Raw genomic sequence first — 72089 nt, 5'->3', positions numbered from 1 at the left:
CTGTCCAGTTTTCCCAACATGATTAATTGAGGAGACTATCTTTATGCCATTGTATATTCTTACCTGAGTGGAGGTCTTTCTTGCTGCAACTCTGGAGGAATCCTCTCTGTGTAGTGGTTCTAGAGGTAGGAGAAGAGATAAAAGCGCCTGATATAGTTTCCAGAGATCAGATGCCTACAGATAATTCACTACATTTAAATAAATGCACACTGAGCCCAACACATTTACCTCCTCACGCGCGTTTCTATGTACTTCTCTGCCTGTCACATGGATGAAGGCCCAGAGAGCTGCACTCCTGGCAGATGTAGTCAGTACTTCTCAAAAACGGATTCCTAAGAAACCAAAAGAAGAAATGAGTGTACACTGAACATCATTAGTTGGTGAAAGAAGAAATGAGATATATGACTAAAATTTAATACTTTTGGAATTCCAAGTCCCACCGAGTATAATTTTTCAACCTCTTCCAACGCAATCCACTTCTCTCCTGGTGCCACTATTATAGTCCAGGCCAATGTAAATTTCTCTCTAAATTACTTTGACAGTTTCTAATTAAACTCCCTCATATTTGGCCTATTCCTTTCCCCAACCCAATATCGGCACTGTAGCTATTATCCTTTGGCTTCAGCCCTTTCGGTGGCTCTGCACTATCTGCGGGACAAAGTCAAATCTCCTGTGCAGCCGACAAGGCTGGCAGGACTTTTGCTGACGTGCTGGCTCCACCTGACTGGTTTCTTAGACACTCTTACTGCTTTGACCTCCAGCCTCGCTCTCTGATACATCAGATCTTCTACCATTCATGGTGTTTCTCCTTAGAGTGACTTTTTATCTTCTTATGTTTCCTTATCTCACCTCTCCCTCCAAAGTAGTTCTTACATATTAATAAACAAAACAATGAAACACCAAACAAAACAAAGAAACAGGATCCAATGGCTAGGGGATTGGTGATGAGAGACTTCTTTCAAGGCCTTTATCAGGGTTATGGTGCTATCATTAGCTGTTTGTCTTAGTTTAGGCAGCAGGTTCCCTCACGCACCCATCAAATACTATTTACTGGATCTTGGTAGAAGAAAAGTGTAGAGCAACTCATCTGGAAAGAAAGGATCAACCACTAGATTCTTTGGAATCCTCTGCAGTACTTCCTTTCACTTCAGCTTGGTGAGTTTGGTTGTACCTCAGTGAATCCTGGCTTAACACACTCATAGCTGAGCTTTAGCAATGGGTGTAAACACTTTCTACAGTTTTCATAAGTCCACTAGGAAGGCCGTGCACTATGTAGAATAAATAGCATAGACATTTCCCATTATCACATTTAAAAACAACTTACACTGTTCTATGGTGGTACCAGGGGAGGGGAGGGAGGTAGAAGAGGGTAAGGAGGAGGTAAATGTAATAGAAGGAGACTTGACTTGGAGTGGTGAACACACAGTACATATACAGACAATGTATTATAGAATCATACACCTGAAACTTACATAATTTTATTAACCAATGCCACTCCAATAAATTCAATAGAAAACATAATAAATCTGAAACTACCTATCATAACTGAACTAGAGATCAGATCTTGTTTATATTTTAGGCCTCCCTGTGTAGGCTTATTCTTCCTCCTTGAGCCCTTCTTTTTTGCTCGCTCGTCTGTAGTCTCCCAGCACCTTGCCCATGCCTCTCCCAGTATTCACCACACGCTGTTTTCTGATGTGTCTGCCTTTCCCAAGAGATGCAGAGTCTTGAATTGAAGACGGATCATGATTATACATCTCTGTGGCTCCTAGGCATCACACAAGGTACTTTATAAATGTTTATGGAGTGGATAAGACTTTGATTCCTCTTAAGATCTTATGGCTTTTATATTCAGAACTATGGAGATCAAATGATGTGATTATTTTAAATTAAGGGAAAGAATGTGTTTTTCTCATGCTTTATTACTTTTCTTGGGAGAAGGGGTGTCCACCAGCACAGATACACTTTTGTTATTAACTGCTGACATGGCAACTATGTATTAATATGCAAAAAAAATCAGACTATAGTTATGTTTGCCCACATTTCTATTATAGAGAGGTTGAAGTTGTAAAATATCCGACTGGGACAGAATGTAAGATAGTGTGTAATTGAAAACAGGTAGTAGCTCCATTTGTTGCAACAAATTTTATCAAACCCCCTTTTGCACTTTTTAATTCACTTCTGAGAAAGAATTCGTGTTCCCAAGAGTTTTCTTGTTTTTCTGCATTTGATAATTTAACAAACTCATTGATTTATGGATCTATACATATGTAATTAGTTTTAATAACTTGCAAGTAATACTCAGTGAAGAAGTTGAGAGGTAGGAAAAGCATAAAAAAATCAAGGTAAAAAAATCTTTACTCAATATACTTACAGTCTAGTTAGAGAGGTAAAATTCAAAGCATAGTCCATTTAAACATTTATTGGCTACCTATTTGGTGCTTAGAAATGAGATAAAATATTTGCATTTAAAGAGCTTGCAATATGGTTATAAAAAAATACAAAAAATGAAACTACCACAGGGTGACCATATCTGACTGAAGAGAAGCATGGAAGAGTGTTTTGAAGAACTTGAGAAAAAAAATCCACTATGAAGGAGAGGTAGCAGACATTATACCCAGGAGAATTAGCCATCCCAAAATTGAAGATCAAAAACAATCTGAAAAAGACTACAAAGTAAATATTTTTAAAAGGATCAAAGAGATAAAAGAAAAGATAAAAACATAACAAAAGATTAAGGCTGCTTGGAAAATTCAAGCAGTTTTGAAGATGAACCAAATTGAACTTCATTATATAAAAAATATAATAAAAAAAGTTCAATGTATGGGGTCAAAAGCTGATTAATATCAATTAAAATGGGAATCAGAGAACTGAAAGACAGAGTTCAGTAAACTGCCCAGAATGCATAACAGTAAAATAAAATAATTTTTAAAAATTATGAGAGATGTTAAGATATAAAAAAACTAGAATGAAGAGTCAGATCATTGAGGTATTCCAGAAAGAGAAAATAAAGGACGTAGGGAGAAAAAGGATTCCAATAGATAATGGCTGGGGAGTTTGCAGAATTAGAGAAAGCCATGAACCTCAAATCCAAAACTCATAATGGGTCCTCAGCAGTAAAAACAAAACCCCAAATATAAATAAACAAAAGTGCAAACACATGTTCAGATGCATTATGGTGAAACAGACAAACAAACAGACAAATATTTCAAAGCAAAACTCAGAAACAAAAAGAAATTTCTTCTAGAGACATACAATGAGGCTGAAAGCAGATTTCTCATTAACAACAACACTGACAATGGACATTAGATGAGAATATAATAGTATATTTAAAGTGCCGAGAACAAGCAGCCATCAATCTAGAATTCTAAGCTATCTAAACTACCATTCAACATAGGACAAAACAAAACATTTAATTTTGTTTATGAGAAGGTTTGTTAGAGGCCTTCTGAAAAACTACTGAAGTTTTTTATTCTTCATTCAGAATGAAATCAATTAAAAAGTAGAATGCAAGGAGCCATATCATGTAAAGACATTTATAATCTAAATAAATTTATGAAAATTTAATAAAATAATGTCTAGTGGGAGATTTAGAAAAATAGAATGAAAATACTAAATTATAACTGTGAAATGTGGAAGGCAGTAATTAAAATTAAAAATTAAACAACCCAGGGGCCTTGCACTATATGAAAGAAAGTATGTTAAAAGAAGAATCAGATTATGTAACCCCACAATAAAAGTAAAGGTAGATTAAAGAAATTGGACTAACCCAACAGAAATGCTGACTTAGAAATAAAATATATAACTTCAAAACATAGAGTAGAAAAATTGGAATGAAGAAAATTGAGTGAAACCAATAGAAGTAATAAATGGAGAAGGACAAAAGTTAAATAGGCAAAAACATTAAAAACGATCGAAATAATCCCAAAGAGATGTGAGTGTCAGCAACTACATGTGCCCCATGTCACGAGCAGTGACGACCAGGTTGGGTTCAAAGGAAATCAGAAATTCTTTCATCTATAAAAGCTGAGCAGTTCTGTTAAAAAGGCTGATTGTAAATTTAAAAAAGGAACAAATAAAACCTCAGAACTCAGGGCTTCTATTTTGAGATAAAATGTTGTATTTTACCAAGAATAGTCATCTTCTTTCCTCTTCTTTTCCCTAAAATCATGTATTATTTTTTAAGTAGTTGATACATTTTCACACATCATATGATTATGTACAGAGAAAGCCACAAAGAATTTGCAAATTCGTATTTATTATAAATATTAAGTGTTTAGGAAGTGATTAAAATGTCACTGTTCAATATTAATTTGCGTTTCCATACATACACATAAACTGAAAGAATGACAAGAAGAAAAAGACACCATTTACAAGGGCAAGAAGAATTAAAAAAAAAAACTGAAAACAGTAAGATACCTAGGAGTAAATCTTCTATGTTCACGACCTGCATGGAAAAATTATAAAGGTTTCTTAAAAATATATCAAAAATATATTACAAAGATTTGGAGAGACATTACACTGAGGACACTTTTCCTGTTTCGCCTTCTCACTGTATCCTCACGTGGTGGAAGGGGCTACGGATCTCTGTGGAGCCTCTTTTATAAAGCACAAGTATCATTTATGAGGCTTCCATCCCCATGACTTAAGCACTAACCAAAGGCCCCATCTCCTGGTACCATCATCTTTGGGGGTCAGTATTTCAACACAGGAATTTTGGGGAGACACAAACTTTCATATCACAGGACACATCATGTTCATGAGTAGAGACTCAATATTAGCAGGATGTTGCTTCTTTCCCCTTCAATCTATTAGGTAGAATCATATGAAATTGTCATCTTTGGAGGTCAAAAACAGTTTAATATCAATGTTAAAGGTTTGAACTAATATACAAGGGTGGCCCAAAAAGAAACAGAATTTATTTATTAAAAATTCTGTATTTCTTCTTACATGTTTACACTTCAGTCGCCTTCAAAGTACTCTTCACTTGATGCAATACACCTCTTGAGACTTTTTCCACTGCTCAAAACAGGTTTTGAACTCATCAGTTTTGATGCCTTTTAGTGGTGCTGCTTTTTTTTGTTTGTTTCGCCTCTTCCACATCAGCAAAATGTTTCCCTGTGAAGATATTTTTCATCCAAGGAAACAACAAAAAATTACTCAGGGCGAGATCGGGTGAATAGGGAGGGTGCGGCACAGGATTCATGCTGTTTTTGGTCAAAAACTGCTGAACACTCAGCATGGTGTGGGAAGGTGCGCTCTCGAAATGGGCAAACACATTGAAAGAATCTTCAAAAAAAAACAAATCATTGAAGCCCATAGCGGCCTCTCTCCCGACAGCACCAGCTGGTACACTGATACAGATGGGTCCCTAGCACACTCACCTAGTGGGGGAAACCAGTACTACAAGAGGCCCACCCTTCAGAAGACAATTCTATTTTTGGGGGTCCTTCCTCATATAAGTGTGTTCATAATTCAAAATAAATAGGGTTTGTATAGGAACTTAACAAGTTGATTTCTATAATTTATATGGAAAAGCAAAGGCCAAAGAATATACAAGACAGTGCTGAAGTAAAACAGAGCAAGTTCCCTTGCTCTGTTAGGTATCATAGCTTATTATCCAGTACTAATAATTAAGATAGTCTATCACTCGCCCAGGAAGGGACAATTAAACAATGGAACAGAACAGAGCTCCCAGAGTCCCATGCTTATATGCCTGTTTGGAACAGGTTCAGCACGGATCCTTGAGCAGTGTATCAGTAAATAATTACTGGGACAATCCTAAAATGTGAAATCTGAAATCTGCAGACAGTACTAAGCTCTTCAGGAGCAAGAAGAGATGTTGATCTAAGGATATTATATGAAGATCTGTCAAAGCCATTGATGCAAAAGTGGCAGGTGAGTTTTAGTGCTTAATATCTACCTATCCTGTGGCACCGAAGCTGTTCTTTAGTGTCTAAGTTTGGTCCAGATCCTGGTAAAAATCTTTTTTTTTTGAATCCTTATTTCCTAGACTTGTTGTGTATGGGCTTCAGTCCCTGGGTACAATTGGAAGGTAAGGGTACACCCAGGTGTCAAGACACACGAAAAGGGTTGAAAAGATTCAAGGAATCAATAGCTTCTAGTTAAACAAACTTAGTCCAGGAATCAGATCAGAATGTTCTGTGTCTATCACATGCCAGTAACCCCTTTCCACCTACTAAATGTAGGTTTGCTTTTATTAGTGAAAATAAGATGTTCTATGAAAAGTGAATCTGGTGCGACAAATATAAGGCTAAAGAATTCTGAAGGAAAATAAAATATTTTGTTATTATTTAGTGTCTTGAAATAAATATAAAATGATAAAGTTGAGCTCATCAAGATGATGTCTGAAATCTTAAACCAGGTAATTAATAAAATTGCTCTTGCTGAACAGCATGGTAAAGAATATGCTATCTATTTGGGTATCATAAGAGGATGTACAATTACACTGAACTCTTACATTGGTAACAACGTAAATGTGTTAGCTAAAAGTAGAAAGGATGTAAAAACATTTGATAAAAATTATAATGTGCACAGACACCATCACCATGGGTCTAATGGCTGCCCATGACTGGCCTCAAGCCGAAAGTGAAGGAAACCCACCCATTTCAAAGGAAATCTGTACTAATTCTCCTGCATCCACCCCTGAGGTGTCCAAATAAATATTTAAACTATGTATCTACTGTTTAGATTTGAAACTCAAAATATTGTTATGATAGATGGGATTAAATCTCAAACTAAATCTAATCGAAGAACTTGTAGCAGAATTAAGATTTCGAATTTACCACAAATCCCAGAAGTTTACAGCCCTCAAATGAATGCATTCCATTCAAAAGCAAACAAAATAGCTTTTCAACATAAGAAGTCCTTTGAGTTTCAAAAAAATCCTCCAAAGCCAAGTAAGCACTTCGTCATGCAAATCCACTACTTTCCGGGAGATGGCCAGTCGGCGGCACGCATGGATGATACCAAGGAAAGCAGAGACGGTTTTCATCTTCTCAGCAGGAAAGATTCCTCATGCCACAGATTAAATAACCCCTGCTTCCCCATACATCTTGAAAAGGAGCATTTTACAGATTTTTTAAAAGATGTTTTAAATGAAACAGATTTCAGATACATTCCTTTTTCTGTTCCCGCCGAGTCTTTAGATTCTGGGCGGGTTTTCTCTCTTTGAGAATAAGGTAAAGGAGAATGAGATAGCACATAAGGTTTCTATAGCAAAGATATACTCTAGAACACCAGCTCTGGTCTAGGTGGGAGAGAACCCTGAAAGAAAAACTGTTTGGATGGAAATGCACTTTGAAGCAAAATTTCACCTTACTAATTGAATCTCAACTTACTATTTTTTTTCTAGTGGTTTTGCTACACTAAAAATATTTATTTAAAGTTTTATGAGAATGGAATATGAGAATTATGGAAGGCAGATATATTTACAACTTATGGAGTCATCAGAATTCTTTTTAATGCTTGAATTGTTAGGCTGGGGGCCAGAACTCTAGAACTTTGATTTCTAACTCAATCCATTTGACTCTGTAAGTCTGTTAGTCTTTTGTATTTGATGACTAGAATACCTAAGAATTCGGCTAAAGCATCCATTAGTTTCCATTCTGAAAGAGAAATTCTTCATCCTATTGATGTGTTTTTTTCCTCGTTTGGTTACAAAAACAATTTTATTTTACTTCTCTTATTTACTGAAGAATAGTTTAACAAAAAAGAACACAGCAATGGTGACTTCCCCTAGAGGCAAAGTTATTAGATAGAACAAATCTACTAGTTTTTGTGGAAGAAGAGTTTAAATAACATTTCTGGACTTGCCTTTTAAAATTTGTTTCGGAGATCATCATTTGTTGGAGTAAATTCTGCAGTAGATCAAGAGATAAAAATTCAATGAGGAAAACCGATGTGCTGAAGAAGATTGTTTACAGTAAGATGCTACTGTCCTTCCCATTTCTCCTCTATGAATAAAGGCAATTGATGTCCCATTAACTGTTACTCTTTATTTTTTTTTATGAGATTGTCATAAATACAGAAAGAGTCTCCCACAGTTCGCTCCTGGGGTTTTGAGATTAGGATTTGATAACTAACATTTAAGGAACAGATAAAAATATAGGTCGCCAATAATTTGCCTGCAAAGGAAAAATGAATATAAGCAGATAGTCTTGGACAGAATAGGTGCCCAATAGATGGTCAATAGATGAATGAATGAGGCAAATACAACACTAGTTTATTTTAGTGAATATTTTTATGCTTTAGGTTTGTTCTAATTCAGTAGATTAGGAAAGCGTTGAAGAAGGGCTTGTTGATACCCCCTCTTTTCATTGCAAGCAACAAGTTTAAACACTAATTTCAGTATATTACCTCCTTGATAAAACTCTTCAGTGAATGTATTGACCTCAGGATAAAATAAAAACTTATTAGCCCTCAAAGTACAGCTCTCCAAAATCTGCATTCACCCATTTTATTCAACCAAGTTTATTACTAATAATATATTCACTATGACTTCATTGTCCCCCTTACCTCACTGTTTTTTTTATCCTCACTTGAGGACATGCTTATTGATTTTAGAGAGAGGGGAAGGGAGGGAGAGAGAGGGAGAGAGAAATATCAATCGGTTGTCTCTTGCTCTCACCCTGACTGGGGACCAAATATGAAACCTAGGTATGCATCCTGACCAGGAATCGAACCTGTGACCTTTTGGTTTGTGGGATGATGCTCTAACCAACTGAGCTACATTGGCCAGGGCTACAGTTTTTAAACAAAATAAAACAACAAAAAGCAAACAAGCAAAAATACCCCCAAAGCCCCCCCAAACCAAAACTGCTTCTGATTTCCAAGAGTTTTTTTGGTTATACTCACATACTTTTCCCTATCAAAATCTACCAACTTTTCAAGTACGTATTTTTTTTTTTAACTTTGAGATGTCTTGCTTTATAATAAGGCTCCGCCCAGGCTCAGAACTCTGTGAGACTGCTGTGCCCAGAACAGAGCTTTTGCTGATCCCTGCAAACCACCTGGCTCCCCACTGCTGTCTCAGAGCTTCTCCCTTAGAGTGGTTGGTAAAAGCCCGTTCTTTTCTGTGTCTCACGGCATCCATCTATGCCATTTTCCTCCTTTTCTTATTGATGTCATCTACTGATTTCTTAATCATGTCCCCTCACTCCTTGAAGTCCTTGACAACTTTGAGGCAGCATTCACCCTTGTCCACTTGACTTCATCTCCTGTTAGAGTTGGAAGTTTCAGTGCACTTGTAGAAAACAATCAAGCTTTAAAATTCTAGCCCTCTTTTTCTCCAGTTAATTTTATCACCACTTTGTTGGAGCCATGTATTCCCATAGCTACACCATGACTGTTTTGAATATATGGATATTTGATGACCAAAATCTCATATATCTCACCCTGACCAAAATGTCTTGTCTGGTAGGCTTTGCTTCACCCTTGTTACCTTTATAGCTGCTCTCAGAACATCTCGTCTCTGGATTTCTCTCATTTTCTCTCATCACTTAACCTAGTACAGGAAACTTTACCTTTCTTACTCAGCCTCAGTCTATGGAGAGAATAGCATATGACCTATTTTCCCACTAAGTACCTGATTTCTTCTACCCCTATCCTTCCAGTGTACCAGTAGCATTTGGTAACTCAATCCAAAATCAGAGCCATACTCCTTTTTCTCGAGCCCGCTACATGGGTGGCTGAAGGCCAGTAGTTCAAGTCAGGCATTGAGCAGTTTGGTCCTGCTCAATCATATGAGCTTAGCGCTGTATATACTTTTTTCCCTATAACTTTGGCTAGCTTTATTTCTCAGGCCCTTTTAGATTCGCCAAATGGAATCATATAATATGTAGCCTTCTGTAAGTAGCTTCTTTCAGTTAGCACATTTTCAAGGTTTGTCCATGTTGTAGCATGTGATCATGTGGTTTTGACCTTTATTTTATTAATATGGTATATTACATTAATTGATTTTCAGATGCTGAAACAACCTTGCATTTTTAGAATAAATCTCACTTGATCATGCTGTACAATCCTTTTGGTATGTTGCTAGATTTGGTTTGCTAGTATATTTTAGCCTCTGTTTTTATGAGACATTCTCCTGTGATTTTCTTTTTTTGTGATATTTTTGTCAGTTATTCTAGTGTGTATTTTTTACTTTTCAATTGATATACAATAGATTTTAATTAATGTACAATAAATTAAACATGTCTAAAGCACACAATTGCTGAGTTTGAACAGAGGCCTAGCCTTGTGAAATCATCACAACAATCCAGATAATAGATGCACCCATTATTCGGATGCACTTTTATGATTGTTCTTTCCAGGTTTTCTTTATGAAACCATTGTTCAGATGCACTTTTGTGATTCGTCTCTCCGGGCCTTCTTCCTCTCCTTCATTTTCAGGAAACCACTGATCTGCTTTCCATTACTGTGAACTAGAGTTTTATATAAATTGAATCATAAAGTGTAAGTCCTATGCAGTTCAACAAAAATTTTATAATCAGTTTGTCAGTTTCTACAATAAAAACCTATGGGGATTTTGATTTAATAGTGTTACCTATGGGTTTTTTTTTTAAATATACTTTTTAGATATATTGTCTCTTCTGACTGGTTTTAACTGGTTCCCTTTGCAAAGCTCTTCCTTTGTAATCACTAACTCAATTCTATTTCCTTTCTGCCTCTATTTCCTTGGGCATTGGGCTTGATCTTAGTTCCTTTCATCTTTTGCTTAGCTGCGATCCGATCTCCTTCAATCTCATCCTTTATTTTATTCTTTTGCCATTACTCATTATGAAGAACAAAAATGTGAGTCTGTATGAATGTCCCAAAGGATGACATTCTGAGAACAGGAATCTAGGATAGGCCTGTAAGTTAGAGACACTTACTTTATTGCAGTACTTGGATCCTCAAGAGAACTGTGAGATGTGCTCACTTATACTTCAGGGTGCATTGCCTTGAGAACCATCTTGGGAAACAGCAGGGTATAAATAATAAATAAATAAAATATCCTTCCAGTTACCAGTCTTTGATATGCCAGGTGTGGTTTAAGGAACTTCTGATAAATCCTGGCTATGGGGCATTAAGGCAGATCTGTTATCTATTATTGGAGCCTGGATATAGGAAGCCCATTTTTGGATGGTTTGTTCCCCCTAGGTATCCTGAACTGGGTGTTAAAGAGTGAAACATATGTTTTAGATGTAGGAATTCATGAATAAAATGGCCTTTGGGTAAACCTAGGTATTTTAAACATCTGGTTCTCAAATGCAGAAATCAACATTCTATTTCTCTTGATATAAGAACCATCTCATAGGCAGGGGGAACTCCAGGGCCACAGCAACAGCCTTCTAACTGATTTCATTGTCTTCATTCTGTCCTCATATTATCATATTTTAATATTTTTATTTTCCTTAAACATAGATATGATTGTTTCTCTCTAATTTTAAAATATTAGTCTTTGACAGTCTTCTATTTCCTTCAGATTAATGTTCAATTTCTATCACTTGGCATTAGAAGTCTTTTACAGCTTGTTTTCTGTTACCCTCTGCATCTCCAGCAAGTTTCTATATAAGCAGTCTATGCATTTCCACATCTCTGTATCTTTACTTCTATTTTTTATGACTAGGATACTTTTCTACTTTTGAAATTACATCCATCTTTCAATACTCATCTCCAATGTCACCCTCTGTGAATTCTAACCCTTTTCTGCCACCTCTTCTGGCTGTTCTGGAATTAGAAGAGGTAGCATTTACTATATGCTTACTAAGAGGTAGGTACTATGATTTTATACCACTTGTTAGTTAACAGACTCACAGCTGGTAAATGGCAGGATTCAGCTGCAGCATTTCTCACTCTAGCACCGGTACTTCTTTCATCTATTACTCAAGCCTTTTATTACGGCGCTTCCAACCGATGGTATTGCATTTGACTTGACCACGTTCGCTACGAGAGTAGAAATTTTATACATCCAACAACTGTACCACAAGGCCCTGCAGAATTCCCTATATCACATGTATTTAATAAATAAAAAATATATTTGACAAATTCTTTCTGGTTATTCCAGGCATCTCTTAAACCAGCTTAAACAAAAGAGACAAGTATATTATGAAGAACAGAGTGATCTCAAGAAATTGGAGGGGAAGAAATGAAACAAGGGAAAAGTCATCAGGAAAAAGGCAGCCGTGCTTTGACGTCTCTCAGGAGTCACATGGCTTTTGTATCCTCTTTTGAACACTTTCTCTTTCCCGCTCCTCCCTCTCTCTCTTTATAACAGGAAGTGGCTGTTCCATTCAGGTAACAACATTTTCTCTGCATCCCACAGCCAACAACTGACTGGAATTTCATGTTCCCAATTTTAATTCATGAAAAAGGAAATCTGAATAGGGCAGGTGCTCACCCTTGTTCACCCACACACAGCCAGAGGACAAGAGATCCTCCCCAGATGACCTCATAGTTACAGAGACAGCTCTCAGGGAAGGGGGGACGTAGGCTAAGAAGCAGATACCTCTAAACTAGTACTTGCTTTAAATTAATGGTTATATCTTGTTAAATTAATGTTGTATTTGCTATGTTTATCATATGTTATTCTGGTAAGAATGACCTGATTTGTTGTTATGTGAAACTGCAGACAACAGAAGATGAATTCGAATGTTTCAATTCCAGAGCCCTGTTTCTTAAACTTCGCTGAGCAAGACAACAGCAAAAACAACGCCTTTGTTTTGAGATAAAAGATTGTCCTTGTTGTCCACGTTTGAAAATACTTTGTACTTGGTGGCTGGGACTGTTTATAAACTTTGACTACAGTGTGGTGCAATCCATGCTCTCAGTGTTAATCAGTGACTGGACCCTACGCTGTGCTGGGTTTCTTTTCAGCAGGTGTCTGAATTTTCCAAGGAACAGCTAATCTCTTGAAGAAACCCACTTGTGTGCAGATGGTGTAAATCGTTCTCAATGTATCTCTCAAGGTGTTATCAAAAGCTATGTACAATTTTCCTGTCTCTGACAAGAAGTGAAAAGAAGTTGTTATTCTCACTGCTTACCTCCTTGGTAAGTTGCTGGTTCATCACATAGAGGATTTCACCCTCCACTTGCGTAAAGTGTCAGATATTTTCCATCACTGCAGTAGGGACGGCAGCCAGGTCCACCACTGCACAGTGAGCAGTGCCAAAGAGAAAGATGTCTGGGAGTGGACCACAAATTGCCTTCCAGGACTTTGGATCATTGTTCATTAATTGAGTGCTGACAGTGTGTTTGCCTCTCTGTTAAGTGAGAGAGAAGAAACAGACTCAACTTTCTGCATTCAAGGTCTGAGTCAGTCAGACAGTAGGTTGAAATATCCTGATGGCTGCATCTCAGGTACTACCTGTTTTATTTTTATGGTATAAGTTCTTTTCATGCAATAAGGAAATTATAACTTAATAGCATGAAGGAGGTTAGAAGTTCAAAAAATCAGAGGTGGAGAGTAGTCTCCTAATGAAAAATAAATTAATCCTTCCCTTTTCCTTTTGTCATCTAAGTTCTCTCTTCTCAGCTTCAGTAAACTAATTTGGCTTGAGCCCAGATTCATTTTATTTCCCTGGAGATCTGTGGTTCTTTAATATTAGTGCAGATTCCTTGCCTATGTGATAGGAGGTGAGACTGGGTGAGAGCCAAACTGAGTCTTCATCAGATAACCATGCCTTCCAAATGCCAATTATTCTAATTGGATTATCTCTCCTGTTAACAAGTCTCTTTGTTTTCTTGGACAGCTATGTAAGGAATTCTCCACAAGTTCTTCCAATCTCATAGGACCCAGATGTTGTCTATATAAGGATAAAAATGTGAAGAAATCTTCAAAAACTCAAAACAACTTTAGATTGTTAGATTCCCTTGAGGCAGGATAGCTTAAGAATGTGTTACCTTCAAGTTTGTGGTAAGTGACGGATGAATTCAATAGAATTACTTCTTGGAACAAGAGTCACTGATTTGGAAAAGAACTAATTGCACCTACATGTTATTTTGATTCCAATATATATTTGTTTGTGTACTGAGTGAGGATAAAGAAAGATAAAATTAAGGTACAGAAATAGGTGTCAAAAGGAACAAAAATTTTATTGGTAGGTACAGTGGAATAAGGGGTTACAGCTAAAAACACAAAGTAGGAATTTTGAGGTTTTTTAAAATAATTATTTTATTGTTCAATTACAGCTGTCTGCATTTTCCCACCATCACTCCAGCCCCATCCCAGCCAAACCCTCCCTCCCTTGCTGCCACCCTACCCCTTGGTTTTGTCCATGTGTCCTTTAAAGTAGTTCCTGAAAACCCTTCCTCTCATTATCCCCTCCGACCTCCCCTCTGGTTACTGTCAAATTGTTCTTAATTTCTATGTTTCTGGTTATATTTTGTTTGCTTTTCTCTTTTGTTGATTATGTTCCAGTTAAAGGTGAGATCATATGGTATTTGTCCCTCACTGCCTGGCTTATTTCACTTAGCATAATGCTCTCCAGTTCCATCCATGCTGTTGCAAAGGGTATAAGCTCCTTCTTTCTCTCTGCTCCATAGTATTCCATTGTGTAAATGTACCAGTTTTTTTATCCACTCATTTACTGATGGGCACTTAGGTTGCTTCCAGCACTTGGCTATTGTAAATTGTGCTGCTATTAACATTGGGGCTCATTGGTTCTTTTCGATTGGTTTTTCAGTGTTCTTGGAATATAATCCCAGCAGTGGAATTGCTGGGTCAAAAGGCAGTTCCATTTTTAGTTTTTTGAGGGAATTCCATAGTTTTCCACAGTGGCTGCACCAGTCTGCATTCCCACCAACAGTGCACTAGGGTTCCCTTTTCTCCACATCCTCTCCAACACTTGTTTGTTGATTTGTTTATGATGGCCATTCTGATGGGTGTGAAGTGGTATTTCATTGTGGTTTTAATTTGCATCTCTTTGATGGCTAGTGATGCTGAGCATCTTTTCATATGTCTCTGGGCCCTCTGTATGTCTTCCTTGGAGAAGTGTCTGTTCAAGTCCTTTGCCCATTTTGTAATTAGGTTGTTTGTCTTCCTGGAGTGGAGTCGTGTGAGTTCTTTATGTATATTGGAGATCAAACCCTTGTCTGAGGTGTCATTGGCAAATATGTTTTCCCATATAGTTAGTTCTCTTTTCATTTTAATGCTGTTTTCTTTGACCATGCAGAAGCTTTTAATTTTGATGAGGTCCCATTGGTTTATTCTTTCCTTTATGTCCCTTGCTTTAGGGGACATATCAGTGAAGATGTTGTTGCATGGAACGTCTGAGATTTTCCCACTGATGTTTTCCTCTGGGACTTTTATGGTGTCGTGACTTATATTTAAGTCTTTTATCCACCTTGAATTTATTTTTGTGTATGGTGTAAGTTGGTGATTGAGTTTCTTTTTCTTTTGCATGTAGCTGTCCAGATCTCCCAACACCATTTGTTCAAGAGGCTATTTTTACTCCATTTTATGCTTCTTCTCCCTTTGTCAAATATTAATTGACCATAGATGCTTGGGCTTATTTCTGGGGTCTCTATTCTGTTCCACTGATCTATATGTCTGTTCTTATGCCAGTACCAGGCTGTGGAATTTTGAGTTTCTTGAATAAAAAAATACTTAGGACCATCAGGTAAATATCACTTTACTTCCAAATTATCTTCATGGCAAAATATTTTTTTCTTATATGTTGATGCAGAAATGAAAGATATAATTTCTTTGCAAAGCAATTGTGTATCTTGTGACTGATTTCTTCAATAGAAACAAAATTTTGGCTGAAATTTTTTGGTTTTGCCTCAATAGTTATATATTTCTTGTGCAGCTATTATGCACTGGAGGTTTCTAGGGTTGGGACTAGTAGAGTATATGTCCACTTCATTCCTGTGATGTCCACACTCATCACACTCATCGCCTCAATAAACACAGACACAACTGCACTCTTGATAGAAGGCAAACTTAATGCATAGATTTTAAATATCCATCTTCAATATAGCTCTAATGTTGTATAAGATCAACCTATCTCAAACCGTATTCTTGATTCTTTCCACAATAAAAATATTTTGGCAGCAGAGCTGTGGTGGGATTTGAGTTTGTTGTAAGTGGACTAGTATGGATGTCAATCCAAAGACCACTTAGTGTAGCAGAGCAGCCCTTGGGATTTTGAACACATTGGAATCTTCCTCCAAAAGCATCTATAATGAACAGAGTTATTTTGAAAGCATTCCCTGCAGTTCATGCCTTAATTCAATCATCTGGGAATAGGAAAGCAGATCCCTCTTAATACACCACTAACTTGGATTTCTATGGTATTATGCACAATCTTCTCATTTATTTTTACAGTGATAGAGTGGTTTCTGAGCCAAGTTCTGCAGGCGTTTGAGGGAGAAGGAAAAGGTTTTAGATGGTTCTAAATTCTTGAAGTAACAATTGACATTTGTTATTTTTTTGCTGTTCTTCAGAAATGAAAACAAACACAGTAAACTACACATCTTAGAACAGAATGCAATTCTTGGCCTCTTGGCTCATTTTGGCAAAATTCAACCCCTTTGATCCAAGAATGGTTTGTTTGTACCACTGCCCTTTAAATTCTATTGTCTGTGTCCTGAGAATTGCTTCTCTAGCTTTTTACTAATTTGCTTTGCTACTTAGAACCAGAATATTAGAAAAGAGAAATGAAACTCTGTAAGAGAAGTAGATTATATGACCTTGCAACATTAATCATGGCGATGTTATCCATCATCTCCCTTAGCATTTGCTTGGAGCCTTCACAGAAGTGACTGCTTTTTATTAACACCCTCTTTTCCTAGTGGAGGTAATTTATTAGAAAAGGATTCTGATTTCTGAAGTTTTTGTTAGTTCTCAGATATACATGCAATAAATTATTATATAGACATGAGAGAAGTAAATACATGTTAGTTTTTAAGAAAAACACTATTATATATACATGAAACTCCAGTGATCTAGAACTTTTCTTTTTACTTATTCACAATCTTTCCCCAAATCCTTTTCTCTTTTTTTTTTTAATTTTAAACTATGAACTATGGCCTTTAATATTTATCATGCAGTGGGGATAAATTGTTGACAAGATGCATTTTAGATCAAGCAAAATACTCATTTACTATGTAGTTATTAGAAAGAGTGAAAATGATGGTATGAAATAATTCTCCAAGGAGCCTAAGTAAGTAAAAATGGCTGAACAAAAAAAACTTCATTATGAGAAATTCCTTTCCTATACATAATAAGTCCCATAAATTGCTTTTATTAGGATTATGCTTTAATAACATAACATTAATTCCACAAGTCATTTCCAACATACAAAGCTTCACAAATATTTCTGTTCACTATCAAGCTGAATTAGAGCCATGTAAATATGTTTTGCTATATCCAAGAGCAATGTAAGGAGAAAGAGTTTATGATTCTGCAACAAATTAAAAACAACAAGAAAAAAAGGCAAGCTTTGTTTCCTAGGAATAATCTACTACAGAGGAAATTTTACAGCTCTAGGATTATAAATCATTTTATTCTAAGGAGAATATGGACTTCTGACACAATAAGGAAATTGGATTTGGTATAAGGACACCTTTTCTAAGGCGAAAGGGAATGTAAGAAGCTCCTTGATTAATGTGTCTAAAATTAACCAGTTGTTTCCTATATTTATCTTGGTTTACGACTTTGCTCTTCAACTTCGTAACTAAAAATTGAAATTGCTTCAACTTCACTTAGGAAATATTTTAATTTTAGCTTTGACTTTTCAATATAAGAATGCACAAAAATGAAAAGTTGATGGAATTAAATTTAACTTTAGAATAAATAATCAATAATTGGCACATAATTCCCAGAACATTAGGTCTCAAATAGATTCAAAATTAGTTAAGAGTAGATGTTCAAAGTAGCGCTAAGAACGTGAGAAGTTAAATTTTATTCTTTTAAGGCAATGACTTTGTGCCAGAATTAACTGGGGCTCATTGAGGCAGTCCTAACATAAAGCTATAAGATTATTGATGTGGTAAGGTTAAATGTAAAGGATTATACCTTAGATGTTTTGATGTAATCACCATTATTAAAGAACAATGGCCAGTAGGGAATCACAATCCATCTCTGCCATTCTTTCCGAGAAGTCCAGCTTGACTTTTATTAAACCAAAGTTGAAGGTTATTACCATATTCTGCCTCACCTGCTAAAGTTCTAGTAGATGTTTAGGAAACTGGATGAAGAAGTGAGTGAATAAACTGTAATTCTAAAAAAAAGGGGGTCTGAAAGAACACATGAACCTTCTTTTTATTTTCAAAAATTATTAGAACTCTTTCTCTCTTGAGCATTTATCACTACAAACTTTACTCATACATTCAATTTGCAGTGGGTACACTTGTTAACACTGAGTTAAAAGGTTTAAAACACAGTTCTGCTTGAAATGGCTCTCCTAAATATTTCCCCTACAAATTATAACCAAAAAAGTCATGCCCCTTGGAATCTGCAACATGAACAAGAGAGTGACTGGCTACAATAATAGTGGGTAAGTGAGTTGTGTTGGTTCTGGGACTTAAAAATGATGCAGAGAACATGTTTCTGTTTTCTATGAGATCTCTTCCTGTTTTCTTGAACTTTTCTAGGTCAATATCTTTTGTTGAACTGGGTGATAATTAAATTTTTGAAAAGTGTAGATCATGCTCCCAGGAGAGGCACTTTATTCCCTTTTTAAATTAGTGTGGACTTACTCCAACAAGGTGCCTGATTGCCTGTCAGCTGCAAGTTGAATCTGGCTTATCAAATGGCTTTAGCCCACCAAAAGATAAAATGAAATAGAAACCCAAAGTTAATGAAAATGGCATCCAATGGAATTCTTCAGAGAAAAATATCAGTTAGCAAAGTGAACTTTCTTCCACTGTCTAGAGACACTATGATTTTGTTCTGCCATTGGGGAAGGAGGAACCCTTGTTTCATGTCCAGTCATCCTTGACTGGGCAAACCATAGGGTAGCTGGTGTTACTCTAGGCTCAAACCCTGGGTTTGGTGCTAATTTAGGATATTCCCAGTCTGAGGCTTGGACTTATCTCAGAGAAGACCTAAATTGACTCTTCATTTTTCCTTTTTCAGATTTTCAGTACTAAGGCTGGATTTGATGTTGAAATTGGTCTTTGGAGGTGAGAAAAGAGACACATCTATTTGTCTGGAAATTTTCTTAGTCATAGTTTCTATGAAAGGAAGAGTGACTTTTTTTGACATCAAGTTCAAGTCACATTAGCACTCTATGGAGCAACAGTTACAAGCTGACTGCTTTTTGGGCCTGATATTTGGACACATTTCAGTCAATGCCTTGAACATATTTTTACACCTCCATTTTTTGTTGCTGAAAAATGAGAGACTGGTAGGTCGCAGTGACCCAAAAACCAAGAGTTGAGGCGTAGTCAAGCTGATGATGCTGAAATGTCACTCCAACAATCTCAGTGATGGTAATAATTTCTGCTGTTATGTTTTACAGTTTAAAAGTACTTCTTGTAAATAAACAGATACATAAAGACAATGGAATATTATTCTGTGCTAAAATGAAATCAACTCTGAAGCTATGAGAAGACGTGGAAAACATTAATGCATACTACTAGGTGAAAGAAACCAATCTGAGGAGGAGATATACTGTGTGATTCCCACTATATGACATTCTAGAAAAGACAAAACTATGGAGACAATAAAAAGATTAGTGGTTGCCCAGGGTTAGGGAGTAGGAAGGGGTGTATGGGTGGAGCAAAGAGAATTTTTAGGGCAGTGAAACTATGTTGTAAGGTACTATAATGGTGTATACATGTCAGTATGCATTTATCAAAACCCATAGAATAGGCAACACAAGAGTGAACCATAAGCTAAACTATGGACTTCAGCTCCATACCTTATAGTTTTTCTATTACATTCCACAAACTTCTTGTGACTGAGCCTCAGTGGGCACCACAAAGTATGAAGGATATGAGATAAGATTAGAGTTAAGTGGTTGAACAAAGCATTCCCAATAAAAAGCACAGAATAAAAAGTACATTAAAGAATGAGAATATATCTAGCAAGGAAGGAATCACAACTGTGCAGATACATAAAAATAGTGTTTTTAAATATGAAATATTGAACAGTGGAAAAATTGCTTTTGGATATGTTGGTGTTTTAGAAACATTCTTTTTGTAGATGAATTGTTTTTACAACCACAGGAAAGTGTGATTTTCGGAAGTATTTCTAGTATTTCCATGGTAGATTTGACCAATATGTGTTTTTTTGTAGCTTGGATGTACAATGGATCTTTTTATTTTGAAAATATGTCTCTTTTAATACACTGTCTGGAATAAGTTTAAAGGGAATGTGTTGATACTCTACTATAACAGACTTTAGATGTGTTTAAAGTTCTTTTGTCAAAACTGTCTAGATCTCATCAAGGTTGTTTTCAAATTCAGATATTCGTTTCATTCACATTACTCCTTTATCATTAAGACCTGCTCCTGCTTCAGCTAAATTAAATATTTTTCAAAGCCACAATTTAATTATTTTTGAATAATCCATTAAAAACCCTACCTTAAAAATTGGAATTAAGTTCAGATTAATTATAATAAAAAGAACCCATAGCATTTCGTTAGGCTTCTACCACAGGGTTTTCCAGTTTTATCACATAAAATAAACTCAATTTCTGTGCTTATAATCAAGCAACACTGATTTATAATGTTAGGTGGTAGAAAGCCCTTGAACTTTGGAGTTGGAGCTACTTTGGTTTGAATCTTCTCTCTGCATTGCCTTTCATATTTTTTGTTATCCTCACCTAAGGATATGTTTTTATTGATTTTAAAGAGAGAGGAAGGCAGGCTGAGAGAGAGAGAGATAGACATGCCCCAACTGTGGATCAAACCTGTAACCTAGGTGTGTGTCCTGACTGGGAATTGAACCCACAACCTTTTGGTGTATGAGACAATTCTCCAACCAACTGAGCCACCCAGCCAGGGCTGCATTTTAAGTCTCACTGATTTCCTATGGCTTGCAGTTCAATAGCAGAACAATTAGTGTTGGGTTTATGGTTATTGTTCTTTTTTATTTATTTTATTTTTTACAACTAAAATAATTGATATTTTATTATATTTATTTTTTATTGTTGTTCAAGTACAGTTGTCTGCCTTTTCCCCCACCATTCCTTTCCACCCCAGCCATCCCCACCTCTCTCCCCGATTCCAACCATGTGTCCTTTATAGTTGTTCCTGTAAATCCTTCACCCTATTGTTCTTTTTTAAATCCTGCCCTTCCAACATCTGCCAAAGGTGCTTATGATTTCACTACATAACAGATATTTAGTTACTTCACAAAATTCTTATGCAGTTCTCTGGTATTTTTCTCCTTATTTCTACTATCATCTTCCCCTCTCTACAATATGCCATACTGCATTCATCATACCCAGCCTTCAGTCAGGTATCTTTTAACAGGGTTTGGAGCTAAATATCCTGCTTCTTCATATGAACCACACTGTACCCTGGGCATATTTCAAATGTTTAGCAGATTTTTTTCAGGAAATGGTTTAATTTTTGGTGAGGCTGAGTCAGTCATTCATTCACATGATCTTGTATCTGGTGTACAAACAGAAGGGAACGTTCAAAAATTGAACTCAGTTTCTTATCGGAGATGTGAACTGAAACACAACCAGGGGGCCAAAAATGTATTTGTAAAAATCAATAGGCATTATTTTTGTGATTTATGTTCACTTGCTTTCTAAGTGAAAAGCAAAATTAAGTTTTAGAAATTTGAAAATTTTACAGGAAAGTACAACAACAAAGAAAGTGTAATGTAGTAATCATTTTCCCACCAGCCAGAATGAACTACCACTGACATTTCCCATGGCTCACAATTCAGTAGCAGAGCAATTAGTATTGGGTTTATGATGTTTGCTTCCCATTCTCATTATTTTCTATTTTAATGGTAAATCACTTTACAAGTTTTATAAAGTTGATATGAGCTCATACTATGACTCCACATAATGCAGTAAAAATAAGATTAATGGAAAAATTGAATTATTCCCACTATCCAGAAACAAACATCATTAAACTTTATTAAACATGATGATGAGATCCCATTTGTTTATTCTTTCCTTTATGTCCCTTGCTTCAGGGGACGTATCAGTGAAAATATTGCTGCATGGAATATCTGAGATTTTCCTGCCCATGTTCTATAGATATCTTTTTAAAAATTAAATTCATTGATGTAACATTGATCAATAAAATTTATAGGTTTCAAGCACATTATTCTATAGTACATCATCTGTATATTTCATTATGTGCCCACCACCCAAAGTCAAATCTTCTTCCATATAAATATATAGAAAAAAGATGGGAAGTTATACTTTTATAAAAATAAGATCAAGTTATTGATACTATTTCTGATAAAAATATATATAATTTGAATTGAAGGAAACATAAAGTAAAACTGAACTGAAATGTAAAGGAATCATAAAACTTCATAAATATGAATATGTATACATGATAAACATACCTACAGATACATAAATATGTCTATCTATTTATGATTTCTTCATCCAAAAGATATTTTTCCTAAAATATCCTCCTTAGGTAAAGAAATAGATAATGGGAGACTGTGAAGAAGTTGAAGATACTGTGTTTTTACATTTTTTTAATTACTCGATTAAATTTTAGATGGTAGTAATGACTCCCTGCAGTAAGAGTTAGGTGTTAACTAATCCCATAATCAGCTTCCCTGATTTTCCTTTATTGTCCGAGCACTTAATACCCATTTGTTTCAGTAAGATATTTCTCATAGTGTTTTTAATTAATTATAATTTTTAAAATCCTCTCTAGAGGATATGTTTGTATTTATTTATTTATTTATTTATTTAATCATTTTTTAAATTGAATTTAGGGAGAGAGGAAGGGTGAGAAAGAGAGAAACATTGATTGGTTGCCTGCCATATGCGCCCTGACCAGGGGTCAAACTCACAACATTTTGGTGTGCAGGATGGCGCTTCAACCAACTGAACCACCTGGCCAGGGCTAAAATTAATTGTAAGTTTTAAACTATTACTAGGACTTTGTTATTCATGAGTATTTTTAAAAAAATTTTTGGGTTTTCTTTTGAGTATATGTACTAGTCGAGTAGGGCTTGTGGATTGTATATTCCTCAATTTATTTCATATTTGAGAATAATTGCCTTTATACTTGAATGCCATTTAAACAAAGCACAATGTTCTTGGATCATGCTTTTTTTCCTTTAGAATTTTGTAACTGTTCAGTTGTCTCCTGGTATAGAATACTGCTATAGAAAAGCTTGAGACCAACCTAAATTTTTTCCCTTGTACATGATTTGCATTAAAGCTTAGATGCTTGCAGAATTCTTTCCTTATTCCTTGTTAAAATATAAAAACTTAGCTAGTATATGAGGTCTGTCCAGAAGGTATCCAGCCATGTACTATGAAAAATAGAGACATTTATTGAAGAAGATACAAGAAACATTGTACACAGGACAATCATGTCTTAGTCCCTGACAAAATAGACATCTTGGGACCTCCCTCACACAGTTCTCCCAATCACCATCAGCTGTCCCATCAGGTGAATCTCATTGACTGTCTGAAATCTCTTCCCTTTCAAAGGTGGTTTTAGTTTTAGAAAAAGTCAGAAGTTTCAGGGTACCAAATCTGGGCTGTAGAAGGACTGAGTCACCTGGGTGATTTGATGTTCCACCAAAAACTCTGCAGGAGATGTGATGCATGAGTGGGTGTATTGTGATGAAGCTGCCAATCACCAGCTGCCAATAGCTACAGCCTTCTGAATCATCCCAATAGTTTCCATGGAGGAATGTTCAAGATTCACACAAAATTTGATGTAGATTCATTGCTCTACTCACTTAGTCATATTGAATGTGATACCCACACAGTACACATGCCCACTCAATGGCGTCTACCACCCCCACTCACTTAGTACAGTGAAGTTGTCATTGTTCATGCATGTGCATTCCAGTCCACTCTTGTTGGCTGCTAAGGTACATCAATGTCACATAAACCATGCTTGTTATGTTAATAATGGCTGAACTTTTCCTAGACAGAATATATATCACTAATATATATTAGTATATATCATGTATATATATTAGTGATTAGTAGTATAATTTCTGAAACACATTTCATTTATTTTCCAATGGCAAATTTAATTTTTTCTTTATCTGAGAAAATTTATTACATCATTTATTAAAAATTTGATTCCTTTAATTGGACTTAGTGGATAACAATCCTTCTTAATTGAATCAGCTTTAGTTATACGTTCATTAATTTCTCCTAAAATGCTGTTATCTCCATTTTTTTCATGTCCTTCCTCTGTAATTATTTTAAGCTTCTCCTCTGTGAAAATAATTAGCTTTCCAGCGGTGCCTATAGAATTGATTTTTGAAATCTATTTATTAATTCTAAAATAATTTTGTTTTTACCATTAATATTTTGTGATCAAATTTCCTTCCAATTTCCTATGTCATTCTAATGTTTTATTATTTGTCTTTAATCTTTTATTTTATTGAATGTATGTTCTTATTAATTTATAAATTTTCTTCTTTTTCTTGAGTCATTTTCTTTTATTCTACATACTTGTTCTTTTTATATGATCTCTCTTTTCTCTCCCCCCCTCCCTTCTTTGTAAATTTTGTTTTTTTCTTACGATTTTGTTCATGCTTCAGTGGCTTTGTCTAGATACTCAATATGCTGCTATAGAGAGTGGATGACATTTTTAACTCTCTTTCAATGTTATTTGTGTTCTCCAAACAACAGGCTATTGAGGAAAGTGAAGGAAAACAAAATTAGAGGGAAGCACTTAATTTTTTTAAAGAATACTTAGGCTCTGTTCTCTCTGCTGAAATATTCAGAACTTTTGGTTTATTCTTCACCTGGAAGAAGGAGTATTAGAACTCTTCTGTAGCGGAAAGTCAAAACCATTTCTGACCTCTTGCACGTTCCAGTCTATCTCAGGAAGAGGATCAAGAGAAATTTGTACATTTAATGTGCTTCTATCTAAATTTGGGGCATTAGTAAAAATTCTCATGACTGTATCTTTCAACACCATGAATTGTGGTAGGTGTGGCTGGGGTCAGATGTGTGCAGTGCTGCAGCATCTTCCGTTTCTTTTCTTGGTAACTTGGCTTTGAAGATATACTGTTATGATTTGCCTGTATGGTAGATGGGAAAAACAGCCACAGGTTCTCTTCATTTTTATAGGTGAACCTCTTTCCTTCGTGGCTTTGCAGCTCCTCCTGTCAAGAAGGTTGGCATTTATTCCCCTACCCGTTGCATCTGGGCTTAGCTTTGCACTTGTCTTGTTTATGGTATATTAGCAAGTATGGTGCAAGCAGAGGGATGACAAGCATTTGAGCTGTGAGGTCCATTCTTTCTTGCTCTTCTTGAACTCTATGAGGAAGTCTAGGCTTGCCTGCCAGAGGATGAACAACATGTGGTGCAGTTGCCCTGATATGCTGGTCGATAGACTGCCGTCGTCAGTCATGTGAGTGGAAGATCCTCGATCCCACAGCCATCAGTGGACAACAGCTAAATGCAAACTCATGAAAGAACCCGAGAGAGGTAGGCCAACTGTCTCATATAAGAACACAGATGACCCAGAGAATTTTGAGGCTGTTGTTTTAAGACATTTAGTTTTGGAGGGTGATTTTTTAAAATGTACCAACAGATAACTGATTTAGCATTTTGTTGTTGTTAGGTATGGGGAGAGAGAGATTCTAAAATGGAGATGCTGCTCAGGCAAGTTGTAACACTTAGTTGTTTAGGGTTGTTATTAGGGTGCTTCTGAATATTAATCACAATATAAATTCAACCAAAATTACTTGTTAGTTATCTAATTGTAACCCACTTTCCCATAAGGTAAATTCAGGGACTTCATGTGAGGGAAACCCAAAAGAAACCAGAATTATCTTCTGGAGGTTAGGCCCCTTATAGTACAGACTTCCTCCACTAGGTGAGTGTTCTAGGAACCCATCTGTATCAGTGTACCAGCTGGCATTGTTGTGAGAGGCTGCGTTCAGCTTCAGTGAATTTGTTTTGAAGACTCTTTCAGCACATTTGCCCACTTCATAATGGGTGATTTATGAACGCACCTGCCCACACCACACTGAGTGTTCAGCAGTTTTTGACCCAAAACAGCATGTCCTCCATGCCCCACCCTCCCTATTCACCTGATCGCTCCTCAAACAACTTTTTTTTTGTTTTGCCAGGACAAAATAATCCTCAAAAGGAAATGTTTTGCCGATGTGGAAGAGGTGAAACAAAAACTGGCAGAAGCACTAAAAGGCATCAAAGTCGATGAGTTCAAAAAATGTTTTGAGCAGTGGAAAAACATCTTGATTGGTGTATTGTATCAAATGGAGAGTACTTTGAAGGTGACCGAAGTTTAAACATGTAAAATAAATATACAATTTTTTAATAAATAAATTCTCTTTTATTAGGGGATTCCCCCCTTGTACATTTGAAATATTGTGCTAGCCACATCTGTATTCTCTTGAGTAAAAGTCCAGGCAATCACAAGGATACTTCTGGCTTTTTTTTTTTTTTTTTCCTGAGACAGCTCTGCTTTAGTAATCTGTGCTTTCAATTTCATATGGACAAAAAAATGTGACTAATTGAATGCAACTTCTCTATTTTTTCTAAGCCTATCTTTATCCTTCCTTATTTTGAAATTTATTCAGAAAGGTATTAATCATCCACCAAAAGAATTTACAATGAATTCATTTTGGTCTGTCAATATGGGAAATCTCAACACAAATCCTACAAAGGGGCCACAGAAAATAATGGCAAACAAATGCTGAGAAGCAAATAATTATCAAATGCAGCAGAATGTCACGTTTGTTTTCAGCCTCAAGGGCTCAAGATTCTTTAAATGGGCTTTGTTAGAAAAAATCTGAAGGCTTTCATGTCACGGAGCCTGGAAGGCTGATAATTTTGGCTTTTTTCCAGGCTGACTTATTACTGAAAGGCAGACTGACTGCAGATACACTTTTAATTGTTGGTGCTTGTAGAAGAGGTTAAAAGTCTAGGCAGGTGTCTCCAACATTGATCTAGATGTCTCCGAACTGAGATTTTGCTACATGTGGATAAATTACAGGCTCATTTGCATGTTTCAGCCCCACCAACTCAAGTAAAATTTCATTCTCTTTCTGACTTGGGATTTGTACCAAATATTAACGATCACAATTTGGTTTAATGAAAAGAGACCCCAACTTGGAATCTGAAAATTATGTTTTGGACTTGGCTCCACAACCCATTAGTTAGGTGACCTTTGGCAAGTTTCTTAACTAAATTGAATCCAAGTTTTCAAATCTGTAATGTGAGAATGACAGCCCACTATTTTTCTCAAGGAACTGTGAGTCAAATGAATCAGTATTTGTATAAATACTTCATAAATTATAATTCAGTTTATAATGATGATGTTATTGTGCATGCGGAACCTCTGGAGAAAGAATCTTTGGTTGACAAGGTATCCTTTCTGATTAATTCTCTTCTTTGGATTATCATTAGACATTTTCTGTTTTTGTGATAGCTCCTAATCTGTGCATCTCTAGCCAAGACCTATTTTCTGAATTCCAGAACTATTGATCTAACTGACCACAGGTCCTCTTTTCTTGGATGCCACTGAAGTACGTCAAACTCAGAAAGTCAGATATGGAGCCCAGGGCTCGCTCTCTGAGACAGTGCTCTATTAGTTACTGACATCACCGTACACCCAACTACCAGAAGTGAAATCTTAGCATCATCCATGACTCCCTTTTCTTCCTCACCACCTGTATCCCAATAAGCACTAAGCCTTCAATTCCACCTGCTTGGCAGCATTCAGATCCACTAATATCTCTACATTTCTTTTGTCATAGGCCTGATGAAGCCCTTCAATTTCTCACCAAGATTGTGACCACAACTTCTTTTGTAATCTTGCCTCTTATTCTTCCTTTCTTTCTCTGTTTCTCATACTGAGACCAATGATCTTTCAAAAATGTAGTCTAATCATGGAACTTTCTTTAAATGCTCCTGTGTCTCCTGTATTCTATCATATATAGTTTAATATGTGAGGTCACCACAACTTGCCTTTGGCCCATCTCTCCAGCCTTTTCTCTAACTTCCTCTCTCCTTGCACAATTATTTCTACTCCTTTGTAGTTCTCGAATATGCCATGAACTTTTTTGCCAGTGTTTTCGTTTGCCTGGAATAACCACCTCTTACCTTTCTTACCTAAATAATTGTCTCTCAAGTCACAGATCCAAGTGCCACATGTACTAAGAAACAATTCTGACATTGCCCCACCCCAAATTTAATTTGAATTGGCTGCTTTATGAGTTCATTTTGCACTTTATGCCTTCATTGCAGCAATAAATCTCACTGTATTGCAGTTATAAGTTTATAAGTTTACTTGACCAGACTTAAAGGCAGAAGCCATGCATTATTCATCAGGTCATTAGCTATCACTTCCTGTCCAGTGCTGGTGTGTCCAATGGTTCTGCTTATCTGCTACAGAGTAGCATAATATCACGACTAATTGCTGGATTTGGGATCAGACACATGAATTTGAGTCTAATCTTTTCTATCCTCTGTTACCTCATCTGTGGAGCAGTAATGAAAATAATAATATCTCTTTCATATAATAAATTTCTATGTCTGGTAAGTGCTTAAAAACTATTACTTCTAATTTGAATTTTTCCTAGCAGATAAACCTGAATATCAAACTTCCTTCTATGAGCCAAGTGCATAGTCTCAAAGGCATGGATTTTGAGACTTCGTATCAATGCTTCAACATACCAATTGATTACATCCTGGTTCCTGGATATTTCAAGATAGCTAAGTTAAGTTTTATTAAAGAATTCCTGTCCATATCCCTGACCATTAAGCATGTTTGGGTTTTGAATCTGAAAGATAAATGAAGTAACACTAAGCAAAAGAAACAAACAAAAACAAAACTCAAACTTAATACAACAAAGTAGTTTAGAGAGTGGATTAGAGATCTAAACACTTGAATCGCCTTTGCCCGAGTATAACTAAAGTCAGGGTATGCTCTTCCAACTGGGCTCACAACACAGCAGCTCTTCTAAGAAGCAGAAATAAAGGATTCAGGAGGTTAAACACATTTCTTATCTAACCCATGCTAGTTCACCTCGAAACGCAATCGTTCCTTTGGCTCTTTGTTGACCTCTTTTGGTGCAGATTCATTCATTTGCTCATCCCACAATTAGTAACTGAACACCCACTATATGCCAGGCTCTGTGGCAGCACAGGCTCGGGACAGTGCGAGTGTCTGGGATGTGTTCTGAGTTACACGTCACTGTGGCTGGGCTGCGATTGCGCCATGCCTCCCGTGGACTCCAACTTGCCACTGGTATGATTCATGGAATGAAGAGTATGTACACGTCTTTTACCCCATGGCTCAGGGCGCCCATTTTACTTTTGTTCATGAGTTGTCTTACAGACTCTCAATCTACAGTAAACTTAGCTTTGTCTTCTCCTATATCCTAAATGAGTAGTTTTCCTGTCAAATGCCAGCTTTCATTAATGGGACAATCTAGAAGCCTTAATTAGGTTGTTGTCTGAGGCATGCCTTCTCATATTTGAATTTTCTTTCTAGCTGCACCGCATGCAAAGTAATCAATATTGCCCCAAAGTCACCATCTTGTGGCCTAGGCCAGCATTGCTAACTACCATTGACTAGCCTTTCAAATCCATTTCTCTAAGGCACTGATTTTAAAACAGTGTGCTATGAGAATTTTTAAAACGTGAAATACCTGAATATTTAGTCAGGGCCCTTGGCCTCTTTTCCTTTAGATTGTCAAACAAAAAACAAACAAACAAACAAAAAACCAACAGCCATCACAACTATAGCTGTACGGTGTGAATGAATCACAATCATACTTATTTCTTTTGTCAGATCACAAAAAATGTATTTTTTTGGTGTGCTGGAGAATTTTAGTCATTTGTTTATGTGTCACATGAGATGAAAAAGGTTGAAACTTACTGCTATAAGGCAACATTATAAAATAGAAATATGATGCAAGCCACATATGTAATTTTATATCTTAGAGTGGCACATTAAAAAGGTAAAAATAATAACATATGAAAAAAATGCTCAGCATCTCTAAACATCAGAGAGATGCAAATTACAACTATACTGAGGTATCTCCTCACAACCGCTAGACTGGCTACCATCTAAAATCAAGCAACAAGTGCTGGCGAGGATGTGGATAAAAGGGAACCCGTATGCACTCTTGGTGGGAATGTAGAATGATGAATGCTTCAGCTCCATTCTTTTCCTGGGGCCGCTTATCAAAAGTTCTCAGCTATAACAAGTCTAACTACTGCCCACTGGGTGTGCACAGACTTTTGTTTGGGGGCAGGGTCTCGGGGAGTCCTCAGGCTGAGGCCAGCAGAGTATATCAGGGCCAAATAGACCAAGATTTGGTAATATAAAGGGAGAGTTCTGCATTGCCTAGGAGTGTGAAAGAAAAATGGCCCCTGTCCTAGAGCTGCACTATTCAATCTGTCCCAGATTCTGCTGGGAGGAGCCACAGCTCAGCAGTCGGGATGATGGGGCTAGTGGATCTTCTTCTTTGTGCTAGTCAGGCATTGGGGCAGATGAGGGATGTGGCCCTCGCCTCAGAAGCACACAGCTCCATTTGTCCTGGGTATTGCCCAGCCACTGGTAGAGGGGAGCCACCAGGATTCCAGCAGGTGGGGTGGCTGGGAGCCTGGAGGGTGAAGCTAAGAGGATTTCTCACAAGAGGAAAGTGGGGGCATGGCCCCAACACCAAAAACACAAAACTCAGTCACCGAAACCCCTGAGTCTTCCTCAACCTCTAAATCCTAGCCAAAGCAGCTGACTCCTCAGCAGGGCGTATGTTCCACAAGGTGGGGTGAGAGGGAGTCCAGAGGTTGTGGCTATTGCTTTCTCCCAGGCTGATGTCATAGGAAGGGGATCGCTCCACCCACAAAATGGCCTCTTTGGTGTGGGAGAGTGACTCAGCACAGAGATCCTGGTGGCTGTCCCGTCAGCTCTCTCCCCAGAGCCACAAACCCAAGACTCCCCTCATGTGCCTCTAGTCTGTTCTGCTCTCCCTCCACTGGAGCCCAGGGTGAGTGGCTGCAAATGAAATTTTGTGCGTTGACCCTTTAAGAGGGCATCTGTGTCTCTAGTGGACTTTTGTCTTTCCCTGATGAACAGAATCCCCACTGATTTTCACAGCTGCTGTTATATGGATTCCTCCTCTCAATTCTAGTGTTCTGGGCTGGGGAGCCTGACTTGTGTGGAGACTCCACGCTGTTCAGGGAGAACCCCCACAACTGAGATATCCCTCTAGAACCTCAGCTGCCACCCTGGGTGGCGAGGCCAGCTCTTTTGCATCTCCGCCCTTCCTACCAGTCTCAATGTGGCTTCTTCTGTAAACCTTTAATCATAAGATTTCTCTTCAGCTAATCTTCAGTTGGTTATTCAGGATGATTTTTCTATAATTTCATTGTAATTCCAGTATGGTCTTGGGAGGAGGTGAATGTACCTTCTATCTACTCTGTGGCCATCTTGATCTTTCTGGACTAGCACATTGTAAGTGCTTAATAGCCCCATGTGGTTAGTGGCTACCATATTGAATAGTGCAGCTCTAACGAATATCTATCCACCCATCTACCCCACTCCCATTTATAAAAACATTTCTTGAACACATTTGTGTCTAGCACTCTTGTTAGTGTGCTTACAATATAAAATCTTATAATATACAAATGAAATAGTTGTTATTATCAAGTAGCTTCACACTACACAAATAACCTTAAAAGCACTTCATCTGTTTCAGAAACGTGACACGATGACAATGATATCATAGGTACAAGTTACAAAAGACACACGGAGGAGCAGCACTTAGGAATAGCTGCTGGAGGAGCTGGTATTTGAACTTGATCTGGAGAAGTGAGCAGGAGGAAAAGAAAAGGAAAAGTGCTTGAAGGAGAGAGAACGGTGTCAACAAAGGCACCAGGGCCTGAGTGAGCCTGACAGAACGTGAGGCCTTTGCAATGTATTCAGAAGCTGAAGAGAAGGTCTCTGTGTAGTGAATAAATATAAATAGAGTAATAACATCCTTTGTGGTGGAGAAGATGGACTCAGGAGTTCCACTGCCCGAGTTTGAATCCAAGGCTTTATACTAGTTCTGTGACCAAGTAAATTACTAAATAAATTTTCTCACATCAAATTGTAGATAATATTAGTATCTCCATTAGAAGTTGTGAGAATGTAATAAGCTGTTATGATAAAAATTCTTACAGTGATTTTCATAGTAGGCTTGATAAGTGGGAGATATTACAATAACAATTTTTAAGCAGTCAAGTAATACAATGAGATTTGCATTTCATAAGCATCACAATGTCAGCTGAGGGTGAAGAGCAAGTCCAATAAGGAGATTACACCAAGGTTTAGTGAGATAAAATGGAGATCTGTTCAGGGCACAGATAGTGGACTTTGAACACTGACAGGTTTGAAACATGTGTAGGTTACAGGGCTTAATAATTGGGTCAATGAGAGGTGATATTACAACTCCAAATTTTCTGTCTTGTATGCCTGGGTGAGTGATGACACATTTTAACAACCTGGGAACTATAGACAGAGTAGGCCAGTGGTAGACATGAGAGTGGGAATGGGGAGTGAAGGATAGACAGGAGAAAGGATTAAAAGTAATTGCTATAATCAGATATATTATATTTGGGGTGACTAAAAGATATTCCAGAGTGACTATTAAATAAGAGAGAGGTATATAGTTCTAATACTAAGGGCAAAGTATGTCCAGAAAGTATCCAGCCACATACTATGAAAAAAAGAGACATTTATTGAAGACGATACAAGATACAAGAAATCTTGTACATAGGACAATGATGCCTCAGTCCCCTTCAAAGCAGGCACCTTGGGACCTCACACAGTTCTCCCAGTCGCCATTAGTTGCGCCATCGTATTTTCCTGAACCTCACTGATGCTCTGAAATCTCTTCCCTTTCAAAGATGATTTTAGTTTTAGGAAAAGTCAGAAATCATAGGGGGCTGAGTCAACTGGATTACTTGATGTTTCACCAATAAACTCTGTACAAGACGTGATGCGTGAGTGGGCGCATTGTCGTGATGAAACTGCCAATCACCAGCTTCCAACAGCTGTGGCCTTCTGAATCATCTGAATAGTTTCCACAGAGGAATGTTCAAGCTTAACACAAAATTAGATGTAGATTCATTGCTCTGCTCACTCAGTCATTTTGAATGTGACGGCCACACAGTACACCTGCTCACTCAATGGCGACTATGGCCCCCACTAATTAGTACAGTGAAATCATCATTGTTCACACATGTGCATTCCAGTCCATTCCCCTTGGCTGCCCATTATATTGATGCTGTGCAAACCTTTCTTGTTATATTAACAGCGGCTGGACTTTTTCCAGACAGATCTCGTATCTAGGCACTGACTTCTCATATTCCAAGGAAATGTTTAAGGGTCTTGTTGGTATTGATAATGTTGTAAATTTTGAGGACATAATACGAACCTTTTCAGAACAACTAGTTAAGCCCTTTCCTGCCCTAGAGGTGAAAAATTTACATATAATTTAAAAACAGTTTCATATATATATCATAAACAAATTAGATGGTTATAAACTATTTTCAAAAAATTATACACACCCACACCACAACTAATCTTACTATTAATTTATAAAACAATACAAATTTCAGTAATACAAAAAATTATTCTATTTCCCATGTAAAGATAAAGAGCATAGGTTGTAATGTAGTAACTTCTCGTACATGTCATAATAATTGAAGCTTGTGCAGGTGCAAGAAATTAGAAGTGGAAGTTATGACTAAGAAATAATATCCTTCTTGGTTAATATTTTTGTAACTGTAATACATTTTTATCATGTAGTAGAGATCCCTCATCTCTCCTTCAGGCTATTCATTGTTAAGTCTGAAATGTTTTGGGTTTTTTTAGATTCAGACTCAAGTCACTCAGTAAATTCAGGAAATATCTATGTAAACTAATGCCAGAGAAGTGGATCCCTGGACACTGGGGCTCTGTTAGAGCCATTTATAGGGGGAAATCCCCAGACCTAACTGAAAGGGGTTCATTTAGCAGATGTGCACCTGGCAAACACTAAGGGAAGAAGAGAAAGTAGTACATTGTGACAAAGGACAGATGGAGGGTAAGTTTGAGAGCTAGAGAAACCAATGGACAAAGAAGTTGAATGGGAGGGGTTGGAGTAAACCAGAGGAATGGGAGGATGAAGCAAGAGGTTTATGGTAGATTTTACCATTGTTCCCCATATTTACTGCCTGTTTCTGTGGGAAGATTATACTTCTCTTAGCAGACATTAAGCTTGGGGAAAGTAAGACTTACTGTGACTAAAGAAGAGTGATAACTGATGTATGTTCCTTTCAAGCAGAAGTTTTAATAACTGTTGCAGTTTCCTTCTTCATTGTCCTTCTGCCAGGAGTTCAGCCTATTCCAGAGAGGAGCTTTCAGTGATGTACATGCAACAAGAATAGAGAAGTTAATTTTTGCTGTTGAAAATCACAAATATTTTGGGTTCATTTGTTACTGCAGCATAACCTGGCTAAAACTGATTAATACAAAGTAAAAAGGGAAAACAAACAATGAGATTATGGGCAAGTCAATGGCCAGTTTGAGATTAAACTCAAAAACAAGACTTCTGGTCTCTGGGTCTCTCCTCATGTTATCTCTGCCCATCTGTGTGTGGATCCCTACAGTATATGATTACAGCACTGTGGCATCATAACTATAAAAACATGGAATAGGCATCAAACAGTGCATCCCCTATACACTGAAGATGTGGTCCTTGGCAGATTAATGCATGTGTAGCTCTATACCTCAGCTTCCTCTGTAATGGGAAAAACAATATCTGCCTCATAGAGTTTGTTGCGAGACCTAAGCAAGGAAACAAATGAGTGTTTCACAGATATCTGGTGCATAGTAAGCACTGAGTAAATAATAGCTATATTATTTTGATTTTACACAATCAAATATTCTTAGAATTGAGAACTACATTGATGTTATTGCATATGACAACCTATTCAATGAGGAAATCTATTTTATGACATCACTATAACAGAGACTTGCTTAGCTTTTGCCCAAGGGTGGTAATTTCATGTCTATTTCAATGATGCTTCTTAAAAAGTAGAAAAGACACACAGCTTTCTAGATTGAATGCATGGTTTCTTGAACATTATGACACTGACATAGACTTTCAGATATTAAAGCAAGATATTGTTCATATAAATGCCATAGGACAAAGCTAACTGGTAAAGAATGGGAATTAGCCTCTGCAGAGTGGGGAAATAATTTGCATTGGCTGCAGATCTATCATAAAAGATGGAGAAAGGTTTTTAGAATAGGAAAATGCAAATTTCAGTAATCATGTGTGATAGGCAAAACAATGCCCACCCTCCCACAGATGTCCACATCCTAGCCTCTAGAGTTGTGAGTATCCTAGATTACTTGGCAAAGAATATTAAAGATGCAGATGGAATCAATTTTGATAATCAATTCACTTTGAGCTGAAGAGATTATCCTGGATTATCTAGGTGGGTTCAACCTAAATTAGATAAACTAGATAATTCAAAGAAATGGATTCTCCTCTAGAGCCTCCTGAAGGAACACATGCCTGCTTGATGCATGTCTTAACTGTGCATCTTAAGGCATGTCTGGATGCCTTAACTGTGGTCCACTCAGACCTTTTTAACAAATGATGCTGAAAAAATCAGATATTCATCTGCAAAAATTTAGATTGTTTTAAAAATATTTTTAAAAGATTTTATTTATTTATTTTTGAGAGAGGGAGAGAGTGGGAGAAACATGAATGTGTAGTTTCCTCTTGTGCACCCCCCTACTGTGGACCTGGCCTGCAACCCAGGCATGTGCCCTGACTGTGAATTGAACTGGTGAACCTTTGGTTTGCAAGCTGGCACTCAATTCACTGCACCACACCGGCCAGGGCTAGATTTTTAATTAACTTAAAATGAATCATATGTCTAAATGTACAACCTAAAACTATAAATCTTCCAGTAGAACACATAGGAGAAAGTGTGACTTTGAGTTGAGCAAAGATTTCTTAGATACAACACAAAAACGTAATTCATAAAATAAAAAAAATAGACTTCCCCAAATTTTAAACTCCTCCTTTTTAAGTTAAATTTATCAGGGTGATGTTGGTTAGTAGGATCATATAGGCTTCAAATGTACAGTTCTATGATACATCATCTGTAGTTGCACTGTGTGCCCACCACCCAAATTCAAATCTTGTTCCATCACCATATATTTCCCCCTTCACTCTTTACTATTCCCCATCCCCTTCCCTCTGGTAACCACTGTTGTCTGTGTCTATGAGTTTTTGTTTGTTTTTATTATAAAATTTTCCTTTTAAAGAATTTGTTAAGAGAAAGTAAATTCACATCCTATGAGAAAATATTTATAAACTTCCTATCTAATGAAGGCCTTGTATCCAGAGTGTATAAAGAACACTCAAAATTTAATAATTATGCAAAAAACAACCCAATAAAATCTTTGTAAAAATATTTGAACAGACATGTCTCCAAAGAAATAGACTGATGATAAGTACATAAAATGATGCTCACTAGAAAACTTTAATTAAAACACAGTGTGATATTATTACTCATGTATTGGAATGGCTCCAATTAGATTACTGATTATACTGAGTGTTAGCAAGGATGTGGAGGAGCTAGAACTCTCATGTACTGGTGGTTAGAATTTAAATGGTAAAATCATTTTGCAAAGTGATTTGGTAGTGCCCTAAAAAGTCAAATCTACAGCCACCATGAGATCTATTCATTATACCCTTAGATATTTATCTGAGAGAACAGAAAGCATAAGTCAATACAAAATTTAACATGAATGCTCATAGCAACTTTGTGTGTAATAGCCAACAACGTTTGGAAAAAACCCAATGTCCAGTGACAAAGGATTGAATAAACACATTGTGTTACATTCATACAATGGAGTACTTCCTGGTGACGAATAGGAGTGCATTATTGTTAACCACACAACATGTGTGAACTTTAAGTAGTTATGCTGAGTGAAATAAGCCAGACAGAAACGGCACATGTTGTACGGCCCCATCTAAAAAAAATTTAGAAAATGCAAACTAATACGTAATCTGCAATGACAGAAAAGAAATCAGTGGTAGTCTGTGGTTGTGGGAGGAGGGCAGAGTGTGAAGAAGGGGAGTGAGGGATTTCAAAGAGGCAAGAGTGAACTTTTGGGGGAATGGATATATTCACTATATTGATTGTGGTAATGATTGCCCAAGAGCATGCGTATGCTATAACTGAGAAGCAGTGCACCTTATGGTTACTGTATTGTACGTCAGTTGTTCCTCAGTAATGGAAAAAAGACTCTGCCCTTTATTAGTCCTTGCTTTGTGGTAGAGGGTAAGACCATCTAGGGGGGCAAAATAATCAAGTTTGAGCTGATCTTTAGGTTTCACAACATAAATTCCTGATTAATTGGATTGTGAGACTAACAGGAAATAAAAAGAAACCTATAGAGACACAAACAACCACATTCATACACATACACACACACACATTTCTTGGGTCCAGGTCTTCCTTTCTGTGCATCTTCATATCTGTGCTCCTGCTTGGTGGGAGTACAGAAGGGGTATCATTGACCATTTAATAAACAGCTATTTGGGCTGGTCATTGATGTGTGTGGTGGGCAGTGCCAGAAGTCAGGGGGGCTGAAGTTAGTTGAGGTGGGTGCAAAGTTTGCCCCTGCCTCCCTCCTATCTTTTCTTCTTTCCATCATTATTTTTAACAAAGATTCTTATAATGTCACAAATATTCTTTCTACAGTTCACTGAAATAGGCTAAGGATAAACAGATAAAAGATTGATCAGTTCTATGTATGATGCAAGTTTGTTTCCGTGTTTTCCTTATGTTCCAGAAATTTTCTAGTTTCTCTCACAGAGGGAGGATATACTCAGCCCCGGGGGAGACAGGTGACAGAGAAGACGCACAGCTTATGCTTATGCTTTACTCTCTTTTGTTCTGTACCGTCTCTGGTCCATGGACTCCCATTAGTAAAATGAAGGAGCTGGATTAAATATTCCTTCCCAAACCTATCAAGCCAGCTGTGTCAGAAGCATTCTCCTGGTGGTCTTCTCCTATGTATAGAGCTAGCATTTTACGGTGGGCATTTTCTTCTCTTTCTTTTGCTTTCACAGTTTAGTTAGAAGATAGTCTCTGCTCATTTGAAATCTGATAAGGGTATCTGTATTATTTTGCACCAGAAACATGTATGCTTAACCTTCTTAATTATTCAAGCTCTTGGCTTTAATTTGGTAAAACTCCATTGCCTGGCCAATGCTTTGGGCAGTCTCCCTTTCATTTCGTTTTGCTTTGTTTCATTTCATCTTCCCTGCTTACACAGTGCTAATGCATATGTGTCTCGAAGGAAGCACATATGAAGATTTTCAAAACCTGTGCAGTAATCAAGAAGATTTAAACAATAGATTTGTTTGTAGTTTGGATTCTTTCTTTCCCTCACATATTGTAACTCATCTTCTAGGCGTTTTAGTCTTTAATCCTAAAGTACATTTTCAGTCTTTATTTTTTTCTTGCCAGAGATTGGAGTTTGGCTTCACATGACTTCTCGGTTATTGAACTACTGGTAACTCCTCTAGTTCTCTGTGGACTGGCATTGGAATGGTCTCTTGCCTCCTCCTGGAAAATGTTAAAGGGTTCAAGGAGGGCATACATCAACATGTGAAAGAGTAGGTTAATTTTTTTCTCTTTTGTAACCATTCGCTTTTTCCCATACGTTCTCATCTGCATCATTCCAAGTGTAAAATGAACTTTATGAAATATGATTTGCCTCTTTCTCCTGTCATGAGTTTTGTCTTTGTTTTGTCATTTTAAAAAGTCAGTGTGGGACGAGATAGTTGGGACAAAATTGATTGCCTTCTGGTGAAAAGACACGTAATCTAATGATGACTCGAAAGGAGAGATTGTTAATGTCTGTCATTCGTGAGAGGTGTCAGTAGAAACAATAAGACCAGGAGAGGAAACAAACTCTGCCTGGGATCACTGATATAGCAAATGGTTGAGCTTGCATTTTAACTTGGATTTGCCCAACTTACAAGTTCATGCACTATGTTAGTAGCTTTCAGGCTACAAATATAAAAAAAAAATGAGGCTAACTGGAGCTGAAGGAAATACGGTTTTAGTCTCACCCAGGAAGAAAGCTGGAGGAAAGTAGCCTTATGCTGGTGTAGTGGCCTGGTGACATCTACAAAGACTCAGGCACTTTGGTTCTACCCTTAGCATCTAGGCCTCTCTACAGCATTGGTGCTTTCCAAAGCTCAAGGCATCATTTTTGCTTTCAAAACAGGAGGGAGGGTGAAGAGGCACATATACCTCTTTATTTTGAAAGCAAAAATTTTCCCAGTAGCCTTTCTTTTCTATACCCTTAACAGGTTTAATTTTCTCTTATATCTTACTGGCCAGCCTTTCACTTGGCTACTCTTAGTTGCAAAGGAAGTAGAGAAAACGAGCATTTAGCTTTCAATCTTTTATGGAGAAGATGGCAAAGCATAAGGGTTTGGAAGGGATGTTCAGCAAGCCAACTACTGTGGTCTGATTTTGTGTCCAACCCCAAATTCATATGTTGAAATCCCAGTACTCAATGTGGTGGTATTAATAGGTGAAGCCTTTGGGAAGTGGTTAAGGGTGGAGTCCCCTTATGAATGCAATTAGTGTTCTTGCAAAAAATTTAAAAAACCTGCACATGGATACTTTACCCCTTCCACCATGTGAGAACACAGAAGAAGGCCCTACCTGACCATGCTGGCACCCTGATTTCAAACTTCTCACCTCCACACTGTGGGAATAAATTTCTATTGTTTATAAGCTACCCAATGCCTGGCATTGTGTCATCCTAGCCCAAATGGACCAACACAACATCCAACAATATTTGTCACAAACATTCTCATTAAACTCCACGGCTCCCCCTGCCTACATGGGCATGAGCTTTGGTCTGGACAGTGGGTCCCCTTTTCCAGTTCCAGTACATGGAAGAATAAGACAAATAGTTGTACTTCTTTGCTCTTTAATACTAAGCAGGGACAGTCATGCTATCTATTATTTTCAAAGACATTTCATTTAATATCATTCCAGAAGAGTAGACTATAACCATGTAGTAAATACAATCTTTGGCCATTTTTTTTCTAAACAAAGATTATGTTTAAACTCTCTGATTGAGGACAAGGTTGGAGGGGTTGGCTATTTGACTGTCATGATTCAATTATTAAAAGTATCGGCATGTTATTTCACCTGCTATATTCAGAGATATATCACATCTAAAAATTACCCCTGGCCTTCATTACTGATGAGAAATTCCTTTTAGGTATAATTTTCACCTGGAGATAAATGTAAATAAATATAGTAACAGGTGAGGGTGGTATTACATTTTATTACAGGAACAGCCATCTAGCAAGCCCTAAGTTCAAATGATGGTGGTAACTGAATGATCTTTTCTTGAAAGCATTTTAGCATTGATTCTATCACTAATGAAAAAAAATTCCACTCATTTGTTTACTTATACTATTTAGCCCCAAGTATTTGTGCAAATATCCATAAGAAATACTTTAATTCACTTATTTTGAAGTATCTAAAGTTAGTTTATTCATTAGGGTGTCTGTGAGAAACAACTTCTTCACCCCTACCATTGGATGCACATGGAGGACAATTATTATTAAGATTACTACTACTATCTACACTTTCATTGGTCGTTTTAAAAATCTGCTTTGTTTACTGTTGTAGTCTTGTACTGTGAACAAAAAAGGAGGGTCTATGGGAAGTAACCTCCCAGGGTGACCAATCAGACATTTCTAACTGGGCAGGTCATGGTGGGTAGTCACACCCTAGGCCTATAACGTCTTTGGTAAGAGTTTTATCTTTGCCTTCAGCAATCCCTGTTCATTGTTTCTGTGCATCTAGGTTAACAAAACTTTGAAATAAACCATAACCACCCTCAAGAGAGCACCTAATCTTGTTAACTGTCTTGTATTTCAATCTCCGCCTTGCTTTCTCCCACTTCCATGTAATCTTCCTTCTGTTCCTTTCTTAATTTCAAATGTGTAAAAGAAACTGCAGAACTGTTACTCTCTGGAGCATTTGTCCTCATTTGGCCCAAACAAATTCATAAAAATTCTCTACAGGTTTGGGTGTTTCTAAAGTCAACAGTATTTGGACCAGTGCTTGACATATTGTGGGCAATGAGTACTTATTGAATACATGACCAAATGAATGACTTTCATGACCAGGAAATTAGACAAGAGGTCATAATCTGGGATGAGTAGAGGGGAATCTCCACCATGGACACAAGGTAGTAAGAGGGTTGGAAAGAATACAGATCTTTATGAGAAGGGCAAATTTGCAGACTTAAAAAAGTGAACCACACAAATTGGAAATGGGGTGAGCAGGGGTTACAGCTAAAGGGGAAGTCCCTGCTGAGTTACAGGAAGAAAGGAGCCTGAGGTGCATTTGAATGGAAGGAAAACAGGAGTGAAGGGGTGAGGGGAACTGATCTTTGAGAACTGCTTCCAGCTCTTGCCCTGGGTAAACTGACCCACGGAAGTGGCTGATCACTATTGCACGTACCAGACTTGAAGGAATTCTGTTCTGCAAGTTGGATCCCTTCCGTCTTTGGGCCTGTTCATGGGGCAATTGCTGCCAAACAAGCCTTGCAGAAATCCTTACCATCTAACTTGTTAAAGTAGCCGTATTACTAATATGTTCTTAGTTTCCTTTGCTTAGGGAGATAAACGGACATCTTTCTCTGTCAGAGGCATCTGATTAAATTCTGAGCCCTCAAGCAAAAACACACAAGAAGGATTTCTTACACTGTGTTAATTATAAAAATAAGCAGATCTCCGGTGGAGAGAGGCTCCTCCTTTTGTGAGCCCACGGGTGGGGATATTTCTATGTCTGATTTGTTCCAAATTATGCAGTTTAGATTTATCTTCTAAATAATCAATGCCTTGTGTCAAGGGGAGAGCGGGAGGAGGAAGCAGCCAGCAGCAGCCCAGGCCTGCAGAGTGTCTCCAGAACATTTCAGCAGGAAGAGAATGCCATTTCAGCATATCCAAATTTATCTTTTCTCCAAAATTGAGGCTTTTTCATGAATATTGGAAACAGAACTATTCCCTTTCCCCATCCTGTAGCTAAATAATTAAGCCTGTTTCAAGACATATAGTAAAAATAGGTTTCCTAGGTACAAAAATTTGCTAAGCAATGGTGGCAATTTTTTTGTGTGTGTGTTATAGTCATCAACTGCCATCAGTCAACAATTGTCTTTGTGGTTTGTTTCTTAGAAAAAAATCACTTTTGAAGAAATTGACATATGTTTGTATATCTGCAGTAAGGAATGTACAGAACAAAGGTGTTTTTATTTCATTTGGCTGACTTACTGCCATTTTTATAATTAATTGAGGGTTTACCACATTCATCAAAGGTTAAATGGTAAAAGAGAGGAGAGAGAGAAAGAGGAAAGGGAGAGAGAGAGACAGAGAGAGACAGAGAGAGACAGAGAGAGATGGAGAGGGAGAGAGAGATGGTGGGGGGAGACTGAGAAACTGTTGAAAAGAATCTATTTCAGTTTAGGAAGAAAACTACAGGCCTAGTTCTGCACCAGACATCATTTACTTATGTTGTTTTGTTAAGGGCAATCCTACTTAGTACAAGTAAACATTTTGTTTTCTTTAATTTACTACTGTTAGATTTTCTCACTTCTCAAGGTTGAGAATTTGTGAGTGTTAAAATTCATTGTTGTTACTCTCATTTAGAAGCTCCATTCATACTGCACACTTTGCAAAAGCAGCCATAAAAGTCATTGTTAATTTTTAAATTTAAAATATTTTATTAATTTATACTTCTATACTAACACATGCATTGATACTAAATGTTAAATATGTTGAAGATAATCTTGTGAAAAATGCTTTTCTTCCTACGCTGATGCTTAAGCCGTTTTCCCTCTTCTCCAGAGGCAACCACTGTAGCCAGTTCTTTTAATATGTGTCTGAAAATCTACATGCATGCGCATGCTCCTTCTGTTACAGAACACAAATGAGAACTTATTTGGTTTTATATCTTCATGTCTTTTTCTTTGCCACATTTTGAGATCATTTCTTATCAGTTCCTATACAACTATTACGTTATTTTCCATTACACTTTGTGACAGTAATAGGTTTATTTAAAGAGTTAGCAATTGATAGGGCAAATAAGTTACAAAAATGCAATAATGAATGTTCTTGTAGTGTGTTATTTTATACCTGTGTACATTTATCTATAGGATAAATTTCTGTAAGTAAAACTGCTAGATTAGGATATGTGCTTTAAAAATTTTAATAACTGTTTCCAAAGTACTCTCCATAGAGTCTACACAGTTTGAAAATGATATTTGAGGCCCTGGTGGGGTAGCTCAGTGGGCTAGAGCATCACCCTGACATGCCAAGGTCGTGGGTGTGATCCCGGGTAGGGCACATATAAGAAGCAACCAATGAATGCATGGGTAAGTGGAACAACAAACTGACGTTTCTCTTTCTTTCTCCCTCTGTCTCTTGCTTTCTTCCTTTTTACCTCTCTCTATATATCAATAAATAAATTTAAAAAAGAAAATGATATTGTAGTTTATAATTTTAAGGTGAAAGAGTCTTGATTATAGGTCAGAAGTCAGAACACTCTGTGTTCAAGTTTGATGGTCTTAACTCACATTCTATTATTTAAAAAAAATATTCCTTGACCTTTATGTTTGTTTTTTTCACTTAATGATGAGGATAACATTTTTTCTTAGTGCCATTCTGGGTCAGGGTGCAAACTTCCAGGTTTGTATTCTGTTCTTCAATTTGATCTGTGACCTGTACACTGGGAGGAATAATAGTTCTCATAGCAAAGATTTTTTTGTGAGGGCTTAATGAGGTAACACAAAAAGGACATTTAAAATAATAAATAGTCAGTAAATTTTAGCTATTATTTTTATTATGACAAAATGTTTAGATGGTCCTACTTTCTAAATGCTTATGGTAGAGGGAGGTGACACATAAATGAGTGCAAACACTCATTAGTTTATTGGTTCAAATAAATGAACTAATGGATATGAAACTTGAAAATTACAGTTAATATATGAATGTAAGGTGTTGTATATTTAATAAATGCCTTCAGGTACAATGGATGAATGGATGGTTAAATCATGTAATATATCAGAAGATATTAGAAATTATCTTATCTTATCAAATACATTAAAAATGTATTTGATTTTTCCAACTTCTTTTGTTCTTTGCTCACTTAACTAGTATAATTTTTAAAGCTTCTTCTTTAAAATAAAAGAAGTTATAATTAATTTTGTTGTAATAGGCTAGAATATAGAGCTTTTTGTCCCATTGGTCTGTCTGTCTTTCTATCGATCTGTCCACTTTTCTATATCTATCTATATCTATATCCATCTATCTCTGTATCTATCTCTGTATCTATCTCTGTATCTATCTATCTATCTATCTATCTATCTATCTATCTATCTATCTATCTCTCCTTTATCACCTATCTGGAGGAAGAGAGATGGCACATTATGTGGATAAGAAACAACCATCAGGTGGGCCATGATGTCAATCAACTCAAATCCTACTCATCTTACAGCTAGGCAAAGAAAATTTATATAATTAGTAGAAAGACAGTGCCCTTAAATCAGTTTTTCTTTACTCTGTACCAATAAGTCATTGCTTTCTCTGCCTAAGCATTGAAGCACTGATGAGTGCAGGCAGTGAATGAAACTTCTTGGAACCAAATGAACTTACACTTTTGTTGGGGAGACAGGACATACAAATATTCAGTTGGAGACTTTCTAATGTAATGCATAGGGAAGAATGTAATGATGTGGGAACAGTTGTGATTTTAGGCACCATGGAAACAGAGCAAGGAAAACTTTGTAGACTGGGATTGTCAAAGCAGCTTTCACAGAAGTTCTAAGCCTTCATAAAGGTTTTTGATAGAAAAAAAAGTCAAAGAAATGTTTGAAGCAGGCAGAAACTATGTGCAGAAATATTCTGAGTGTGGAGAGAACAGCGGTTGGCAAATCTTGGTTGGCATGGTGAAGTCATGGGTTTGCCTAGTTAAGAACTGTCTCCTGATGGAAGGCCTAACTATACCACTTAGGAGTTTCAAATTGATTTGATATGAAAGTGGGAGGCATAGGGATTTGCAATGGGCCTAAAGTGGCATTTGAAGAAAGAAATTGCACAGTAATTTGTACTCTATTCTGATCAAGAAATAGAATGTTACAAGGATTCTAGAAGCCCTTTTTGTGTATCCCCCGTCCTTATTTTCCTGCAAAGGTCATCACTATTCTAATTTCTATCACCATATGTTTGGTGTGCCAGTTTTTGAACCTTATGTAGATGGATTAATACAATAGGAATTCTTTTGTGCATTATTTCCATCACCCAACATTATGTTTTTAGACTCATCCCTATTGTTGTGTCTAGCAATAATTTGTTTAATTCTCACTGATGCATAGTGTTCCATTATATAGATGTGCTTATTTATCTCTATAGCACTACTGAGGGACAGTTGTTTCCAGTTTTTGACTCATTTTCAAAATGCTCCTATGGTCAGTTCTATACATATGGATGGTGAGCACATGTATACAACTTTGAAAGTGTATGCCAAGGAGTAGAATTGCTGATCTTAGGGAATATGTACATTCAGCTTTAAGAGATATTGCTTGCTAGTTTCCCAAAGTGGTATACCTTTTTCACATCCCTGCCAGTAGTACATGAGAGTTCCAGCTGCTCAACTTTTTATTGTTTTCCTTGCATTCTGGCTATTTTGGTGGTGTATTGGGGTATATATTATTGTGAGTTCATTTTTTATCATACTAGTGAGGTTAAATATCATTCATGTTTTTGGTCATTTATTTTCTCTTGTGCTTATTCAATACTTTTGTCATTTTCCCCAATTTTTGTCTCCATTAAGGTTTCATCCTTTATATCTACTTTACTATTTTCATGGCCTCATGTCTTTGCTTTCTTTATTCTGTGCATGAGAGATCTCTCCTTCCTTTTAATTTCACCTTTTCTGTGTTCTTACATTTTACATGTCTCTTTTGTAAGCTTAGAGTTGGGTATTATTTTTATTTAGTTAGACAATCTTTGCCTTTTAATTAGATTTAAATCCATTTTACATTTAAGATAACTACTCTTATGTTTGGGTTTAAATCTACTATCTACATATTTGTTTCTCCTTGTTCCACCTATTTTTATTTCTTTTTGTTCTTCTCTTGACTTCCTGTAGATCAACTTTGCCCATCTCTTAGCTATACATTCTCTTGTCACCCTTTTTAGGGTCATCCCAAAACTAAGATCAGCAGGCAGGCTTTCTCTGTGAAGGGCCAGACGGTAAATACTTCAGGTTGTGCAGGCCAAGAGGCAAAGTCAAAGATACTATTCAGATACTCATATAATAAGAGACAACATACATTTCCATAAATTTGTTATTGAAACAATTGAAAATATAATAAAAGTAATTGAATAAAGATTGCTGTAATACAAGTCTACTGATAAGAAGAGTTGAATTCTTTCTTTGGGGGAAAACATTTTACTTGTTTGGAATTCACATTTAGTGTTCCCTATCATCAAGGTAGAAATGTGGTCTCCTCTCCTTGCTTCTCCAACATAGCACGATTCCCTCCTGAAAATGCATCAGAACGTGCTGTCTGTGTTTCTGCCTAGGCACCTGTATATAGGGTGCTCTCCTAGTTTTGGGTCACTTTTAGGGTTAAGAGCACAGCCTCTGGAATAGGAATCCTTGAGTATAAATGTCAGAAGAATTCATCATTAGCTGTGTCCTTCTTAACTGTTTAGTTAACCTATCTAGAAGGTTCAATTTCCTCATCTACACAAGAGTAATAGTACTTACATCATGGGGTTGATATAAGATTAAATGAACTAATAAATGCAAAGATCTAGAGTAATATATGACATATTGTAAAACACTCTTATTAACATTCTATTTTTGGTTTGTTTAAGGATGTAAAACCATTCTAACTTTCAGAGTATACAAGAATAGGAGGTTAGTTGGATTTGGCTCTTACCCATGGCCATGGTTTGCCAATGCATTGTAGGTATCCTATACAACTCAGGAGAGCCTGCTAGGAACCAGTTCTCTTACAATGACTTGCAGTGTTTTCACCTTCTAGGCAATGAGCAACTGTAAACATGCCTTATCCCTTTTAGCCTTATTGCTAATCCAGTTACCTATTTTAATTCTATATATATTTTAAATTTCATAAGACAATCTGTAATGTTTTATGAGTTAAATTCTTTTACATTTTCTACATATTTACTCATTCTAATGCACTTCATTCCTTTCTGTATATTGAGAATCACTCTCTCTTGCCTGAAGAACTTTAGTATAGATATATGTATTTGCCATGGATGTATTGCCAACACATTTTCTCTACTTTTGTTGGTCTGATGTAATCTTTATTTGCCCTTGAATTTTGAGACATATATTGCTAGGTAAGGAATTCTGGTTATAAGTTCTCTTGATTTAGAAGTTTGAAAATATCTTTCCATTGTCTTCTCATTTCATTCCTGTCAGTCAGTCAGTAATTTTATTGTTCCTTATTGAAATTTTTTTGTCTCTAACTGCTTTTAAGATTTTTTCTTTTATCTTTGGTTTTCAGAAGTGTATCTAGATGTTTTATTTGTATTTATTTTGTTTTGGATTTATAGAGTTTTTAAATTCTGTTGCTTAAGGTCTTTGATCAGTTCTGTAAAATTCTTGGCCAGTACCTTCTCAATAAGGCTTCCTTTTTTCTCTTTCTAGTTTCCCTTTATGATTTAAATTATATGTATACAGGTGTGTGTGTATATTTATATATATACATATATGTGTGTATATTTATATATATATAAAATAGACCTTTTCACCATGTGCAACATGTTTCTTACTGTCTGTCTTTTATGTTCTTTTTTCTCTCTATCTCTTGGCTCTCATAAGAATAATTTTACTGATTTGATTCCATTTCACTAGTACTCCTTTCTATAGTGTGTAGATGTTGAGTTTTTTATTATCCTTACCTGAGCATGTATTTATTGATTTAAGAGAGAGGTTGAGAAAGAGAGAGAGAGAAACATTGACTGATTGCCTCCTGTACACATCCTGACCCAGGATTGAACCCACAACCTAGGTATGTGCCCTGACTGGGAATCAGACATATGAACTTTTGGTGTATGGGATGATGCTCCAACCAACTGAGCCACCTGGCCATGGTGCTATACTGAGTTCTTATTCTTAGTTATTGTCATATCAATTTTAAATTTTAGTTTGATGTTTTTACATATCCCTAGCTTAAATACTTCATAGTCATTTAATTTCATGAGCATATTAAATAAAGTGTTTAAAAGTTTATATCTGATAACACTATTGTTTGAGTCATTTGTGAGTCTATTTCTATTTCTTATTGCATCTTCTGGGTCTCAGTCATTTAGTCCCATCTTCTGGCATACCTGTCAATTTTTGATTGAATACTGTGTACATTCGATAAAAAAGTTATGGAACCTTAGGGTAGTGCTGTATCTTTCAGTGTTTACTTTTTCTATCTATCAGACATAGAATTTGGACACGTCATCTTGACCCAAGTAGGGACTTAGAAATTTGAGTCTGAGTTTCAGTTTTTCTATGGGCTTGAATGTTTTTCTTCTTCTTCCTTCCTCCCACCCTCCCTCCCTCCCTCCTTTCTTTCTTTCTCTCTTTCTCTCTTTTTTTCTTTTTGATTTTGAGAATGTGTTTATTAAGGCTGGGGACGGTGAAATAAGCAAGGGCCTAGGATACAATCAGCAATAAGAGAGGTACTAGGCAGGGCTGCTTTGGCTCTTTAGAAATGTTTTGGTAAAGAAGTGAGCCAAGGTGGGGCTGCTGGCAGCTAACTGGAGAGTCAGAGGAAAAGGGCAGTGGAGACAGGTTCAGGGGGTTCACCTAGGATGAGTTACCGCTGCCCATTGAGCCCCTGGTTGCAAGTCTTGTGGGGTCCCTTAGACTTTAGTAGATGCGTGCCTGTGGGGGGAAGGAGAGGGGGAAGGGAAAAGTGCAGGCAGGAGAGCACACCTTAGAGCTTTCTAGTTTGCCTTTGCCCCCAGATTATAGCCCTTGGGGAGCATTAATGGAAAGCCCGTGGTTTTTTTCACTAGGGTCCCTCCCCTTTGGTGGGAATTTTTGTCTCTCTGGTATCATGAAACTACCTAAAAACTCTGATCAGCTTTAATACCTCTTTGCTGCTTCAGGCTGACTTCTTATCTTCTTGGCTTCCTGCCATCTTCTTCTTAGAAACCTGCAAATGTACTTTGGGAACCAGAAACAGGTAATTGTGGGCTCACTTCAATATATTTCTCTTTTCTTTATGTCCTTGTCATTTTAAATCCTGGCTACAGGTGTTGATTTCCAAAGCCCTCAAAGAGCTGGATTATCTTGAGTTTTTATAGTTGTTCTTGGTGGAAGAGTTGGTCTTTAAAATGCTACTTGCAATAGCCAAAGTCACTTTATTTTTAAGGCAGTTTGTTTGGTGACAGCTTATTGACTCGTTCTTTTCTCTCTCCTTTTCTTCTCTTATTTACCCATCAATTTTACACACACTTGATATGAATTCTGTCTCAGTTACTGTGCTGAATTTTGGATGATATAAGACAAGGTGATTTCTTTAAGAACACTTCAGTGTAATGGGGGACAAAGACTTGCACAAGGGAATACTGCGTTAAAAATACACTCTAATTACTTGCACACGCAAATATAATCCATTGTCAAGGTTGAGGTGCTTTATTTGAATCTCTGTTTAAAGATGCAATTCTGGAAGCCTTCCACTGATTTTACATGCTCAAAAGAGCTGATGAGTTCTAGACAGGTACAGTAGTATCATAAAGCCCATACATTTCTTGTATTTATCTTCAAAGAGTTTTTAAGTGTCTTAGTAACCTTAGCATAACTTTCACTAAAACAGGTGCTGAATGTTATTTATATTCATTTTACAGAAAATAAACTACTTGTAGTTAGATATTCCTTGATAACCTGGAAATAGCAATGAGTCAATAGTCTCTTCTCTAGAACTGTCATGCAAATTAATACCTCATCATGTCCTTTGGTCTAGAACCAGTTAGAGCTGGAGTACAGTTTACTTCTCCCCTCTCTACTTACATTTCTTCTTTTTAACAAACATTTTATAGTTCTCTCTTCGCATTAAATAAACTGGCTTGGGAAAAATACCGTAAGTGTCTTAAATCTAATTTACCTTCATTTCTTATGTCTTAATTCCTTCTTTCAGGCCTCATTTAGGCCTCGAAGGGACTTTCACGCACGTGAGATGTTTCTGAGAACTCTCTGACTATAGACGCAAGATGTAACGTCTCTTAGCCCGGGTTATGATAAACAGCACTGAATGGCCTTACAGTAAAAAGAAATCGTGTCTTACACGATGTACTGTGCACATAGAATTTTTGTCTCATGATTTTATATGTGTAATGCATGTGTGTGTGAACATATTGGTGGAGGTATATCTTATAAAATTTTGGGCTAGAAAATGTGGATTTAATTACAGGTGGACTTTTTAATGCTAATTTATACACAGTTTTGAAATGTTGGCGCTTGTATGGGATATATTTATACCTAATTACCTCTTCGTGCACTTATCATTCTTATATTTGCCACTAGTTTTTGTTAGGAACCCCTAAGAGCTCTTTTCTTTTTTCTTTGTCTTTAGCATAATCAGACTCAAACAACCATTCTGATCTAATGTGACTTCACGGTTAATTCTGTTCTTTAACTGTGTGGTTCAGTGCTCCATGTAGTATCACATGTGACAAATGTGACACCACAGCGTTGTGACAGTCCCAGAGTCAGCCTTGCAGTGGAGTGCCAAGGAGCTGGAATAACGGGAAGTATGAAAAGATTACACTGGGCACTAAACGCTCTTTAAGGCTACAGTATTTCTATTTCTACCAAGAGGGCAGTTGTGTATCACATAGTCATTTTTCATAAGAGTGTCAACCATCTGGTTCCTCTTGTTTTTCCCTTCTCGCTCCTTCACATCTGTTGCTTCTTCATTATTCTACAAAAGCTTACATTCCATATTTAATGTTCATTTCCATAAAAATTCCACATTCATGAAAGTGCCTAGATTTTACCTGCAGGTCTAAGATAATTATAGTGTAACAGCAGCCAAGGTCATAAGAAAGTTTATACCCAGATTGGACGACTCACTGCCTCAGGAATCTCTGGCAAGGAATAGCTGCTGGTCATGTTTTGCCTGTCCAGACAATCATTTGAAAGGAACACCAGAGTTAGCAGTCTGACACACACTTCCTGGTTGGGTCACCACATTAAGTGTGCTTAGCTATTTGTAAAGCTATCTGGAGAGAAAAAGCATGTTAAATTGGAAACAGATGGACAGAATGACACACATAGCCTTGGAATTCACAGCACAGTGAGGCGGAGTTCAGTCAGGTGCTTGACATCCTGACAATCTTGTCTCTGCAGTGAGAAAAAGAAAACACCTGGAAACCTTGGGTTTGGTGGTGGCCAGTTCACGTTTTGGGGCCATTTGCTTAGATTGATTTCCCTCTAAGAGGATCTTCCCATCTGCTGTGTTTTTCCTGCTATCATCCTCAGGACCCATCTCTTGCCTCCATCCTGTCATTTCCCTCCTAGAATCAATTTAAGTGAAAATCGAAGCTGGATAGCAGGTCAGAGTAGGTGTAAGAATTCCTACTGTTCCTTCCTCTAGATGCTAGAGTTTCTTCATGTTCTCTGATTACCAAGTTTAGTCATCACTACTATCTTTAATATAAAATATTCCATTTACAATTTAGAGAGGTCAGGTCCATATTGTTGACAGTGAAGCCACCGAGTAGGCAATTTGACATGTAAAAATCACCAGTTTTGATTTCTGTAAGCAATATACTAAAATATATTTAGTGTCAGAGAAAATATACAAATATACACAGTGAATTATACCAAACAGCTTATTTACAAGTTAGTGGGTTTCTCTAAGTTTACTGTTAGCTGTAGCTAGATTAAAAGCGTTAATACAAACCAATGTGAATGCATATGGGCATTTTGCCAGGTACTGGGCAATGTGGCATCTTAACAATCATGCTCAACTGGAAGTCAGGAGGCGTAGGGTTTCATCTTGGCTTTGCTGCTAACTTGCTCCTTTGCAGTTTATTTATTAATCAGAGGAGATTTACATTAGGTGGTCATTAAATCCTTGCAGGATTCAAGAGAATACAGTAGCATCAAAGGGGGTAAGTATGCTGGGTAGGTTAATAAGGGAAGGGGGAGCATTGTAAACATTAGGGTTAGGTCTGGGTTGGGGAGATCTCACACTAAATATTGCAGTGGCCACTTGAGTTAGTTTTCTAAGTGTAGTATGCCACTGCCAGGCCTGGTCCATAAACCTTCCTCATATGCTTTTTAATGCCTTTTGTTTCTTCCTGTGGGTGGAAGGCCACAGCAATTATCAGTGACCAGAACAATCTTGGAAGTCAAAATGGCAGAGCTAACGTCAGCCTGAGTCCCTGAATGATTGTGTGGAGATTGTGTGGACAAGACTCTTGTCCTGGCGGCAACCCACACGATTTACCTGGATCATTCAGTGAAAGGGAAATGTCCTATTGTATTTGAGCCATGAATATTATATTTATTTGTTAAGCAATTTTGGTAACCAGAGAAACACAGGTGATCTGGAGAGGTTTCTGTGAGGAGAGAACATCGGAGCTGAAATCTGATGGAAGAAAATAGAGCAGCCCTATGAACGTCTACAACATTGTTTCTAGAAGGAAGGACTAACTACCAGTTCAAGGGAGCTGTCCTTAACAAGTGGCTACCATTAGAACCCTTACAATATAGAGGGTCCATGCTCATAGGTGAGGTAGGGGAATACAGGTAGAAGAGCCAAAATGAAAACATGGCCTCTGGGTCTACATGGTTTACACAGAACCCCATGACAATTAACTGGAATTCTTTTTCTTACCAGAGAAACAATTGGGTCCTTTCTGTCAAAACTCGTTTTTGGAAATTAGGCACTTTGATTGGCATATACATCCACCACATAGTAGTTATATGTTGCTTAGATTGAAAATTCACTGGAGGTTGACTTGGGCAAAGATAATCTTTGACATCATTGGACAGAGACTCTTAGGGTCTTTCTTGCTTTATCTGACATAGTTGAAAAAGAAATCTACTTTGCAAGTTTCTCTGGCAAAAGGATCAATAATAGAAGCTCAGGAGATGCCTAAGTGTTCCGGTAGTGTGTGTGGTTTAGACTTCGTGAATTCTTACTTGCTGCTTTAGTGTCTGTGGATAGGAGCTTTCTTCTTTCTGAGCTACATTGTTTCTATATATACCTGTTCTCGAGTTATCTTGAGATCTCAAGAAGAAAGATGAATTTCTTGAGGTGTTATCATTCCTTTTGTTAGGAAAACTAATTTGTGCTCAGTACTGTGATATCAACTCCATAATGCGGCTGTCTAGGTAAAATGGAAGCTGCTTGGTGGAGACAACCAATATTCTTTTATTTTTTTGATGAACAAAAGTCATTTAGATGTTCTGTAATACATTTAAATGTTATATTAAATATACATAGATTAAATAAACTTCAAACAAGCTAGAAAGAAACAACTACTATATGTTGGCTCTTAAAATCCACTATAATCAATCTTTCCTTCAAATTGCATTAAACTCAAAATTAGATGGAAAGAGCCATTATCTCATTGCCATATAAATAAAAAGATTATAGCGCATAAATTTTATGAACTTGGGGTGCTTGAAGTTCTGAAAAGGAAAGTGAAGAAAGCTTAGTGTATAATTTTGCAATGTTATTCTCAGTAACTTAGTCCCATGAGGAACTTAGAAGAATTAAAGCTGTGCCTCATTTTAGAAGACTAGTTTATTTAATCTATGAGTAATTAATCTTAAAAAAAAAAGGTAGCATTTTCCATTTAATTACTCAAGAGAAAATCCAGGAGTTATCCTTGATTACTTTCCATTACTTGCTCTTTCGCCCCCTGCTAATTCTTCATATTTGTCCTCTAGAGCCAACTTCGAAACATATATTAATCTACTCATTCCTTAAATTCTTATTAGGCTTCAGGCCTGGAACAAATATTTGTTAAAAGAGAGTTAATGAAAAAAAATCCCTTAGTGGTACGGAAGACACTGACATAATAAGCTGATGACATATGATCATACACCAAAGACTTTTATGGGATGAGATTTTTTTCCTTTTGAGTTTTATCACATGGTTCTATTGATTCCTTAGATAAGAATCAGGCACACACTTCCTTGGTTCTCTTTGCATAGAGTTAACATTATATTTTACAAAAGCTGAAATATTTTCTTTAAGATGAAGAATGCAACAACATAGTATTGAAAGTTCTAGCCATAGCAATGAGACAAGACAATTAATAAAAGGAATTTGAATTGGAAAGGAAGAAGTAAAACTGTCATTATTTGCAGATGTTATGATACGATATACAGAGAGCCCTGAAGTTTCCACCAAAAACTATTAAAACTAATAAATACATTCAGTACAGTAGCAGAATACAAATTTACTATTCAGAAATCAGTTGCATTTTTATACAACAATAAAGAACTTTAGGAAAGGGAAACTAAAAAAATCCCAAACAATCTCATTTACAATTGCATCAAACAAAACAAAACAAAACAAAAAACTAGCCCAGCCATAAGCCCACACCTTTATAGACAGTTAGTATTTGACAGAGAGCTCTCATTGGTGTGGCTCAGTGGTTAAGTGCTGGCCTGCAAATCAAAGGGTTGCTGGTTGGATTCACAGTCTAGGGCACACGCCTGGGTTGTGGGCCAGGCCCCCAGTAGGGGGCACACTAGAGGCAACCAAACATTGATGTTTCTCTCCCTCTCTTCTTCCCTTCCCCGTTTAAAACAAACAAACAAACAAACAAACAAATAAATAAAATCTTTAAAAATATATTCGACAGAGAAAGCAAATACATGCAATGGGCTTAAAATAGTTTATTCAGTAAATGCTGTAGGGAATATTGGACAGATACATGCAGAAAAATGAAACTAGACCACCTTCCTACACTACACACAAGAATAAATTCAAAATGGAGTAAAGACTTAAATGTTAGACCTAAAACCATTAAAATTGTAGAAGAAAACACAGGCAGAAAAATCTCAGATATCAATCGTAGCAGTATATTTTTTTAGATATATCTCCCCAGTCAAGGATAATGTAAGAAAAAGTAAACAAATGAGACTGCATAAAACTAAAAAGTTTTGGCACAGCCAAGGAAACTATCAACAAAATAAAAAGACAACCCACAGAATGGGAGAACATATTTACTGATACATCGAATAAGGGGTTAATATCCAAAATTTATAAAGAACTTACAAAACTAAAACAAAAACACCATAAAAACAAAAACCCAATTTAAAAAATGGGCAAAGACCTGGGTAGACATTCTCCAAAGAGGACATACAGATGGCCAATAAACATATGAAAAGATGATCAACACAGCTAATCATCAGAGAAATGCTAATTAACCCAAGATGAGATCTCACCTCACACTTGTCAGAATGGCTGTCATAATAAATCAACAGGAAATGCAGGCCAGGATGTGGAGAAAAGGGAACCCTTTTGCACTGTTGGTGGAAATGGAGACTGTTGCAGCCACTGTGAAAAGCAGTTTGGAGATACCTCAGAAAGTTAAAAACAGATCTTTGTTTTTGACCTAGCAATTCCACTTCTGGGAATATATCCAAAGGAACCCAAAACACTAATTCGAAAGAGCATAAACACCCCTATGTTCATTGCAGCTTTATTTATAATAGCCAAGATATGGAAGCAGCCCAAGTGTCCATCAGTAGATGAGTGGATAAAACAACTATGGGGGAAGATACTTCTGGCCATGATGGAGGTATAGGTAGATATACTTTGCCTCCTTGCACAACCAAAAAAAGAACACAATAAATTTATAAACAAAAAATGACCAGAACTGCCAGAAATTGTACTGTATGGAAGTCCAACAACCAAGGAATTAGAGAAGAAACATTCATCTAGATCTGTAGGAGGGAAGGAGGTGGGTAGCCAGGATGGGGAGGACTCACAGCAAGGTGGCTGGAGAACTGAGGCAGGTAAGGCAGCAGCTGGTGGAATTGGGTGGTCCCACATTTACGAGTGGATAAACCAGGAGGAACAACTGGGGAGTGAACCAGACCACACAACCCAGGGTTCCAGCACAGGGAAATAAAGCCCTGGGACTTCTGACTGGAAAAAAACTTGCGGGGTTGAAATAGCAGGAGAAACTCCCAGTCTCACAGGAGAGCTTGTTGGAGAGACCCACAGGGTCCTAGAACGTACACAAACCCACCCACCTGGGAATCAGCACCAGAAGGGCCCACTTTGCTTGTGGGTAACAGAGGAAGTGACTGAAAGCCAGCTGACAACTGAGCAAGCATCACTCTTTCCTCTTGGACCCCTTCCCCACAAATAGTGCCACAATGCAGTGACATGGTTGCCCCGCCCTGGTGTACAACTAAGGCTCCACCCCTTGCTATGGAACAGGTGTGCCAAGAGAAAAATTACGGCCCAAATGAAAGAACAGATCAAAGCTCCAGAAAAAATACAACTAAGCATTGAAGAGATAGCCAACCTATCAGATGCAGAGTTCAAAACACTGGTAATCAAGAAGCTCACAGTAATGGTTGAGTATGGTCAGAAAATAGAGGAAAGAGTGAAGGCTATGAAAAGTGAAATAAAGGAAAATGTACAGGGAACCAACAGTGAAGGGAAGGAAACCGGAACTCAAATCAACACTCTGGAGTAGAAAGAAGAAATAAACATTCAACCACAACAGAATGAAGAAACAAAAATTCAAAAAAACGAGGAGAGGCTTAGGAACCTCTGGGATAACTTTAAATGTTCCAACATCCAAATCATAGGGATGCCAAAAGGAGAAGAGGAAGAGGAAGAAATTGAAAACTTATTTGAAAAAATAATAAAGGAGAACTTCCCCAGTCTGGCAAAGGAAATAGACTTCCAGGAGGCCCAGGAAGCTCACAGAGTCCCAAAGAAGTTGGACTCAAGGAAGCACACACAAAGCAATGTCATAATTACATTACCCAAGGTTAAATATAAGGAGAGAATCTTAAAAGCAGCAAAGAAAAGCAGACAGGTACTGACAAAAGAGTTCCCATAAGACTATCAGCTGATTTCTCAAAAGAAAACTTGCAGGCAAGAAGGAGCTAGAAAGAAGTATTCAAGTCATGAAAGATAAGGACCTACATCCAAGATGACTCTAGCCAGCAAAGCTATCATTTAGAATGGAAGGGCAGATAAAGTACTTCCCAGATAAGGTCAAGTTAAAGGAGTTCATCATCACCAAGCTACCTTATTATATGAAATGCTAAAGGGACTTATCTAAGAAAAAGAAGATAAAAAATACAAATAGTAAAATGATAACAAACAATGACAGTTATCAACAATCAAACCTAAAAAAAGAAAAACAAAAATGAGCTAAGCAAACAGCTAGAACAGGAACATAATCACAGAAATGGAGATCACATAGAGGGTTATTAGCAGGGAGGGGGAGGGGTGAGAATGGGGGAAAAGTTACAGGGAATAAGAAGCATAAATGGTTGGTACAAAATAGACAGGGGAAGGTTAAGAATAGTATGGGAAATGGAGAAGCCAAAGAACTTATATGTATGACCCATGGACATGAAATAAGGTGGGGAATGCTGGAGGGAATGGGGGTACAGGGTGGAGAGGAATAAAGAGGAGAAAATAATGGGACAACTGTAATAGCACAATCAATAAAATATATTTTAATAAACAACTATGGGATATTTACACAATGGATTACTACTTGGCAGTAAAAAAGAAGAAAATTCTACCCTTTGTGATAGGATAGATGGACCTGGAAAACTTTATGCTAAGTGAAATAACCCAGTCAGACAAAAACAAATACCATACGGTTTCACTCATATGGGGAATCTAATGAACAAACTGCACTAACAAGGAAAATGGAGACAGGATCATAGATGGAGAGCAGGATGAAAGCTAAGGGGGAAGGAAGTTGGGGGTGGAAGGAATGAGCAAAATGGAGAAAGAACTCATGGACATGGACAACAGTGTGGTGTTTGAGGGAGGAAGGGGAATATAAGGGGACTGAATGGTAATAAAAATACAATAATATAAATAAAAATTAAAAAAAAAACTAGGAATATATTTTACCAAGGAGGTAAAAGACTGTACTTGGAAAATGATAAGACCTTGAAGAAAGAAATTGAAAAAGATATAAATAAATGGAAGTATATGCTGTGCTCATAAGAAGATTTAACATTGTTAAAATGTCCATACTACCCAAAGCAATCTATTGATTCAATGCAATTCTTATCAAAATACCAATGACCTATTTCACAGAACTAGAACAAATAATCCATAAATTTATATGAAACCCAAAAGACCCAAAAGATAGCCACAGCAATCTTGAGAAAAAAAGAATAAAGTTGGAGGAATCATGCTACCAGATATCAAACTATACTACAAGGCCATAGTAATCAAAACAGCATGGTACTGGCATAAAAACAGACATCAATGGAACTGAATGAGGGCTCAGAAATAGACCCACACTTATGTGGCTCATCAATCTACAACAAAGGAGGCAAGTATATACAATGGGGTGAAGACAGTCTTTCCAATAAATGGTGCTGGGGAATCTAGACAGATACATGAAAAAAAATAAAATGACTATTTTCTTACACCATTCACAAGAATAAACTCAAAATAGGTTAAAGACTTAAATGTGATGTCTAAAACCATAAAACTCCTAGAATAAAACATAGACAGTAAACTGTCTGACATTGCTCTTAACATTATATATTTTTTGATATGTCTCCTTAGGCAAGAGAAACAAAGGAAAAAAATAAACAGGACTACATCAAACTAAAACATTTTTACACTGTAAAGGAAACCATTAACAAAATAAAAAGACAGCCTACTAAATAAGAGAAGACAATTTCCAATGATACATCCTATAATGGGTTAGTATTCAAAATTTATAAGTAACTCATACCACTTAACACCAAGAAAACAATGAATCTGGTTTAAAAATGGGCAGAGGACCTGAATAAGACATTTCTCCAAATAGGACATAGATGGCCAATAGACATATGGAAAAATGCTCAACATCACTAATAATAAGGGAAATGCAAATTAAAATCACAATGAGATGCCATTTCACATCTGTTAGAATGGCTATTATGAATAAATCAACAAAAAACAAGTATTGCAATGATGTGGAGAAAAGGGAACCTTTATGTACTGTTGGTGGGATTGTAAATTGGTAGGTGCAGCCACTATGGAAAACAGTCTGGAGTTTCCTCAAAAAATTAAAAATAGAACTATCATATGACCCAGCCAATTTCACTGCTGGGTGTTTTTCTGAAGAAATCCAAAACACTAATTCTAACAGATATATGCACCCTTATGTTCATCGCAGCATTATTTACAATAACCAAGATATGCAAGCAACTCAAATTCTCTTCAATAGACAATTGGATTAAGAAGAGGTGCTACACCCTTCCTTCGAAGATGGCGGCAACATAGGTGGGAGCGGAGTCCACTTCCCCTCAACGCCAGGGAAATACCTAGCTGATCTGAGGAGCAGAGCGAACAGCCAACAGTATTCCAGCATATACGAAGATCAGAGACCAAAGATAGAGGACACTGAAAGATCTGACGGTAAGAAGAGTGCTGAAGGACAATAAGGTCCACGGGACCCAGGACCGCGCGGTACAAGGGCGGCAGAAGCGCCAGCCCTGGCGCAGGGGCTGCGGCAGGAGTCTTGGGAGAGGGCCAGGCTGTGCTGTGAGCAGCCAGGTGCTTGATTAGACCAGGGGGGCTTGAAAAGGAGGAATTTCTCAAAAAGAAAAAGAAAATAGAGACACTCAGGGGCTAATTAGAGAACTCTCGGTAGCAGCCGAGGCCCCTGGCGCCCCTCCCCCTCCACCCCTGGACTGCTACGCTCACCTGAGGTCCGGTCGCGCGCGCGAGCAGATTAGCGAACGGGACCCACACTTGAAACCCCGGAGGGGCGCCCACACCTGAAACCTCCGAGATAATTTGGACCAGAGTCTAGCTGCTCTACCCACAGGCCCAAAACCTCGGAACCGAGTGCCGCGTGATTCAGTCCCAGGGCGGCCCCGCCCGCCCGAGAGACTCAAGCCCAGGGCGGCTGGATCGGGCCCCCAAGCACAGAGCCTGTGGCTCAGCGGGCTGCGCGCGCTCACCAAGCACAGGGCCGGCTGGGTGCCTGTTTTCTAAATACAAAGCTGCTGGCGAGTGTCCTAACCCCAAGGCGGCTGAATCCGCCACCTGCGCGCCAGCGTTCCAAGCCCTGGCGGATCTATTGGTCTGCCGGCTGCGCGCTCAGGGCACAAAATAACGTCACAGACCCAAAGCGGCTGGATTCCCCTGCTGCGCGCGCATGCGTCACGAGCCAAAGCAGCTGGATTGGCTGATCAACGGACTGATAGACTGCCAGGGACCACACTTACAAAACAGCGAAGAGTGTGACCCAGGAAGAGAGAGAAGTGAAACCAATCCTTCCAAACACCCCCTTCCGTTGCACAGACAGGACACCAGCAGAAATAATCTGACCGGTTTAAAGCCAACAGAAGGTTTTTTTTTTTTTGTTTTTGTTTGTTTTTTTTTTTTTTTATCCTTTTTCTTTTTTTTTCCTTTCCCCCTGAATTCCTTCTTCCTCTCTCTTTTTTTCTTTTTTTTCATTCCTTCTTCCTCCCATCCTTTACCATTTTTATGTCTTCTTCCTGCCTTCTTTTATCTATTTCTATGTTTTAATTTTTGCTAAAATTCCTTCTTATCTTGCCTCCGATCTTTCTTTATTCTTCCCTCCTTCCTTCCTTTCCTCCTTTCCTATTTCCTTTTTCCCTCCTTCCCATCTTTCTTTTGGTTTGTTTTGTGTGTGTGTGTGTGGTTTTTTTTTTTTCTTTTCTTTCGCCCCCCCTTTCTCTTTTTCCCACAGGTGAGACAACAAAACCTGGAGTGCTGAAAAGACTAGAGATAGACCGTGTTAAACACATAAACGTCAGCTCAAGACCAGTGAGCACAGGAGAGTAAGGAGACAGCACCACCGAATCCCATTGGCATTCTACCATAGAAGTTCATATCATAAATCCAGGGAGTCAGAACAAAGCAATTTAAGACGCAGAGGCCAACAAGAAGAACCTCACAAACAATGGGAAGACAAAGAAACAATTCCCAAATGAAAGGAAAGGAGGAAGTCTCAGAAAGAATACTAACCGAAAAAGAGGCAAGTCAACTATCAGATACTGAGTTCAAAGCAATGGTCATCAGGAAACTCACTGAGCTCTCTGAGCTCAAAGAGAACTACCAGAAACTACAAGGAAACTACAATGAACTCACTGCAAACTATATCAACATGAAAAAGGAAATAGAAAATATCAACAAGAGCCAAGCGGAAATGAAGAATACAATTTCTGAATTGAAGAACACAGTAGAAGGAATTAAAAGCAGACTTGATGAAGCAGAGGATCGGATCAGCGAGCTGGAGGATAAAGTAGAAAAAAACACCCAGAAGGAGCAAGAAAAGGAAAAGAGGCTCAGAAAGAATGAAGAGGCAATAAGGGAAATGCAGGACAACATGAAACGTAACAATATCCGTATAATAGGAATACCAGAAGGAGAACAAGAAGAGCAAGGGATAGAAAACCTGTTTGAAAAAGTAATGATGGAAAATTTCCCTAATCTGAGGAGAGAAAAAGTCACCCAAATCCAGGAAACACAGAGAGTCCCAAGCAAGAGGAACCCAAAGAGACCCACTGCAAGACACATCATAATTAAAATGGCAAATTTCCAAGACAAAGAGAGGATCTTAAAGGCAGCAAGGGAGAAAAAGGAAGTAACATACAAGGGAGCCCCGATAAGGTTAGCAACTGACTTCTCAATGGAAACGCTCCAAGCCAGAAGAGAATGGCAAAAAATATTCCAAGTAATGAGAACCAGAGGCCTCCAACCAAGACTACTTTACCCAGCAAGGCTCTCAATCAAGATAGAAGACCAAATAAAGAGCTTCCCAGACAAAAGAAGTCTAAAAGAATACAGCTCCACCAAACCAGCTCTGCAAGAGATGCTAAAGGGACTGCTTTAAGGAAAGGAAGGAAAAGAGAAAGACAGAGGAACACAGGTAGGAAATAATGGCAATGAATAACTACCTATCGATAATAACCTTAAATGTAAATGGATTAAATGCTCCAATCAAAAGACATAGAACAGCTGAATGGATAAGAAAACATGACCCACACATATGCTGCCTACAAGAAACCCATCTCAGGACAAAAGACTCACACACACTGAAAGTGAAGGGCTGGAAACAAATTTTCCAAGCAAACGGACAGGAAAAAAAAGCAGGGGTAGCAATACTCATATCAGACAAAATAGACTTCCAAAGAAGGGCCATAAAGAGAGACCCAGAAGGTCACTTCATAATACTCAAAGGAAGAATCCACCAAGAAGACATAAACATTGTAAATATATATGCACCCAACATAGGAGCACCCAAATACATAAAGAAAATATTGGAGGATTTCAAGAAAGATATTGACAGCAACACAATTATAGTAGGGGATTTTAACACCCCACTATCAAAAATGGACAGGTCTTCCAAACAAAAGATCAACAAAGATATTGTGTCACTTAACAATACCTTAGAGGAAATGGACTTAACTGATATATACAGAGCTTTTCATCCCAAAGAAGCAAAATACACGTTCTTTTCAAGTGTCCATGGAACTTTTTCAAAGATAGACCACATGATAGGACACAAAGCAAGCCTCAACAAATTCAAGAAAATTGAAATCATATCAAGCATCTTCTCTGACCACAAGGGTCTGAAACTAGAAACCAACGCCAAGGGTAAAAACCCAAAACACTCAAAAGCATGGAGACTGAATAGCATGCTATTAAACAATGAATGGGTCAAGAACGAGATTAGGGAAGAAATCAAAAACTTCCTGGAAACAAATGAAAACGAACTCACAACAACCCAAAACCTATGGGACACAGCAAAGGCAGTCCTGAGAGGGAAGTTCATAGCAATACAGGCCTACCTTAAGAAGTTAGAAACAGTTCACACAAACAACCTAACCCTACGCCTACAAGAACTGGAGGAACAACAACAAAGACAGCCCAGAGCAAGCAGAAGGAAGGAAATAACCAAGATCAGAGCAGAACTAAATGACATAGAGACTAAAAGCACAATTGTAAGGATCAATGAATCCAGGAGCTGGTTCTTTGAAAAGATAAACAAAATCGACAAGCCTTTAAGTAGGCTCATCAAGAAAAAAAGAGAGAGGATCCAAATAAACAGAATTAGAAATGAAAGTGGAGAGATTACAACTGATACCACAGAAATACAAAGGATCGTAAGAAATTACTATGAAGACCTGTATGCTAAGAAATTTGAAAACCTAGATGAAATGGACACATTTCTAGAAAAATATAATCTTCCAAAACTGAATGAAGAAGAAGCAGAAAACCTGAACAGACCAATATCAGCAAAGGAAATTGAAGCAGTCATCAAGAAACTCCCATCACACAAAAGCCCTGGACCAGATGGTTTCACAGGAGATTTCTACAAAGCATTTAAGGAAGAACTAACCCCTATCCTTCACAGACTATTCGAAAAAATCCAAACTGATGGAAGACTCCCAAACTCTTTTTATGAAGCCAACATCATCCTAATCCCAAAACCAGATAAAGACACAACGAAGAAAGAAAACTTCAGGCCAATATCACTGATGAACATAGACGCTAAAATTCTCAACAAAATATTAGCAAACCGCATCCAGCAATATATTAAAAAGATCATCCACCATGACCAAGTGGGATTCATCCCAGGGATGCAAGGATGGTACAATATTCGCAAATCAATAAACATAATACATCACATCAACAACAGCAAAGACAAAAATCACATGATCATATCAATAGATGCGGAAAAAGCATTTGATAAGATACAGCACCCATTTCTGATAAAAACACTCAGCAAAGTGGGAATAAAGGGAGCAGTCCTCAACATAATTAAGGCCATATATGAGAGACCTACAGCCAACATCACACTCAATGGACAAAAACTTAGAGCTTTCCCACTAAGATCAGGAACTAGACAAGGATGCCCTCTCTCACCACTCCTATTCAACATAGTATTGGAAGTCCTAGCCACAGCAATCAGACAAGAAAAAGCAATAAAAGGCATCCAAATTGGAAAGGAGGAAATGAAACTGTCACTGTTTGCAGACGACATGATAGTGTACATGGAAAACCCTATAGACTCCACTCAAAAACTACTCGACCTAATAAATGAATTTGGCAAAACAGCTGGATACAGAGTCAATACCCAGAAATCAAAGGCATTCCTGTACACCAGCAACGAAACTGCAGAAACAGAAATCAGGAAAAAATCCCATTCGATATAGCAACAAGAAAAATAAAGTACCTAGGAATAAACCTAACCAAGGAGGTAAAAGACCTGTACTCAGAAAACTACACAACACTGAAGAAAGAAATTAAGGAAGATACAAACAAATGGAAGCATGTACCATGTTCATGGATTGGAAGAATCAACATTATCAAAATGGCCATACTACCCAAAGCAATTTATAGATTCAATGCAATCCCTATTAGAGTACCCATGACATATTTCACAGATATAGAACAAACATTGCAGAAATTCATATGGAACCATAAACGACCTCGAATAGCTGCAGCAATTTTGAGAAAGAAAAACAAAGCAGGAGGGATCACAATACCTGATATCAAACTGTATTACAAGGCCACTGTAATCAAAACAGCCTGGTACTGGCATAAAAACAGGCACATAGACCAATGGAACAGAATAGAGAGCCCAGAAATAAACTCAAGTCTATACGATCAATTAATATTTGACAAAGGAGGCAGGAGCATAAAATGGAGCAAAAACAGCCTCTTCAACAGATGGTGTTGGGAGATCTGGACAGCTACGTGCAAAAAAATGAAACTCGATCACCAACTTACGCCATACACGAAAATAAACTCAAGATGGATAAAAGACTTAAATATAAGCCGTAACACCATAAAAGTCCTTGAGGAAAACATTGGCAGGAAAATCTCAGCCATTCCACGCAGCAACATCCTCACAGACACATCCCCTAAAGCAAGGGACATAAAGGAAAGAATAAACAAATGGGACCTCATCAAAATAAAAAGCTTCTGCATGGCTAAAGAAAACAGCACCAAATTACAAAGAGTACCAACAGTATGGGAAAACATATTTGCCAACGATACCTCAGACAAGGGCCTGATCTCCAAAATATATAAAGAACTCACTCGACTCCACTCCAGGAAGACAAACAACCCAATTAAAAAATGGGCAAAGGACTTGAACAGACACTTCTCCAAGGAAGACATACAGAGGGCCCAGAGACATATGAAAAGATGCTCAGCATCACTAGCCATCAGAGAGATGCAAATTAAAACCACAATGAGGTATCATCTCACACCAGTCAGAATGGCCAACATAAACAAATCCACAAACAAATGTTGGAGAGGATGTGGAGAAAAGGGAACCCTTGTGCACTGTTGGTGGGAATGCAGACTGGTGAGGCCACTGTGGAAAACAGTATGGAATTTCCTCAGAAAACTAAAAATGGAACTGCCCTTTGACCCAGTAATTCCGCTGCTGGGATTATACCCTAAGAACACTGAAACACCAATCCAAAAGAATCTGTGCACCCCAATGTTCATAGCAGCACAATTTACAATAGCCAAGTACTGGAAGCAACCGAAGTGCCCATCAGCAAACGAGTGGATCCAAAAACTATGGTATATTTACACAATGGAATTCTACGCAGCAGAGAGAAAGAAGGAGCTTATACCCTTTGCAACAGCATGGATGAAACTGGAGAGCATTATGCTAAGTGAAATAAGCCAGGAAGTGAGGGACAAGTACCATATGATCTCACCTTTAACTGGAACATAAGCAATAGAAGAAAAAAGCAAACAAAATATAACCAGAGACATTGAAGTTAAGAACAATCTAACAATAGCCAGGGCGGGGGTGGGGGGGTGGGGGCGGGGATAGTGGGAAGAGGGTATTACAGGAACTACTATAAAGGACACATGGACAAAACCAAGGGGGAGGGTGGAGAGGGGGGAGGGAGGTGGGTTCACCTGGGGTGGGGTAGAGGGATGGGGAGAAAAGGCATACAACTGTAATTGCATAACAATAAAAAAAATTTAAAAAAAAAAAAAAAGAAGAAGTGCTACATATGCAAATGGAATTTTATTTGGCCAACAGAAGAAAAAAGCAAACAAAATATAACCAGAGACATTGAAGTTAAGAACAATCTAAGAATAGCCAGAGGGGAGTGGGGAGGGGACAGTGAGGAGAGGGGCTTACAGGAACAACTATAAAGGACACATGGACAAAATCAAGGGGGAGGGTGGAGGTGGGGGAGGGAGGGGGGTTCAGCTGGGCTGGGGTGGGGGGATGGGGAGAAAAGGCATACAACTGTAATTGAATAACAATAAAAATTAAAAAAAAAAAAGAATGAAGCCTTACCATTTGCACCAACATGGATGGACCTGGAGGGTATTATGCTAAGTGAAATAAGTCAGACAGAGAAAGACAAATACCATATGATCTCACTTATATGTGGAATCTGAAAAAAGCAAAATAAACAAACACAACTGAAAGAAACTCATAGATACAGAAAACAAATTGTTTGTTGCCAGATGGGAGAAGGGTTGGGGGGCTGAGAAAAAGGTAAAAGGATTAAGAAGCACAAATTGGTAGTTAAAAAATAGCCACAGGTATGTAAAGTACGGCACAGGGAAATAGTCAAAATAGTCACAGGTATGTAAAGTACGGCACAGGGAAATAGTCAATAATATTGTAATAACTATGTACTGTGCTAGTGGGTACTTGATATATTAGGGGGACCGCTTTGTAAAGCATATAATTGTCTAACCACTATCTATACATGTGAAGCTCATATGATATTGAACATCAACTGGAATTGAAAAAAAATGGTTCTGTCTATAGCTTGCTTTTTCAAGCTCTATACTCTCATTTTTAATAGCCTGTTTTAAAGAAGTACAGACCTTTCAGATGGGATCTGAAATGATCACAAATGGTCTCATTCCTGCTTCCTGTATGTTTCTCTCATGCATAGGAGGTTCTTAGTAAGCAGTATTGAAGGTGGATAATTGATAGAAGATTGGACTCCAGGATGTTTTTCACTCCCTAAATCTTTCATATTTTCTACTTTTAGAATTTCTGGAAATCAAACAATATCGCAGTTTACACTTCTTATCCACAGGCACTTTCTAAACCAGGTTAACATGTCATTCTAATTTATATATTTTTTATTCATTCGTTGCTGCAAAACATTTACTTCTGCGGTTTAGAATGAGTCTATGTTTTGTCTCTGTGTAGTGCTAAAATGGCAAGTGACAATGTATCAATCTGGTGGCAGCACTTGCCAGCATATCTGGAAGGTAAAAACTGACTTCTCTCAAGTAAGTTCTAAAATGAAGCAGAAAGAAACTTTAAACATTTCTTAAAGTTGCGAGCCTAATGATTCAGAGTATAGCAAAGATATGAATAAACCAAATTGAATCTCTTCCCTCAGACCTCCAGTTACCCTAGTCTGGCCCCTTGCGTGCATCAGAGAGGAGCAAGCAGGCTTTCAGCACCTTTTCACTTTAAGCTGCAAATCTGTGGCTGCCGGCACTTGGCGGGCGTTGCTGAATGAAGGCTTTCTGGGTTTTCATACTGAGGCTTCATCTAAAGCATAGAAAAGTTTATTAAAGGAATATGTAGACATTCAGATTAATGATATATTTTGAACACAAGATTCTAAATCCTATTTAGGTTATTGATCATGTCTAAGCTCTGTTTTGTAAATTCCAGACGAACTTCTGAGATCAAAGGAGACAGACCCAGCTTTTTCTGTAATAGGGCTGCAGGTTTGTTCTCTGTAGACCTGAGCATAAGATTTGGGTTTATAAATGGCCCTTTTTTCCCCATAAAGCAACATGTATGATGCTGTGCAACACTAAATATATTTTTATTGCTATATTTATCTTTATATATAAATGGAAATTTCCTGAATATAACATTTGAAACATGAAAATTTACATAAATTCTTACTCGAGTAGATAGCAAAATTATGCTTGTTAATTCTTTCAAAATAAATTGACCTTTAAAGAGTCTGGGGAGGCTTGGTTGTCATGTCTGTGGTTTGTGCAAAGCTGCTTGTCGAACTTTGTCCCTCATATATAGATGAGATAACAATATATTTATCTCAAGTACATAAACAAAACCAAGAACTGAAGACTTCATAGAAGTTCATGCCAACTTCTGAGACACGGAGGTGCTGAGGACAGTTAAATATGGATGAGCTGCATGTTCTTTGACTAAATTGTCATTTCATTTGAATGGGTCCCATTGTTTCTAGACCTGGTTATTAAGGTGATGGTTCAGTACTACTGAATTCTAAACAGAAGGTAAAAAATAGGCAGAAAAGAAAAGGAAATAAGCTGACTCATTTAACTGAGAGGAAAAAAAGGTAATATCCCCACTGGGACTTTGCCCATCTCTACAGCCTCTGAGCAGCTGTATCAGTTGCTGTCAACACTATTTATGTGGAAAATTGAATTGATGTAGTTAAATTGGTTCTGCAATATAATTGTAGCACAATGAAGCAAAATAGCTTACCCAGGGTACCCAATACCATAATTAGCTAGAAGTCCAGACATAATGTTAAACCCAGGAAGGGGACTTGAAAACACATAGGGAGGCATTTCGAAAGTGAAGTGAGACAGGGTGTGAGAAAAGGAAGTTTTTCATATCATAAAATTTAACATGATAATCTGCTTTTAGTGGTATTTTCAAGTTGGGTAAAAAAAAAAAAGAAAAGAAGTAAAGAATGATTTTGGAGCCCTGCTTTTTCTTTCACCAGTTTGGGATGAGAAAGGTATAGTTCCTCGACATTTAATGGGCAGTGACCTACAGCATCGGGACCTGGATTTGGTCCCGGATATAGTGAACACTGATGGGTCGCTGCTCCACACATGTTCAGAGCTGTCCACTCTCCTCATGAAACACTTATTTCTTCTTCTGTCGGGGAGGATTGAGGTAACTAAAGATCAAGATAATTAAAACCCTATGGATGGACAAGCTTATTTGTATATTTGCTAGAATAATGATTTCTTTTATTACTGACAAAGAGAAATACAACTTCAAGTTATTTTATCTCTTTCTTTAACATCATCTTTTCACCTGGTATCTCAGCTCTTGATTCACTCTTTTATAACTTTATCCAGTATATTTCAAAATTGCTGCTTCTGTAGGGTGGCGATAAGTGTATAATTAAAATATGATTCCTTCACCAGAGACATAAAATCTGCCCCCTTGTAATGCATATGTGATTGTGCACACCAGGACTGCCAGACACACATGACACATAGGATGCAGACCGACAGCCTTCCACACAAACGTACACACACTTATTCTCCAGTAAAAAATACACATTCTATATCTGTGTACGTAGTCTTTCTGTTACACTGTTTGTATATTCCTTTCTACTTGGTTTATTTCCTATCTGATATATTTCTTTTAAATAAGTTATTAAAGGGGAAACTAAGTGGACTATATTAATATACAAAAATAAACATGGATCACTTGGTCAAGGGTAGATCCATTTTCAATTTTTGAGGTATTTTCATACCGCTTTCCACAGTGGCTGCACCAGTCTGCATTCCCAATAATAGTGCAAAAGGGTTTCCCTTTCTCCACGTCCTCGCCAACACTTGTTCTTTGTTGATTTACTGATGATAGCCATTGTGACAGGTGTGAGATGATATCTCATTGTGGTTTTAATTTGCATTTCTCTGATGATTAGTGATGTTGAACATCTTTTCATGTGTCTATTGGCCATCTGTATGTCCTCTTTGGAGAAGTGTCTATTCAGGTCCTTTGCCCATTTCTTAATTGGGTTGTTTTTTTGTGGGGAGTTTTATAAGTTCTTTATAAATTTTGAATATTAACCCCTTATTAAATGTATCAGCAAATATGTTCTCCTGCTTTGTGGGTTGTCTTTTTATTTAGGAACCAAAACACTAATTCAATAGAACATAAGCACCCCTATGTTCATTGCAGCATTATTTACAATTGCCAACACATGGAAGCAGCCAAGCGTCCATCAGTAGATGAGTGGATAAAACAACCATGGGACATTTACATAATGAAATACTACTCAGCTATAAAAAACAAGAAAATTTTACCCTTTGCAACAGTATGGATGGACCTGAAGAACTTTATGCTAAGTGCAATAAGCCAGGCAGAGAAAGACAAAAGCCACCTGATTTCACTCATGTGTGGAATCTAATGAACAAACTGAACTAATAGGCAAAACAGAGACAGACTCATAGATAGAGAGCAAGCTGACAGCTATTGTCAGGGGGCAGGGTAGAGAGTGGATGGATGAAGCAAAAAGGAAAAAGGACTCATGGACATGGACCACAGTGTGGCAATTGCAGGGGGAAGGGGGATATAAAGGGGTTAAATGATAATAGAAAAAATACAATTAAAAATAAAAATTTTAAATTTCTCTCAGCACAAAGTAAATATACATGGGCATTAATGTTAATGTTAGGTAGCAACCAGGAATGAGCAGCTGGAGGGGAAATAAGGCAGGGCCCCTTCCCAGTGCAGTCTCATAAAGAACTTAAAACAGGGGCTGGAAACAAAAGGGAGACACATCTCACCTGTTCAGCAGTCCTGAGCCCAGTCTGATAAGACTGGCAAGCGTTCCAAATATCCCATGCAAAAGTATGACAGTGCGGGAGGAGGGAAGCCCTTGATATTCTGTGTGTGTATCTCCACTAGCTGGAAAAGAAAGGCTTCATAACTGTCCCAAGGTCTGGAAGGGAGAGGATGTTGGGGAACATACAAGCTGACTAAAGTAAATAACCTTTGAACCCCAAAAGTTGGGACACTCATTAGCTGAGTGCCCACTTGTAGCCTCTGCTCAGGCGTATAGAATAAATTTACTAACAAACTTACTACCTTATTTTCTCCTTATATTTAATAAATAAACTTGCTATTTCATTCCACTTTACGTGTTTGTGTTTGTCTCTTGACTGAATTCCTGTCTTGCCAGCAAGGTAAGAACGGAGGAGGGGGAGTCCCCTGACTTGGGTTCGTTCCTCCAGTAACATTAGTATGCCTATAAGTTCTTTTAAATATAAAATTTATTGGTGAAGTTTTTTTTTAATCAGACTTATGATGTAATATATTTATTTGAGTGTAAAACAGGGAATCTGACTTGGGGCACGCATTTATCTTTAGTTAAATTATCGTATCAACTACCACGGAAGGAAAGGTGACATATTAAGCATGAGCACTGATAAAGATTGCAATTCACATTGATTGTCATGTTCTTAAGCTAGCACAGTGGAGTGGGGATGCAATCCCCCCTTTAAAGTATTTTAGAATTCAAATATACAGCAGTGGCTTTGAGGCATATTATGACTGGGGTGGTTCAGTAGGTTGGGCATTGCTCCGCAAAGCAGAAGGTCGCGGGTTCGATTCCCCATCAAGGTAGTGTGAGTGTGAGAGGCAGCTGATGGATGTTTCTCTCTCACATCGATGATTTCCCCCTCTCTTTCTCCCTTCCTTCCCCTCCCTCTAAAAATAAATGAAATCGTTTTAAAACTGCATTTATCCTTTGTGGTTTCACTGTTCTTCTAATCACTATAGGTTATGATGGAGGTAAATATAAGCTTTGATTTTTCCCTGTGTCAGGGACCATTGAAAGAAGTCTTCCTTCAAAATCCTCCAACAAACCCTGCTACTAGACAACCCTTTCCTGCTTTTCTAGATGCTCGAATGCTGCCCA

This window comes from Desmodus rotundus, chromosome 4 (assembly GCF_022682495.2).
Source record: "Desmodus rotundus isolate HL8 chromosome 4, HLdesRot8A.1, whole genome shotgun sequence".
In the NCBI taxonomy this organism is placed as follows: Eukaryota; Metazoa; Chordata; class Mammalia; order Chiroptera; family Phyllostomidae; genus Desmodus; species Desmodus rotundus.
This window is presented reverse-complemented; position numbering follows the sequence as displayed.